Source organism: Gambusia affinis, linkage group LG09, assembly GCF_019740435.1.
Source record: "Gambusia affinis linkage group LG09, SWU_Gaff_1.0, whole genome shotgun sequence".
NCBI lineage: Eukaryota > Metazoa > Chordata > Actinopteri > Cyprinodontiformes > Poeciliidae > Gambusia > Gambusia affinis.
In genome coordinates this window covers 18,818,287-18,890,109 of record NC_057876.1, presented here as the reverse complement: position 1 = coordinate 18,890,109, position 71,823 = coordinate 18,818,287, and the positions used below count along the sequence as shown (strand labels likewise).

At 37.1% G+C, this 71,823-nt stretch overlaps 4 protein-coding genes across 6 annotated transcripts; 1 reads left to right on the top strand and 3 right to left on the bottom strand.

Annotated features, from left to right (window-relative positions):
* Positions 1–42,490: 42,490 nt before the first annotated feature.
* Positions 42,491–48,476, bottom strand: b4galt7 (xylosylprotein beta 1,4-galactosyltransferase, polypeptide 7 (galactosyltransferase I)). Of its 2 annotated transcripts, XM_044127767.1 has the most exons (7): positions 47,975–48,468; positions 46,481–46,516; positions 44,776–45,117; positions 44,259–44,484; positions 43,776–43,859; positions 43,581–43,685; positions 42,491–43,262 (listed from the first exon to the last, which is right to left on the bottom strand). In XM_044127767.1, exons 1-7 carry the CDS (start codon positions 48,025–48,027, stop codon positions 43,107–43,109), a joined length of 1,002 nt encoding a protein of 333 aa, XP_043983702.1. In that variant the 5' UTR covers positions 48,028–48,468; the 3' UTR covers positions 42,491–43,106. The 2 variants fall into 2 exon arrangements, with proteins under 2 accessions (XP_043983702.1, XP_043983703.1); XM_044127768.1 differs by lacking the exon at positions 46,481–46,516 and having other exon boundaries at positions 47,975–48,476.
* Positions 48,477–49,157: 681 nt separating this feature from the next.
* On the bottom strand, positions 49,158–53,268 carry LOC122837414 (transmembrane emp24 domain-containing protein 9-like). Its single transcript, XM_044127769.1, has 5 exons — positions 53,055–53,268; positions 51,889–51,989; positions 51,661–51,786; positions 51,255–51,401; positions 49,158–50,728 (listed from the first exon to the last, which is right to left on the bottom strand). Exons 1-5 carry the CDS (start codon positions 53,206–53,208, stop codon positions 50,579–50,581), a joined length of 678 nt encoding a protein of 225 aa, XP_043983704.1. The 5' UTR covers positions 53,209–53,268; the 3' UTR covers positions 49,158–50,578.
* Positions 53,269–54,069: 801 nt separating this feature from the next.
* Positions 54,070–57,571, top strand: tmem216 (transmembrane protein 216). Of its 2 annotated transcripts, none has more exons than XM_044126851.1 (7): positions 54,070–54,175; positions 54,606–54,619; positions 54,697–54,790; positions 55,450–55,542; positions 56,918–57,119; positions 57,226–57,264; positions 57,365–57,571. In XM_044126851.1, exons 1-6 carry the CDS (start codon positions 54,070–54,072, stop codon positions 57,239–57,241), a joined length of 525 nt encoding a protein of 174 aa, XP_043982786.1. In that variant the 3' UTR covers positions 57,242–57,264; positions 57,365–57,571. The 2 variants fall into 2 exon arrangements, with proteins under 2 accessions (XP_043982786.1, XP_043982785.1); XM_044126850.1 differs by having other exon boundaries at positions 57,198–57,264.
* LOC122836878 (transmembrane emp24 domain-containing protein 9-like) lies at positions 56,653–60,362 on the bottom strand. Its single transcript, XM_044126849.1, has 6 exons — positions 60,178–60,362; positions 58,620–58,720; positions 58,408–58,527; positions 57,585–57,731; positions 57,356–57,495; positions 56,653–57,247 (listed from the first exon to the last, which is right to left on the bottom strand). The coding sequence occupies exons 1-5, from the start codon at positions 60,323–60,325 to the stop codon at positions 57,376–57,378; spliced, it is 636 nt and encodes a 211-aa protein (XP_043982784.1). The 5' UTR covers positions 60,326–60,362; the 3' UTR covers positions 56,653–57,247; positions 57,356–57,375.
* Positions 60,363–71,823: the final 11,461 nt, after the last annotated feature.

The following is a 71,823-nucleotide window of genomic DNA, read 5'->3' as shown; positions in this document are numbered from 1 at the left end:
CTGGATATTTCTCTATACTTGATAAAAAGACAAACTGATCACAAAAACTGTTTAGAACATGAAAGTAACATTGAAAAAGATGCAAGAATTTCTAGTTGGTATTGGTTGTCTTTGCCATTTGACAACAACCTCCAGTATTCTTCAAATGTCTGGACTAGGAATAAGATTTTGAGGCTGTATCTTTTTCTCCCAAAGAAAACCTCTTGGGAGAATCTGCTAAATACAAAATCCTATCTTTGGCCACAGTTTCAAAACCTAATTTGAAACTGATGGTGATATGGGATGTTGTGACTGTGGCAAGATCATGTGGCAGGGCTTACCTTTTTCAGCTGGAACTGAAGTTTTGGCAAAGTTGGAACAGTTTCAAATACACCTTAGGATAGACCCAAAATCTTTACATTAAAGACAAAAGTCATGTAATTAAAGCTTTGTTCCAAATGGGTCTTCTCAAGCATACAGTCAAAGTGGTTCCAGGGGGGCTCAAGATAACAAAGTCAATGTTATCTTTGTGGGCAGACCTGATTTAGTTACACCTGTTCTGTTTGAATAAATGGACCAGAACTCAGGCAAAGTATTGTGAAAAGCTTGTGGAAGAAAAGCAAAAATATTTGACTCAAGTCATATATTTCAAAGGAAATGTTAGCAAATTCTGATGAGATGTATGTAAACGTCTTATTTTGAAGAGATTAGTAAACAAAGCTGACACATTTTATTTTCATTAGTGTGGCATTTGGCAAATAGAAATATTATTTTTGTAATTCTAGCTGATCTAGTACAAGAGAAGCTTAAAAAAAGAAGTTAGAAAAAATATGTGTATGCATCTCTCTATTAGGTGTATGTACATTTCTATATTGAACACTTTATACTATATATATATACACACATTTAATAGACATCAAATGTTCATCTCTTGCCTTTTCAAATCTTGCAGTTTCCTAATTTTCGTTATCTAAGGTACATGTAAAATAGTCTTATTGTCAAATTGCAGCAGCATCTAAATAAAAAAAGACCATTTTTTAAATTTCTGAAATGGTGCAAAAGTAGAAACTGGAAGTGCAGTTTTTTAAGAAGATATGAAATTTCCATGCTGTCATGACTACTCAAAGCTTTTGCTTCAAAAATAAATGTAACAGGAACACTCCTTCCACCATCCTCCCTCCCCCGAACACTCCGGTAGCTGAAGTGTTTCTGCGCTTGGCTGCTGAAGGCCTGGAGCTGCAGATGGCCGGCTCAAGCCCAGTCCGAAATTTGCTTCTCGAGACGGATGGCTGGAGCAGCTCCCATTTGCCAACGGCCGGCTGCAAACACAATGACGAACGTCCAGTCACGAAAGCACAGAGCGCGCGGGCCTCGAGTTGACATTTTAACCCCCCACCTGCTGCAGACGCATGAGATGCTCTGATAGAGTCTTTTATTCATCTGCCACTGAGTAGCTCTGAAAATAGAAGCAGGGAAGCTCAGAAATAACTGTTGGTCAGGGTATTTTAAGCAGATTAAAGAAGTTACTCGATATACTGCGATCATTTCTGATTTTATGCCATAAACATCCATCAAGAAAACGAAGTTCATCTTTATTCTTCAACAGTTTGTTTCAAACTTTCCCTGGACCATGTTGTTAATAAATAAATGTTAAAAAATAGAGTTTTTTTTAATCATTATTCCTTGTAATAATATGAGCTGTATGAGTAGGTGTTCTTTTTATTTTCCAGTTATTTTCCAGATCTTGGATGAGCATGCTGTAATTGTTCCTCAGCATCCCCTCCACTCATGGTGGGTGTCTGAGGGCTCACCCGAACAGACGACGGTGGTAAGAGCCCAGCTCTCTCCCAGATGATGTGCTCGAACGTGGGCAGTGGTCGGCACCCATGGACCATGGAGGCGGTGGGAGTTTGGCCCAGTGAAGGCTGACGTTACAGTGTGGGCGTCGGTCTGGATCAAGGCCTCCATTCAGATGTTTGACTGAGAAGGTGGATGTTGGGGAGCTGAGGTCAGCGTTGTTGGTTGTATTTTGGGCTGAAGCCTCTGTGTGGGTGTCTGGGAAGAATGATGATTCTTTAAATTGGTTAAAACAATGACAGCACTAAGAGATTAATAAACCAATCATCAATAAGGTCTTTTTTTTAAGATAAAACCTTGTCTGTGCCCAGTATGAGCAGATTGGACTGCACAGAAAATGTATTTCTTGTTAGCAGATTTGTTTGAATATCTTTGCAGAAGACAACAGTTTCAAATACTAAAAATGTTAGCAACATTTTTGATATCAACACTCTTTAAAATATTCTTTGCGACTCAAATAAAAATATAGGAAACATTGAGCCCAGTAAAAACTACGTGAAGATGCTACATCTAAAAAATACAAATAAAAAATAAAATAGAAACAATGCTAAATAAAAACACTGATCAACGACTGATATCAGTGTAAGAATGATAAAACTAGCTTCAACCACAAATAAACAAGGTGCAGTTATTTCTTGAGCTAAATGTCAATTTGCTAGATGCGCTGATTGTCTTTATTATTGATTGAGAAACATTTTTATCTAAGCCAGGGGTGGGCAATCCTGGTCCTCGAGGGCCAGTGTTCTGCAGACTCTTAGATGTCTCCCTGATCCATCACACCTGAATCCAACAGCTGAATCATCTCAACAAGTGCAGTCAGGTTCTCCAGAGTCCTGCTAATGACCTTATTATTTGACTCAGGTGTGTTGAAGTAGAGATACATCTAAAAGTTGCAGGAGACCGGCCCTCAAGGCCTGGAGTTGCCCACCCCTGATCTAAGCAATCTGACCTTTTTCCAAGGAATGCAAACCAAATTAAGACGAATATGACAAGAAACAAACAGACTGAGCATTGGACCCGTCTATCACTAAGCTAGAACTTGATTCTGACGATCATAAACCCTGGAGGCAAAGGGTGAATTAAATGGTGATGAAGGTAATTATCATCAGAAATCTTATAATCCTTCTCTCCATTTTATTTTAACATTTCAACAATTTTTGCTTGTATTTGCAACTTATAAATGCCATATTTTACACCATACTGACTTACATACTGGTCCAGGAGTAACACAAATGAGAAACTAATTAAATCCATTCTTTCCTGTGGAAGTGACTAGAATAATGATAAATACTTAATACCTGAGTTTCTTATTTTTATTTAATAGGGAGCAAACTACATGGACCATAAGTTTGATTGGTTTTATAGCAATGTCTGACTAGTGTGATTTTATGTGTTACAGAGTTTCATTTAATATGGACTGGTGTCCATAGACAAGACATCTAGAATGATATTTGTCCGACAGATGAATCGACAGTACAGATGATTGGCCTTTATGCACAGCTCAAAAGCCAACACAGCATGTCAACACAAATACTTCACACCAGCTGTTGAGCATGGTGGTTGAGGACTGATGATTGTGGCTTCTAATGCAGCTACAGGAATTTGGAAACTTGCCGTCTTTGGGTAATTAAATGGAGCTGTCCAGGCACCTGAAGTCAGTCCACCGTGGTTGAATTCAAATTCTTCACTTAGTTAAATACATGGAGGATTTTGTATCCTTAATGTTGCATATTTCAATTCGCTCCCAGATATATAATTTGATCATGCTGTGATGGGTTCATGAGTAAATTTGTCAAGGGCAACTTCTAGAAACAACGTGTTTAAAAAGCATGGAAGAAAATGTACAGTTAATGACAGGTTCTGTTATAAATAAAGTATATTTATCAGTTTCCACAGATTGAAGTCAGAACAAGGAAACAATAGTTCTTAGGGGTGTGGTTAGATTCACAAGGCGTACTTTGCTCATTAACATGGGCTTATATTTAAAATAGAAAAAAATCTTCTGCTGTCTGAGAAAAGGGTGCTGTAAACAACATTTGGTTTTTGGCAGGTGTTAATTTTCACCCATGAGAGCTAACCTGGAAAAATGACACATATGATATACAAAAAAGAAAAGAAAAAAAACAACAATTACATGGTTCTTTACTCGACAAAATGGTTTTTGGACCCTTAAGTATTGCTTCACAGTGTGTTTAGAGTGACTGAAAAGCATCCAAGATCCCAGGTACAATGTTAGCGCTCAGAGATCAGGATATTCAAGTATAACATTCATCTCTCTTGGAGAAGAACTCATGCTTGACTCTTTTGTTTTGGTGCTTGGACTTGGGCTTCTTAAACACTTTGTAAAGCCAAACGAGAGGAGCGAGAGAGCTTGACACAGAGAAGAAGAAGTAATGGGAGGGGGAGAGAGAAAGCAAAATGAGCGTTTAGCCGCTGGTGTGAATTGCCTTTCACACCAGACAGATTTCCTGATCCCATAATGGCTTGAGCTCGTGTTTCCTGGTGCAAATTCTCGGTGGCGCTTGTGTCGGCTGCACATGCTCCGGCGGCCTAATGAGGCAGCATTAGCCAGGGGAGACGTGGTAATTAGAGCCAACGTCAGCGCCGAGGACAGATGGCACGCTAAGACAAGCCTCTCGACTTCTCCTCAGCTGAGTGTGTGTGCGCGCTTGTGTCTGTCCTGACAGATGAGAGGGGAGGCGAAATGTGTCAAAGATGGAGAAAAGGAGGATGAAGGAGACTTTAGAATGTGTCAAAAACAGGAACTGAAACTGCACCGCTGACATAAAGAGATAAATAATGAATGAGATAAAAAAGGAAGAACTGTTTACAAAATGACGGACGGATGGACAGACAGACAGACAGATAGATAGATAGATAGGTAACTGGTCTATCTATCAACTGACCTCACACCCATATCAGTTTCACATGTGAAACTCCTGGAGTTTGCAGATGACCCCACAGTCTTTAATTTGATCCAGGACAATGATGAGACAGGACAGGATCAGCTGATCCAATGAGTCACTTCAATTGAATTCAGTTGAATTCAAGACTGACTGACAGACTGACAGACAGAGACAGACTGACTGAAGGACTGACCACGTGGAAGAAGGCCCATCAGAGACTGCATTTCCTGCGGCAACTCAAGAAATGTCTTCCAGCAATTCAAGTCATCCTCTGCACTGCTAACGTCCAGTGGAAAGCAATACTGTGTGGTTTGGCTCTTCAGCAAACAGGACAAGAGGATAACAGAGGCTGACCTTTCTTTCATCTAACACTTGTGCAATTTTAGGGTGATGAAACAAGCATCTAAAATCTCTACAGACTCCACACGTCCTAACAACAAAGTGTGATCCTTTTACCTTCAAGTTGGCACTGCAAAAATTAACTGCTACATAACCAATCTCTTCCACCAACGTGACTTCCTGATGAACACAATGATAATCTTTTAGCTGGAGAAGTCAGCAACCCTGCTGTGAAACAAAATAAGCATATTTATGTAGTCATAACCCAGCTTTCTTTCACATTTTCTTTGTACAAAAAATGTCTGTACATATACATGTAAATATTGTTAATGTATCCATTATTTCATCTTCAGTTTATGTAAATATACTTTATGTCTGCATGTTATGAGTACTTGAAAACCAAAGTCAAATTTCATGTTTGTACACAAAGTCTTGGCCAATAATCCAGTGATAGATTTAGGATTATGGCTAAACAGTTGAATTACAAGTGAGACAGACTGCAATGTGAGGAAAGGAATGTGGGAGCGTTGGAGGAAGACGAAGGGTGAGAGTGGAGGAAGAGTGCTAAATATAGACCAAGAGGTGAGGAAGAAGAGAGAACATTTAAGAACGGGAGAACTCAGAGAATGACTGACGATGAGAAGAAACACAGGAGGAAATAAGACTAAAACGGAAACAGAAAAGAGTAGCGGAAATAAAAAAAACTGAATGACTGGAGCGAGACAGGCAATAAAAAAGGCACAAAACAGTTTGGAGAAAAGCATAATAATCCTGCTTTATGGTCAATATTCAATTAAATGAGGCGATATGGAAATTTAAAAGAGTGATCAAGTTAGAATAATTGAGATACAAAGTTAATTTAAACTTTTAAATGTTTTGATTTACCAGATTTTGCTTTTTCTTACACATACATATTTTAGATAATCAAATTTTAACATCAGATGAAGATGGCAAATAGATTCAAAAATCATTTTCAAATGATGAAGCTGCAGTATGTAACTTTTACAAATAATGTGTTTCTTTCACATATTCTTAAAAACTGTCACCATGTAGTGAGAGTATGTTATGAGACAAATAACTTGTGGAAAGATTGATCTCCTTCACCTCTTTTCTTATTACCATCTGAAGAAATACACCACTCCTGATCATAAACAACCAATCAGAGCCAGTTGGAAGGTCTTAACGGTGTCACTCAACATCATGTGCTCACTGCTAAATGTGCTAATGGTGGAGTAGCAACTTATCATTATAGAAAAACTATTTATTTACTGTCATCAGTGGCCATGCTAACTAGTCTTGCATTCACAAGAAGATCTGATGGCGGGGGAAAGCTATGGAGATATCAGAGAGCAAGAGGGAATGGAGAGAAGGGGAATGAGCAGCGCCACAAGAGATTGTGATTGAGAAGCACTAAGACCCGCCTCCTTGTTCTGATTGGTTGTTGGTAGGTAGCACCCGAAGCACTGAGAGAAGCCAAAGGAGCTAATTTTTTTCACACATTAATCTGTCTCATAACTTACTGTCACGACAATGTGACAGTTTCAAGAAATATGTAAAAAAAAAAAGCATATATATATTTTAATAAATTACATACTGGAGCTTTAAGGCAAAACAGATATCCATGTGTATGAATAATGTTTGCCTTGATCATCCATCCATTTTCTATTCACCCTTTGTCCCTAATGGGGTCGGGAGGGTTGCTGGTTCCTATCCCCAGCTAACGTTCCGGGCGAGAGGCGGGGTTCACCCTGGACAGGTCGCCAGTCTGTCGCAGGGCAACACAGAAAACAGACAGGACAAACAACCATTCACACACACACTCACACCTAGGGAGAATTTAGAAAGACCATTTAACCTGACAGTCATGTTTTTGGACTGTGGGAGGAAGCCGGAGAACCCAGAGAGAACCCACGCATGCACAGGGAGAACATGCAAACTCCATGCAGAAAGACCCCAGACCGGGAATCAAACCCAGGACCTTCTTGCTGCAAGGCAACAGTTCTACCAACTGCACCACTGTGCAGCCCTGCCTTGATCATATCTATTGGAAAATGCTGATAAACATAAATGATGCCCAGTTTCTACAGTCAATTTGAGTTGTTACCGCTGTTGAATCTGAGGTGTGATGTCCCTCTGAGACTCTTCTCCTGGTCCTATTTGTTGAGATGCCTGATTTTTATAGATGAGTTAAGCATTTTTACTGTGCATACTGTATCTTGTAGTAGACATACAATAAATACAAACGGTACATTTCAAACCAGGTCCTGCTGTTCATTAACGCTTCTCAACAAACTGCTGTTTCTTAATGGGGCTTTGAAACAGTTGCAGTGAAAAACCACATTGTGGGACTCAAATGCAGGCTATAAGGACTTGATCTGCCATGAATAAATAGCTAAAATGTACTTTATTACTAAGGTGCAATAAAGCAGGAAGTAAAGTAAGTATTTTAAAGTGACTGGATGAATTACAGTCAGAAACTTTTTCTGCTATAATCAGTAAGAACTTGAATTATATATATCGATTTGGAGTTTTCTAATAATTTATTTCTAATGGGATTAGGGCTTCTAGCACCATTTGCATCACAACATTTTACTTTATTCATCTGTTTGTTTCACACAGGTGAAAATCAAACTAATAATTCAATTAATATTCAAAGTAGATTCTTACAACCTGTCTGTGTCAGTAGCTGCTTTCAGGTGAGTAAACAGGAATACCTCGTGCACAGAGAACAGCTGAACTTGGTCCGCTGCTCTTTCCCCTACCAGTTCTCCGTCTTGACGTCTCCTGTTGATGTTTCTTCATGCAGGTTAATTCCATGTAATCAGGTGCTGCATAGGCTCATTATCTCGCCTGCTCAGGTGTTGTTGACATGCATGTATAATTAGGTGGTAGCTACCTTGTTAGCGGTAGTGATGATAAGGCCGTGTTACAGCTCTACCTGTCCTCCTGCCCTCTTTGACACCATGGTTTTGACTGCCCTAATTATCTTTGTCACTATCTTCCAATGTGTTTCATGAGCGTCTTGTTGATGGTAATTTATTGTTCATGTAATCAAATATTACCATGTGCTCTGCTTTTGCCCAGTGGCACATTTAGTGTTAATTAGGCTGCAGTAGAACAGCGTGGATGGAGAGAAGAGAGAAAAATGTGGAAAGTTGTTGACAGACAATCAACTTCTCACTTTCAGAGCAGATAGAGCTTTGTAAATAGTAGGATGAGAAACGCTGGTGGCAAATGGGTGCAGATCAGCAGCCAAGCAAAGCCTGTTTGGTGTCATTAGCAAGTTTTTTGTGTGAGAGTGGAAAGAGGGATATTAATATGATTTGTCATCTCAACTTCTGAACATATGAATCAGTGTTTACCAATGAATTTGCAGCCCTGCCTGCAGGGACCAGCTCAACTGAAGAATGTCTCAGAAACTTTACATTTTGAAATCTAATTTACTTGAAGTGTCAAAAATAATTGATATGACAACATGGAATGCTTTAAAAGTCTGGCAATGGCAATAGTCATGCTGAAAAGAAAGTAAGCAATCCTTCAGTTCTTCAGAGTTTCGTGTCAGGACATAATAGAAATGACCTGGGATGTATTTACCATAGAAGAAAGACATCAGCAATGACCTCGGAGATTTCACTGCTAAAGTCCATCAATCTGGGAAGGTTTATGGAACTGTATTCAAACAATTTGAACTACACCTTCAAGGAATTGCAAGAAAAAGGATGAAGCTTGCAAGTGTTAAAAATACTAATATCATCACTGAAGTAAGGGGATGGTATCGTTATGTTGTGTAGGTTGCTTCGTTCAAGGAGGAAGTGGTGCACTCTGCAAAATAGCATTGTGAGAAAGAGCTCTATGAGAAAAAATTGAACAAACATTCTAAGATATATGCTGGAAAGATAAAGCTTAGCAGCAAATTGGCCTTTCAAATTGAGTGACTTATCATACCAACAAATTACATACAAGAATAGTTTAGTCTTATGTAATGTCAGATAACTGGTCTTTTTATACATTGTGTAACATCGGTTTTTTTCTCACCCTTTTAAAGTTTTACTGTGGTTAATTGTTTTGTTTACCTGTGAAAATGAGTTTCACCAAGAGCTGATCCCAGTGGAAATTGTACCACTATCCCTGTTAGTGTTAATACCTTGCTTTGCTCTCTAGAGAAGGGACATTTCCATCTTAGCTGCTGACTGCAGGAGTGTGATGGTACACATCAGCAGCTATACACACACACACACACAGTTAAAATATACATCCTGAAAGTTGCACACAGTACCCCCGTCACACACACCAACACCTTGAGTGTGCATCCTCCATCCTCACACTACCTGAAGCACATTGAAAATAATCCGCCAATTATTTATGCAGTAAAACACAGAAACACTAACAATTACAATTTAGATAAACACTGACTGTTTTTATGCATTACATATCACCATTAATTTTAATCTTCAGTCTACATATATTGACATTTAAGCTCTGGAGAGGCTTATTTAAAGACACCTACATCTAAAGATAGTGACAATGCTAGGGATTTGATTCCCTACTATAACATTGTTATATACATTGCTTCTCCAGAAAAACTGCCGATTTTGGCACTTTTATGAATTACATTTTAAGTTGACCAGTGCCCTAATGTCTATCTTGAATGTGATGCCTCTTTTCCACCACGAAGCTGAAGTTGGTCTCTGATTCCAGCTTCTGATTTGAGAAATGGCTAAAGGTTGATTCCACCTAATGTTTCACTACCTTCACAACATCTAGATTCTTCAAACCTGGACTGGATTATTCTGCTCTCATAGCAGAATATTTAGAACCATGTTTGTGATTTGTGAAACTTTTATCTGAACCTTCAGGAGATCAATCTTTTTTACCACTTTTTTGCATCTGGATCATGCTAGAATGGCTCCAGCTCCATAACTACAACACCTAGACACTTCAAACCTGGATTGGGTTAGTTTCAACTAATAGCAGAATATTTAGAACCATGTTTGTGATTTGTGAAACTTCAGCACCTTTAAATTTGTATATCACAAAGGGCTATGTATATTAAAAAATAAAAATATTAAACAGTAGTATATTGAAAGAGTTAATCAATACCAATTGTAAAAAAAATATATATATATATATTTCATTTTAGTTGCTAATTTAATACCACTTTATTAATCCCCATGGGGAATTAAATGTTGGTGTAACTCATTAATTCTTCAAAGAGTTATTGTAGATGGTGATTCCTGTTGGAAGGAAAGATCTTCTGCAGCGGCCTGTTAAGTGAAGTTTCACAAATCAGAAAAAAGTTTCACAAATCACAAACATGATTCTAAATATTCTGCTACTATTTGAGAATAATTTAGTCTAAGTTTGAAGAGTCCAGGTGTTGTAGATTTGGAATTAGCGCAATTCTAGTGTGACCAAGACAAAATTGCCATATTTGATCCTCTGGTCACTGGAGCAGAGGTGGACATTCCTGGTCCTCAAGGGCTGATGTCCTGCATCTCTTAGATGTCTCCCTGATCAAACACACCTGAATCCAACAGCTGAATCACCTCCTAAGTGCAGTCAGGCTCTCCAGAGTCCTGCTAATGACCTCATTATTTGAATCAGGTGTGTTGAAGTAGAGAAACATCTAAACGTTGCAGGAGACCGGCCCTCGAGGCCTGGAGTTGCCCACCCTTGCACTAGAGGATCAAACATTTCATTAGCAATAGTTTTTGATGCACTTTAAACAAGGATTTTAGTTTTACTTCTTGAAGTTAGAGAAACTTTCCATCCATCCAACTACACAGTTTAGATCACAGGTGTCAAAGTTCAGTCCTCAGTCCTGCAGTTTTTAGATGTGCCACAGGTATAAAACTTTGGAATTAAGTGGCTTAATTACTTCCTCCTTGTGTAGATCAGTTCTCCAGAGCCTTGCTAAAGACCTCATTATTCTATTCAGGTGTGGTGCAGAAAAGGCACTTCTAAAAGTTGCTGGACACCAGCCCTTGAGGACTGGAGTTTGACACCCCTTGTTTAGATGCTTAATTAACAAATTCAGTTTCAATACGTCACAAAGTTTAAAAAAGATGTGTAACTTTAACACAGTGACATGAGACATTGTTTAAGATGCTGAAAGAGGAGCTGAAAAGATTTAATGTAAAGCAGAAATAATAAGAGTCTCAAAATAATATGCCACAATGAAGACTTAAGGAAGATCTTTAATTTGAAGTAGCTGTAGAATGAATCGTCAGAAAGATATAAAGGAAACTATTGTAAAGCATATCCTGATACAGAGGCCCCAGTCAAACTAGATCTGATGGTCAGTGGTATCAAAGTTAACATGTTTCCACTGTACTTTGTAAAATTTTGCTATTTTTCTCAATACACACATATTTTTTTTAAAACTTATATGCACTGTAATTTTTCCTTGAATTGTGCTTGATATGCTTCATTAAAGTTAAATTAGAGGAATAATATTAATATTTTCCTCTACTGAACAACTAACAAACTGTAGACGGTGGACTTGGCAGAGATGACAAGGCTCTAAGAAGACCAAAAACGGGAAAATGTGGTACAAAATTCTTTCATATTTTAAGGAAGTCACTGCCCTTTGCTGAAAGCTGAAGATGATTGTGGATCAAGGCCAATACAAAGACGAACCGGAGTCCCCTGAGTATGATGGGCAGTAAAGTCTCAGTGAAGCCTGTTTCATGTTTAAGAAAACAAAACTTTAAATCTGGCTCGTGAAACTTTATATCTCGTAACCACACACAGAACGCAGCAGCCATCTGCAGATTCATATCCCTCAGAACAGAAATCCTGATCCAGTCCTCATTTCTTTGTATTTTTCTTCCTGTGATTGAGACTTTCTCTCAATCATGTCTTTTGTAGAATTTTGCTTGCATTTCATTCTATTTTCAGCCAATTTCTTGTACTTGATTATTCTCAAGGGAATATGTTTTTATTAATGTTTCTGCTGATTGAATAATTTCCATCTCTGTATGTTTGAACAATGGGACTGAAGGTAAACCTAGTGTTCATGGTAAGGGTGGAATTTAAGGACACATGCACATATTCACACACAAACATGGCAGCACAGAAAGCTCCGAGCAACAATCTGTGGTGACAACAACACGTTACTTTCATTATCATCTTCCTCCTCTCCCCTCTTCCTCTCCGCCTTACCCCACACCTTCCTCCCAGCAGCCCGCTGAACAGCTGAGGTGTCAAAGCTAAACAAGACGGGGAGGAGGGATGGTAGTCGGGGAGCAGGAGGGATTGTGGGTAACTAGTCAGGGTTTGGTTCCCCACAAGTATCATATAGACACAAATACAATCAAACCAATGTTTTTCATTGTTTGTTGTTTTTTTGTTTGTTTTCTTGTTTTATTATTTAGCTTACTGGGTTATATTTAAAATCAATACTCAAGTTTGACTTTACTTTCATTAGGATTTGGCTTTTTTCATTTGAAGCCAGAGAGTTTCAATCATCACAAGGTTTCAGATCCTGCCACTAATTTCAGTCTTGATGAAAGTAAAGCGAAGACTTTCAGAGCACAAATCACCTGTCAGACATAAATTCATATGCACCAATCAGCACATAACAAATTGTGGAGAAATATGCTTTGCATAAAACATTTTTTTCTCTTTCAACTCTTTAAAATTAGCCGTAGGTATTCAGTCTTCCTCTAATTGTACTGTGACAAATTTTACACTTAACATGCTAACTGGAGCATGTAGTGTGTTAAATCTTTCTTTACCCAATCTGTAACTTTACAAAATCATGAAAATTTAATGAATTTTCCAGAACATCCTCATCTACCAGGAAGAATGTTATCTGGCTATGAATAAGTTTTTGCTCTTTGGAATCGATGGACTTAAAAAGATTTGGAATTGACCTGATAACTCATCCCAGATTGATTTGCAGCTAGACTTGGTTCTCTATGGTCGTTACGGATTCCTTTCCCAACATACTTTGTCTTAACAAACAACTATATGTTCTAGATTGTAGAGCAGCAAACTGTCAAAACTGCTGTTTTTATGGAGGCACTCATTGGGATGATAATCAGCTAAAGTGTAAAATGGCTTTCCTGCACCTCCTTCATACTGTGGAAGCCAAAAAGATGTAAGTGGATTTTTCAAAAACACCTTTTCATTTATATTTAGTATTTGTTTATTTTCCATTTTTAATAACAGCATCAAATCTGTTGTCTACATTTGTACAACTGAGCTACAGACGACATTATCCTTAGCACTCCTCATACATAAAACACTACAAACTAAAAAAAAACAAACATAATTAGCAGAGAAGGTCTTGTGAGTAGGTATGAACAAAACCTCCTCAAACAAAGATTTGTTTTGTGCTAAGGGACATATAATGAAGGATCATTTGAGATGTTTTGACCTTGACAGAAACCTCTTCAGGTGTTACTCTTCTTCACTTCCTCTGACTGTGTTTGGAGTTTGAGGGGGACGACAGATCAACCCCTGAGGCTCTGCAGGTGTTCAAGATGAAAAAGGCAGGGGACGAAGGTTGAGAGGATGAGAAGAAGAAAGACAGGCAGGTAGAAAAGCAGAGTTATGGTTATTTATTTACTCAGTAGTAACACAAAAACTCAACTTGACAGTTGAAGCTGATGGTTTTTGCAGCACCTTCTGAACTTTGTGATGGTAAGATCGTCCTTTTTTTGACAAGAAGTACAATGGAAGGATTCAAAATGAGCCATTTAGCCTAAAAATACTTTAATACTGGTCCAGCACAGTATTGCAGTGGTGTAATACCATAATACCACATCATGGTGTGAGACTGTTTCAAAGTTTCACAGTGGTAGATAAAGAAGGATGGTATTACAACACAAACTGCCATAGCATGATGCAATTTGTACTCAGGTGATCACATATTCAAACATTTTTAGTATAATTATCACATTCAAAATAATCTCGTGTGCAGCAAGGTATATACATGATATGCAAACTGTGGGTTGTTTTATAATTTTGCACTGGAGTTGGGACCTTTGCATACTTTCTCAACCAACGACTATGGTCTTCTCTTTTTAGAAAGGTTCATCATCTAAATCCTAAAAAGGAGTTGGTGCATGTGAATGAAAATAAAGTCTCTTCAAGTCCACATCTTCCATACAGTTTTTTTTAAATGGATGGCATTGCTAAAAGAAACTTCTACATTTGAAATGAACAGCTAGAAGAAGCCAGAAACAAAAAAATATACAGATGACCTGTGACCTTCCAGTTTCAGGATGATGTGTCTCATCGTCATCATCTGCTGCTAATTACTGCAGCAACAGACGGTCGTCTCTCCCACACCTATCCGGCAACATGGCTCGCTGGCAGAAACGTGTGACGAGGCAGATAATTTTGGAAAGTCAGCTTGTGCAAAGACTTCACAGTTTGTCTCCTAATGTTCTAAATCTTTGGCTCTGACTTTAAACTGACAGTTTGTGTTAAGTCAAACAGTCGCTGATGAGCTGCGATGTGACAAACTGTGGAGCATTTATCAAGCAGGGAGATGATGGATGTTCTTTTATTGATTATAGTCTGATGATATAGCTTGGATTATAAGGTTGTGAGATGTGATAAAAGTTCATATTTTGGGATAAAATTAAATTCTGGCTTTCTCAAAGTATGTAATTAAAGAAATAGTTCTTCTAACTATTTTTATCCAAAGTCCTGGGTAAGGAAATTTCCTTAAATCCCATGTTAAATCACATATTTAATTATTTCTTGCGCGGCCCGGTACCAATTGGTCCATGGACCGGTAACGGTCCGCGGCCCGGTGGTTGGGGACCACTGCTTTAAAGGATCTGTTGTTGGAGAAAAGTCCTCCTAATACTGTGTAGTTCAAATGTGAAATAACTGTATTTGTAAAGCTCGAGCTCTTCCACAACTCTTACAAAGAATAGGAAAACTTCTGCAAACTGCAAATCTATCTTTTGATGTTTGTATACAAGCAATGCACAACTGAAGACTGATTTTTCTTTTATTTTTAACCATTCTTTTTCAAAAATAAACTTCAGCTCAAACTGGAAAAGAAGCATCTGTTCTCAAGTCTTGCAATGCATTTTCACTTAGATTTAGATTTGGACTTTGACTAGGCCATTTGAACATACTTATATGTCTTATAGGCATTGCAATAACTATGTGTGAAAGGGAAGCTCCCTGGTGATTGATAGGAAATCTAGTCTCCAATCGGAAAACGTTCTGCAAAATACTCAACTGTAATCGGTTTGGGGTTTTTTTCTCCTCCCACCTCTGCTGCCCTGTGATAACTAAACAAACACACAGATCAGTGCCTGCAGATAACCCTGCCTCAGAGTCCTGCTCTGAGTCAAACTTCCACTCCACCAAACACAGGATCATTGCAGAGAAAAGCATATGCACATGCATCTGTTGAGCGACTCGGGGAGAACTGCAAACGTCTCGAGTCACTGAGGACTGATTTTTAAACTGAGTGGCCATCTGTCCGTCTCATCTCTGAGGTTTTCTTGGCACTTGAGGGCACAGCCGGAGGAGTGCGGAAGGAGCAAAGGAGAGACAAAGGAGTCCCCAAAGACAGGAAAAGGACTCATCCAAGCAACCCCTCTGACACTAGCACAAACCCCTTAGAGAGCAGGATGAGAAATCTCAAAAATAAAGATGCAGTGAGGCATCTTAGAGGTTAATTGCTCAAATACAAGTTTGATTCCCATTGAAAAAATATTTTTAAACATTTAAAATAACTTTTGAAGATTTGTACATTAAGAATTCCTTCATAGGTTCCAAAACAATTTCAGACTTATTCAAACTAAAATGTCTTTATTTTTTAGTTAATTCGCACATTATTTGTTAGCAGACTGTTTTTAGCTTCTGCATTTCAGACACTTATTATCAAAGCACATTTTTTTTTATCAAAGCTCCATAAAATAGGAACATGTGTAAATGTTTGTTGTACTTGTTACTGTAATTAAGAAGCATATTTTTATGAAGCCAATTTAATCATTGTGTATAAAGACTTTAAACTAGTATGTTTAATTTATGTCCAGTCATAGCAATTGAATTCAGGTAAGTACAGTCTAGTGACCTCTAGGAACCAACAGTAAACCTCCAGTATGACAGCAAATCTCTGCACATCTCTTTTATAAGATAAAGTTTATTTTTTTAGAATTTTATATAAAAGATTAGGAATTGGAAATTCTATTTGAAGGCAGTCTGGACATTCTTGTAATAAAGGACAACAGTAGTTTGGCCTACAAGTAACAACCACATCGCTTAGTTTCTGATAACACTTTGTTCTTATGTGTATTCACATAAAAATACACGTAAGATGGATTCTTATGTGTATTCACATAAGAACAAAGTGGTCGTATATAATTTTACTGATTAAGGAATTACTGACTTTACTAGCAGTTTTCTGATCTACACATGCTTTTTCATTCCTATCCTCCCAGAAATGAGTGAAGCAAAGGGGTTGGGATTTTGTAAAATTTCATTTCTGATGAACATGTCCTCCCACTTCCGTTGGACTCTCTCAGGGTCTAATCCCTCCCTCCTGTCTGGAATAGGAGACATCATAATGAGGTAAAAAAAAAAAAAAATGGGGAGGAGCTGCGGAGGAGCAACAACTGTCGTCCAATGCCGAGCCAACGTGACATGAAATCATCATTGGAGCTTTAACTCTGCCGCCAACTCTCGCCGCAGATAACCTCCAGGAGAGTCCGCTCACCTCTGCACAGGAAGTGATCAGCACAAGCCTTTCCTGCTAATTGAGGAGAAAATAAAGGGTTGCTCGCCCCCGGCTGCGGCCCTACGAATAACAGAGGCATTTAGAGAATAAGAGGAGGACTGGGTCTGACAGCGGGAGCCCCATTGTGTCGGTACAACACGAAGGAGATCAGCAACTGGGTTGGGGGAAGGAGGAGGAGATTTCTCAAGTAATCCAAAAGGAACAAAGTGGGATTATCAGGTTCCCAGCGGCATGGGGCTATTCCTCCCATAACGTCATTAGACAGCATTAAAGCTCGCTGCTTTTCTGTTCCTTCCTATGAGTGAAAAGCTGAGCAGGCCTGCTGGAGATTAGTTGACTACAAGGTCTAATTGACAAACCAGGACTGTGGGTTGTCAATGAAGTGATGTTATCCCTGCCGGCACTTTGAGAGCTGAACAAGGGAGGCACAAAAAGGATTAGTAACGCTGATAGGTGCAGGGACAGAGAGGGGACTTTAACTTTCTCCTCAGGAGGTTCCTTTATTACAAATTAAGATGTTGAGGAATGCATGGCAGCACGAAACTCTGCAGGCAACCTCAACAAAATCCCATCTGTTAATCTGACTTCACTCTGTTTTGCTATATATATATTCAAGTGCCGATAACACAGCTCTAAATAAAAGTGATAAAGTCATCTTAATGCCACATTAACACTTTATGTACGCTGCGGCAGTGAAATGTGCGTAAAAAGTTAAACAATTGACTTTTAAGCACATTTCAAAACTATAAGGAAACTTTACTGATAAAACAAAAACAAATATAACAACAAAGAAAGAACTGTGGCTGTAGCCACTGTGGGTTGATGGATATTAAGCCACTGTCCATCAAGCCACTTGATAGATATTATCACAGAGATTACGTCTGGACAAACCCAGATGACTTAGGATACTATTTCAGAGTCAAATTGAGACTATTTTTCTGGCAGCTGAGGTTTGACAGGAACTTAGTCAACAACAGGGTGAGCATCTTGAACACAAAAATTAATCTGCAAAAATAAAAGAAAGAAATGTCAAGATGTTGCCAAAGTCCAAACCTCAACCTGATTAAAATGCAGTTTGACAGAGGACTATTCAGACAATAGTGTCTGCAAACTACAATGAACTGAACTAATGTTGGGAAAATAGTGGGCTAAGACTCCTCAACTTCAATGTGAGACACTGATAAAAGAAGACACAAAACATCAGCAGAAAGTTATTTCTGCCTTTTACAAGGTATTGGACATTTGGTTTGAGTAACTTTTGAATTGAGCAAATATATATTTTATCATTTCCTTGCAAAATAGTTGAAAGAGCTGAAAATAATCATTAAAAGTCCTGTTTAAGATGACACATCTGCACAAAGTAACATGATTTCGTGTGTTATATCTTAATATTAAGGGGCAGTTTAAAGTAGAACAAAAACTTTACCTACATTCCATTTGCATGTAACAATATTGTTTGTTCAAAGCAGAGCATTTTAAAATCTGAAATCAGCTTATTAGAAATTACCATAGATCATGCTGAGGTTAGAAGGTTGAGAGTCCACTGATTTGTTCCTGTGTCCACTACAAACTCTGCAGAGAAAGCAAACCTACCTAATGTCCCTCTCGAGCCTCCATAATCATAATCTGTAATTAAAGAATGATTAAGAGGCTGGAGCTTGATGAATGGGAGGCTAAATAGTCTAAATACCCCATGCTGCTCTGCTGTTGGACTCGGTGTGGAGGACTTAATTGATTCAGGCTAATCAACGGTCAGAATTAAAACTGTCACAGTTGTCTGGGAGAGCCGAGAGAGGGGGGATGAAAGTGAGAGGAAATGAGGGAGGAGGAGGAGAACAGAAGGTTGAAGTACGAGGAGGAGGAGGAGGTAAGATGTGTGTTATTGTGGAGGGATGAAGCAGCTCGGCAGAAGGCGCCTCAAATCATCCTGCATAAATTAAGGAAAGACACACACACTTCCCAAACACATTGGCGGATATTAAAGGAACAGTTTGTCGGACAATTAGGTGATATGAGGACTCATTAGTGCCGAACGTGACGGCCAACGACATGTCCGACTTTGGCTCTGATTTTGGACTCCCAACTCAAAATCTGAGCAGCTCTTAAAGGAACATAAAGGGTTTTTATTTTGGGCCTAAACTGTAGACACAAGTTCAGCTCAAGCATTTTACTATGAAAATGTCCAGTATAGATTTACTAGAAATGGAAAACATTGAGCCTCAAACAAAGCTTGGTAGAAAAAAAAAATGCTAATTTTAAAAGTTTAGACTGTTACGGCCCAGTTGTTATGGTAGAAAGTAGAGCTCTCTAAGATCAACTTTTCTTATAATCATAAAACATATGATACAGCTGCTGCCTTTATTCCAGTTCAGTGCATGTATGGACTTTTTCCTTACATAGATAGTAATAATGTTTCTTGGACAGTTTGACTCCCAATTTTGATGTCTTGCTGTGGACTAAAAAGCGATTTTGAATATGGTCATCTGAGATAACATTCAAAATATTTAAAAAAATATGTTTTTAGCATATTTGTTAAAATAAAATATTAACTTTTTTTTGGTAAGGAAGTCATTTAATGGGTGACAATTCATAAGACAGCTTAACTTTACACAAGAAGAAATTTATCCAAATTTAGACACTACAAAGAAATATGACATACATTGCAAATTGCAGTGCAATAAATGGTAAATAAGTCCTATAATAGTATTTTGACAATCACTGTGAAGTTGCAGTGAGCAACAATGGTCTCAACCATGATTTAATTAAATCATTAATTTCTGAATATAAAACAATGACAGTTTATGTATACCCCTTTTGAAACAGTGTGCACTAAAATGACTTAACCTACACAAAATAAAATATCTTACTAGATTTTTTCTGGTGGCAGTGATTCCAGGATGCTTAAATACTTGCTCACACGAAGCACCGCCCATTGACCCAAAGGTCCCCCTTGCCGACCTTCTGCCTCACAGAGTACTCATAAATGTTTAAAAAAGGTTTTTTACTTGAGACAAACTTATGAATTTGGATTTGTTCTACTTCCTCTGCTGCGGACCGTTTTTATCTCTGTGTGTATCACTTCTGACTCGCTTGCAGTTTTGTCACTCTGACAGAAGTGGAGGCGTCGACTTCGCTTCTTCTCTAGCAAGGCCCAAACATGTTGCTGTGACATATTTCACAGCGCTGTCGCACCAAGCACACACCAACAAGGCAGCCATTGTTCTCTACGCAGCTTTTTTTCTTCTACAACAGCCACAACGTAGTTAGGGACATCATGCAGAACGGCAGTTCTTTGCACGCCTCCGTTTTAACTTTACAGCATGGAACATGGCATATGCTTCATGTGTTTGAGAGTCTGAATTGTTTACCAAGGTCACAGACTTGAGCAATTGTCTTACATTTCACCATTTGGACAAGTTTACAAAAATGATCACTGCACACATTAAACCACAATACTGCAGAAGATTTTGACTTAAGTTTTTGGTTGTAGTGCAGAAAAGATTTGGTTTGTTGGCATTTCAGTGTCCACTCAAATCTCATATGATAGCAGAAGTCCAAATTTAAGTAAAATATCTCAAGACTCATTCAGGTACGAATTGAGCTTCTCATATTTCCCAATTACAATACAATTGCTTGTATTTGTGTTTAGTAAAGCAGCTGCTGCCGTTTGGTCCCTGCTGTCTTCTTTGTGGTTTAGTTAATGAAACAAGCCAAGCTGCAGGTACAGATGGTGGACCGGAGACAGTTGCCAACATGCTGAATGTGTTTGAGGTGTACTTTACAAGTACACCTCAAAGACATTCTGGCCACTTACTTGAGATTAAACCCAATGCTATTGATTTATCAACTTCATATGATAACATGATGGAACTCTACAACATGAAATTAAATGGATTTTATCTCCTTTTTTAACTGTTATGGGTGATAATGAATAATTAACTAAACGCCACACCAGGTTAACAACTAAAATCTAACCCTCCTAAGCAGACCTGAACAAGATTTACAACTACACAACAGGTTGACATGAACAAAAAAAATAAATAGATTCATTTGTGTTTTATTGCTGAAATACTGCATAAATTTCAAATAGGAATCAAAACATATGCCGCAGGTCATCTCTACAGCTTAATGTAGCTGTAGACTGCTCAGAATATCCATGCCAAAACCCAAAGCTCCTGTAATAAGGACTACTGTAGAAAGCAAGGGGGGGGGGGGGGGGGGAGAAATTCTTGTCTGGTGGATTGTGTTTGTTTCTACATCATATGGAGATTCAATCCTTGTGTCTTTCCACTTGAGAAATATCGGGCACCAGGATGCATTATGGGACTGTGATGTGATGGGAGGAGTGGGAGGCTTTGGAGAAAGCTAACCTGCATTTCACATTGTTACTGACAACTTCCTCATGTATGTGGTGTTTGTGTGTGTCTTTCAAGGACATAATGTTTATTAGCTACAGACCAGAAATGTTTTTAGAATTTAAGTTTTCATATCTTAATGACGTTAGGCTGTCAGAAAGTCAGCCTAACAGCCTAAAAGTCAGCCCACAGTTTACATGATTTTTTAATCCCTGCAATGTTGCTGCACAAGATTTATGCTACCATACAATTGACACCTTTTGCACAAATATACTTGGAAGAGTTTAACTTGGAAATTCATGTCCACACATGTAAGCTTTCTGTGCGTCACTCACTTCATTATGTCCCCAAAGGTGTGTATTAACTGTGTTTAGGGTCTGCAGGGAGCTAGTTAACCTGCAGCCTGAGGGTCATCATTAGTGAGACTAAACTCCCCATTTACTCCCAGAAAACAGAGTAAACAAAGAAACATAACTGTGACTGTTGTTACAATGAAAACTGATGGAAACATTCATATATTTCAGATATCTGCAAGTTGAGGAAAACTAAGTTTCTCAAAGTTAACACATTTGAACTTGAGATGGTAGCTGACTGAATTTGTACAAGTGAATATATAGTGAACGTTATTTACAAATGACAAATGAGATGAATTCCAGTGGGACTAATCTGTATCCCTGTGAGAATCGTTCACTTCGTTCTTGAAAATTTACAAAACTGCTGTAAATCTCTGGCTCAACGCCAACTACACAAATATTGAATATTTTTTTATTTAAACATGTTTACAGGCAGTATACTCTCCTGCTCTTTTTGTTGACAAAGCTGCTTCCACTAGGGCCACATATAAGGACTACATCTTTACAATTTGGTGTTGTGCAGATATAAAATATTAACATTTAAAGAAAGAATTTTGCTAGTTTTATTTTTGCTTTCTTGCTCTTATGGTGCTATTCTATGTGGTTCCAAATGTGCTAAAAATATGCCTATGAATTGTTCACTTTGTCTTCTTTTTAGATTGCAGAACCATGCTGTTGAAACTGCTGTCTTCTCATGTTGTCATGCTATGTCATAAACTACCATTTTAGCACAACTTTTGTTGTCGCTATTTTTGTTGTGTTGTGGTTTTTTGCATTTCATTGATCTGTCTGGACCACTGTAAATTGGAAATAAACATCTGACAGGGAGATAAAGATGACAACGTGCTGCTAAAGATATGCAAACTTTAATATTACATCTTCAACCAGTAATTAATCAGACAGGATCATGAGGGAAACTTGGAACAACAGTAAAATAAATGTAAATGCTGAACTCTGATTTCACCTTAGGTTGTTTAGGAGTTGAACAACAAAGTGTTTCAGTTTCAGTCTGTAGGAACATAACTTTCATGTGGTTCCTATTAAATAAAAGGTAAATCAAGGAGTGGTTAGACAGATAAGAACAGATAATTAGATAGATAAGCAAGGGTAAGAGTGAAATTAAGTAAATTAGAATTCATGATAATTGTTACTACAACGTGTTTCAATACTGCCTGACATTCTCATTAGAAATAAAATCAAGATAGAGCAACTCCTGTGAAAGAAAATACACTACATTCAATACAGTAAACTATATATGCTTATGCTTGTTTGGTTTTTATGTCCAAACAAATGTGTATTTATTCTTAAAATGCCTGAACATTAAAAGCAAAGTTGAACCAAGGAGTTCAACTTTGCTTTTCATCTCATTGGTTTCCAATCTCATCTAATAAGATGATCTGCAAAACCAAAATTGGTAAGAGTAAATGGTTTTTACACAAATAATGGAAATTGGAGCGATTCTGTAAACTTTCTGTCTTCCTGTTTTTGTTCAGTTGTGTATCATTGAGTCTAACAGTTGTTAGCTCCGGTCTGAGTTACAGCTGGTAGGTGTGTGTGTGTTAATTGTGACCCGTGAGCTTGGTGTGAAGGCTTGGTATAATTATCTGTGTAATTGTCGTGTATTTTGTAAAGTGCCAGATCATTTAATTCAGGATTAGACCTTCTCACCTCCAACGGCTGGGGGCGGTGCTCAGGATTCACACACACACACACACACCTTCTGCAGCATTTGTACGAAAAGTGAATGGGTTAAACCTTTCTGTTAACATCTTACACACACACATGCCTTCTCACTTCCTCTCCTGTTCTGTCGTCCTTTTTGTTCTCTTCCAGCTTAGAATGGTATCATATTGCCTGTCCATCTGGGATTAAACCTGTTTGAAGCTGTTGGATGCACACAACCAACATAACAAACAAATATACATGTCTGGAATTTCAGCTTTTCAAACTAAGTTATTTTAATCCATGTGACAAAGTGGTTCAGTTTGTGTTCACCACTTGTCCCTTACTCTTATTTCTGATTCACGTGCTTTCTACAGTTGGTTATAATGCTTAAATTTAAACATTACTTTGCAACATTGCTTTACTTACCATCCCGGGTTTGTCTGTGTTAGCATTATGTTGGACTTTCCATCTATCTATTTGTTTGGGTTAAACCTACTACTTCTGGACTAATGGTTGAATTTATTTTGTTTCAAAGTAAATTTATGGTATTTGCTTCCCTTTTTACTCATCATTGTGTGTCCCTTGTAGATCTGCAGCAGGGCAGAAGTATGGGAGGGGCCGGCCCAGTATTTCCTGCTTAAATGGCTGGACGATGTCATTGATTACCTTGCCGAGCTCTACTGCTTTGTTTGTAATTTTTTGAGTTATCTTGAATTACATAGTTTATTTTGCAGACCCTTTCATTATGCAGACAAGTTCGTAAAATCAGATTAATAATTTTATTCTTGTTTCTCTGTTTAGATTTTTATTTTTTATTTTTTTTACCTGTTCAATTGTGGCTTGGTCCACTCAAGTATAGGTGTATTGCCAATTGGCTTTAAAAACTGTGAGTTCTTGGAAGCTCAGGATGGTTATCAAAGTCAAAAGTAACAAATAAAAGTGATCAGAAGAATCTGGAACCGGAGACTGATGCTGTTTTTTTGTTCACCTTGCTGATTCTTGATCACAATACTTCACAATCCATGGTAAACTCTCTTAATTTAAATGAAGTCATATTATTGTGAATCTACAAACGAGTCCAGCTGAGAGCACCCAATCACCATTATCACTAGACAGGCTAACCTTGTGTTAGAAATGACTATCTTCTTAGAAAAGCATGCAGTTATCACCATTTTGGATCAAGATGGGTGTTGCTAAGAATACTGCAGCTAGAACAACAAATTTCAGGTTGAAACAAGAGTTTCCAATGTGAAAGATTGAAGGACAGCAAAGGCTTAAGGACACTGAAAAAAGTCCAACAACTCCCAGATTCTTATCTCAGTAATAAATGCTGAGCTACTACTACGTGTGGGGAATGTTAATACAAAGTTGTTTAACATTTGCAGATACAAGAGTGACAAGGAGAAGATTTTTTTTCTGCAGAATTTGTACCCAAGTTTTTGTCCTCTGGCAGCATATTCTTCCAGCAATCCACAAAAATTCCATGATGATCAGTATTCCCTGAATTTTCCAGTATGATGGCATACCATACTCTTTCACAAAGCAAAAATCATAACAAATTGAGTCCCTCAGGTTGAAAATTCACTTTTGAATCTGTGGTCTGTAAACTGCCTGGATTTTTACTCCACTGACAACCAGTGGTTGGATCTCAAAACAGTCGCCAACCAACATGTTCTAAACCCCTAACAATAATAAGTCAAGGAAAGATCCACAACATCCCTGATTTTGCCCAGATATTGATTTTCAGCCTGTCAGAAACCAGAAGCTATGAAGGAAAAGCAACATTGGCAAATAGTCATCTGGGATGGAAATTCGACAAATTTTCAAATAAAATCTTTTCAACCTTCTGAAATGTTTTAATTGGGGTTTTTTCAGTAAACCATAGAAACAGAAAAATAGACCAAACCCATTCAAGACAACATATGTGTCATTGCACAGCCTTTAGCCCAGACTTCATGCATGAAAATATAAAATAGTTTGCTGGTTTCCTGCCAGCAAAGTCACACAAACCCACAGATACAGTACCACAACATAACAACATGAATATTCAGGTAACCCCCTAATTAATCTTGGTTCTTGGTTCATGTGTAACAAAAACCCAAGGGATTATGAAATGTTGTGTGGGTGACACATTGGCTACATCATTTATTTATTAGTTAAAGATAAAGTTTCCACATGCGGAGCTGAAGAGGAGGAAAATTATGATGGTAACCTCTGGTTTTAAAATAATTATCTGGGTGCTGTACATCTGAACATATTAATAATGTTTTTTTTTTTTATGTTAGCATATTAGAACAGGAAATCTTTCTCCTGTGTAAGAAAGATTTGTAGAACTGCCTAAGATTTTACAACATACAGTGTATGTAAGAAAAACATCATTCATGAAACAACTGAAAGGGTTTTTTCTCCCTATAATCTGTCTGTCATTTTCCCTGACTCACTTTCAGTGAAAAGATCTAAGGCTAAAACGTAACTATGACCAAGTAGCATGAATTTGAACTTATTCCGTTATTTTCTGAAAAATAACATGGTGGATACGTCTTTGTAAAACAACAGTAATATGTTACACTTAGACCTAGACTTACTTTATGTTGCCTACAAGACCAGATTTTTTCATGGGCGTCAAAGCATTTTTAATCAAGGAGATGATAAAACAAATTTCTCACATATTCCAGAGGCCTGGTTGAAGTCACTGGATGGGTTGCTTTTACTTCTCTGCTTTTTGGGGTGGGTTGAGTTGACAAATGGGACAAATGAGAGAAGGGGAAAAAAATCCTTAAAAAAAATAATCTTTTTTTCAAAAAATTGTTTAATTGAAGCTTTTTAAATGTGACTGTCTTATTGTGCCATCTGCTGTTTATTAAAAAAAAAAAATCCAATAATAAAATCAATGAATAATGTTAGTGTGTATGAATTTTCCTCTTCTACTTATGCTTTTGGTTGAAGCTTGCACCACATCTGGAAAGAAACTAAACCTATTGTATACATGACACTAATTTGTAGTAAGTCGGTGAAAAGCAGTGACGAATGACCAAGTTTTTTTTTCCCCTTCTTTCCTCACTTTAGAGCTCTTAATCCTCTAAATGTTTCCTGAAACACTCAGGTGTGTGAAACTGCGAGTACAAGAGTGTGTGTGATGTAACATGCCCATCAAGCTGACAGCGCCGTAACATGATAGCCTGCTTGATTGGCCAGTTTTCAGTCACAACCATGTTGACTTAACCTAACCAAAGAGACTGTTCAGAGGAAATCATTCAGCTAAGTGTCCATCTAAGTGCCCAATTGTTTCAAAAACTGAAGAAAAAGAAAAAAAGGAGGAAAAAATGGAGGCAGTTTTTCTTCAGGTCCCGAATGTTTCATAACATTTGCTTTGTGCAAGAGGTTTGGGGAGAAAAAAAACTATATATTTTCTCATGATCATTACCCCCAGGCTAAATTTTATTACTATGTTTAACTTAACAGTAATGGTGTTTCTGTTTTTCTTTAAGTCAGTTTTCATAGTAATATATTCTCATCTAATTGGAAATGATCATGTGAGTATAGTATAGTCTTCCATTTAACTAGGAAGCGAATAGATGGTTATATTAATAAGAGCACCACACCAAATAAATGGAAGAATGAGAAAAATAATCACAAAGACACAAAGGCTTCAAAACATGCCTTTGTGTCTTTAACCTCAAAGGCATGTGGTTCAAACTCTAAAACCTTGAGAAGGTTTTAGGTTCCAGGTAACCTGTGGCAGCAAGTAAACTTTCCAACTACTGGTGGATATTTAACAGTTGAATGTTATGCTTGTGTCAAATCATGTGTTGCTATACTCCGTTAGCTTTGTCAATATCTACTTCACCCTGCCCTTCCAAAAAAAAAAAAAAAAAAAAAAAATCTTGCTGGATTTCTGCAAATAGAATGCATTTGTTTTGTGAAAGTAAGTAAAGATAAGGTTTTTAGTGATCCTACAAAGTGTCTTTCCACAATGGTAACACTACAGTTACCATGTCCCCTCTGTTTTATTTACATTTCCACAATATGAAGGCTTTTGCAAAAATTGACACCATCAGTTTGAATCTAAGCCCAAGAAGAAGGGGCTTATATTGTCAATATTTTTTTTCCTGCCTGATAGTCTGAGATGTGTGATAAGCAGGATATGTTGCACAAAAATATTAACCAGCAGTTGTGTAAGGGCAGTGGTCTTTGAAGGTTAGAAGAAATCACAAAATCAGTTTATTTATAGTTAGGAAATCAAACAGAGTCTTTATTTTGATACCGTGTTTTATCTGATTCACTGCTTCATAACTTTTTTCTCCTTTCAACACTAGTTGAACCTGACAGGTATTTTTTAGTAAATCCCCAAACTGAAAAACAAGTTTCTTCGATCTCCCAGCAACCAGCAAAGCTGAGGTCAATTTTCAAGACTGTGCTCTCCTCCTTGTCTTGCCCTACTCCAGCAGAGGGCTCAATTCTACCACCAAGGTTTTGAAATTATATTTCACAGTGAAGATTGTGGGTTGTCTTTATGGTTGCTATGTGACGCACTTTTTTTTGTTGAAGTCAAAGCAACAGTTTGTAGTGGTGATGCATTTTGCAACTCTAAAGTGTTGCATAGTTTACTTAAAATACTGCTAGGCTATTGTGGAAATATTGAGGTGAAATCCTCTGCATAGCTCCTCCTGAATGTCATTATTGTATGTCCAAACTGTCCAGTTCTATAAAACCAACGCCCAGTGGAAGTTTTTTCATGCTCAACAGAGTTGGGGAAATCCGAAATACTATTATAATTAGCAAAGGAGCCCCAACACCAAAGACACATGTCTTTCAACTTCTGAAAAACCCTAAAAGAATTATGGTCTTAACCCGAAATGAAGGAGATGTTCAACTACCTGGTCCTGTTGGTGCTGACATTGGTGCATGGCAGCCTCTGCTCTGTTAGTTTGCTCCAGGGCAGCTGTGCCTACTATCCACTTTAGAGTGATTTAAAGCTAGTTGACCACTGCAGATCAAATTTAGAGGTATATCATGCAAACATGCTACCCAAAACTGGGACAGAAATACAACTTAGCCTGCTATTAAAATTCCACAGGTATGTGATTGGCAGGTCTGTGAAGGAAAGTCACACCCTTCTTCACTGTGATCTGGTTTCACGTTTATCCTCCTGGGTCGAGTCCAGAACAAACAAGGTGTGTGCTGTCAGTGTTTACATACCACACTGGTCCATGATTGGCAGTTGGCAGGCAGTTTCCTCTGGGGAGATGATGACACATGCTGCAGCTGTAACATTACACACTGACTGCACACTTAAACATGTTTTATGCTCTTAATAAATTCACTTACTGTCCCACAATTCAACATCTACCATGTCTTTATAACCCTGCAGTGGGTATTCCTAGTAGCATGATGTAGTCAACTTAATTCTAATAAGCTGTTGCTTTAGTGACAAAGTCCATGCAAATAACTGATAAAACTAAGATGACTGTTGTTCTGTACACATCTTGCTGTCTCATATTTTAAAAAGCCACACTAATCTTCAATTTGCCAGAAGCATTTATAAAAATAAAGTCCTTCTTCATAAGAATAAAAAGTAAGTAAATCATCCATAAGTGTCAACATATAATAAAAATACTATCAATTTTTTCCTCTAGTTCCAAAGTTATTTAGATTAAGACTCAAGTGCACAAAAACACTGAATCCCCTTTTAATGTCATTTATCAACCTAAAAAGTTGACTTAAATGTGAAAAAATATCTCCACCATGCAATTCTACTGTTGTGGAATAACTTTTACCCACACTATTTCTAAGTAGTCATTCTATGTATGACTTTCTAATTGCCTTTCAGACACAGATCGAAGTCAGACTTACACCTACAAACCTGCCAAGCAAACCATGCAGGTTCAGTCTGTTGAGACTCAACTCTAGAGCTTTGTTTGCAGTTACCATGATCATTTCACTGTTTGACCTGAGGAGGGATTTCATTGAAATTCCTACTCAACTTGTTTGCCTCATTACAGCACCCTGAACAAGAAACTAGAAAATACAAAATGGACATACATATAATTTGGTTTTTGAGTCACATTTACAACTACTTTAAAAAAAAAAAAAGCAACAGAAAACATGCAGATGCAATTTATGTGTCTAACCCAGTGGTTCCCAAAGTGTGGGGCGCGGCCCCCCTAGGGGCATTAAGATGTATGCCTCACATTGAATTGACTGCACCTTTTTAATTCCTTTGTAAAAATGCATAATGGCTATAAAGATTTGGTTTGATCTGAATTTATCTCACTCTTAGGTGCTGGGAGTCTGACTTCCATTTCAAATAGTTTTATTTCTAACTTATTTTAAAAGACATTTGTGTGTACAGTCAGAGTTAGACACAGGAAATATTTTGAGAAATCTGGCTGAAAAGTCAAAAATTAAAGCCACTTGTACTAGATGCATTGCTCATGCATCTTCTCTTCTAAAAAAATATCTGGACTTTTTATAGCTTTCTCACTGTAAATTCACATAAACCAAAAGTTTTCACTTACAAGTTGTGTCACTATTGAGTGTCATCTGTATTCATGTCCATAAATAAATATGGTTTATATTTGTGAATCACTCAGAGAAAGATAAAGAGCTAACATTTCTTTTTAAGTCTTAGCTTATGGATCTAAATATCTTTACTTAATCAGTTCTAAATGATATGTTTGACACTGCAATGTACACTGGCAGCTTTACAGTACAGGTGTGTTCAAGTGGTTTTGTAATTTTTTCGTCATTTAGGCTTCCTGAATCAATGACTCAAATGTTTCCCCAGATGTGTTGTGGTCGAAGAGAGCCACTTTAATCACAGCAGTGACTCATACTATCACTGTCACTCAGGCATGTTGATAGGATAGGAGACGATTTGTGTCAGATGAGTTTTAATAGGTGTTTAAAAGAGTAATTCATGACTACTTGTCACAACCAGTTTATGAAAAATAGTCCTGAAGCTCCCCTACTGTTCCAATGAAGAACAAAATGCCTTCTGCCACAATCAGAGACTCATCTTGCAGCTAGAATACCTGTTATTATCCCTGACAGGTATGAAGACCTACTGCCTAGTTTTTCTCTGCTCCCACTTGTCAGATAATTTCCACATGTTCACCTTTTAAAAGAAGAAAGAAAAAAGAAAGAAACATGCCACCATGCTGTACTAACTTAAGGTGTGTCATCTGAGAATTTACAACGAAGCCTGTTTTGGTATATCATTATTTTTTCCATTTCTGTCTTGCATGGTTGTGCTTTATATTTTTAGTGACTTCAATATAAATAGTAAATTCTAGCATTCACAAGTTCAAATGGGATTTGGAAACAGTATTTTCACATAGCTAAAAAAAAAAAAAAAAGAAGAATTGTGTTTGTGGAGTTGAAAAATACATAAGTCACAACCACATTTTTAGGAAATGACACTATTTTCCCTTGGCAGTCAAGTGACAGTCCTCATTTTCAAGTGAATGGGACAAAATTAACTTAATTGAGAGGTACGGTCCTTTGAAAAAAATAAATCCATTCATCCTACCGTTCAGTGTCATGCCTTTACTGCTGCTGTATCGTTGTCTACAGCTAAATCACTGTCTGAAAGAAATTCCAGCAAACATGTAATTTCCTTAAGTTGCTTCTCAGAGCTGACTATAAATCTTTGTCTGGGAGCCCCTTGTCTTCTTGGAGTCTAAGTAAAGTGGGCTGGTTGACAGAAGGAAAACTGAAGTGTGGGAGGTGAGAAAGGGGAAGTAGGGGTCCATCCTTATCTGATCTAGACCACTTTGGAAAGACACCTGTGAATCCAGGTCAATATATTACCACCTAAGTAGCAGTAAATCCCCCTTCAGGTTTAGTGTTAGAGGTGGGCAGGACTTAGACAGCTGCAGGCAGGAAGTTAGGATGACAGGTAGGGACTTATTTTATTTAATGAGAAGGGAAATTTAACAAGGGTGGGAAGCAGATAACAAACTGGTTTAGGTTGAAAATTGAAAATGACCTGGATGTACCAAAAGTTTAATAAATCCAAATAGGAAATTACGTATTCACTGGATGTTGAAATTAGACATATTCATAAGATATTTTATCCTTCAAAAAAAAAAAAGTACATCATTTCACAAAAGATATTATTCTAATATCTTCCAAACAATACAAACAATTTTAACAAGCCTACATAAAGCTTTTATTAAAAAAAGGTTATTGTTTTGGTTAGTATCATAAGGTAGAATAGCTTTAGTGCTTTATGTTTTTATTTTCAATCAAAATGTGTTGTTTTATTTAGAAAAGAGAAATGAAAAACTAATGTCTGCCCAGTATATTGTTTTTGTTTCAATGTATAAATAAACTTCTTTTTATTTGCTGTCTCTCCAGACAGACCTGTAACTCGGCGTAACAGAAGTGAACACATCTGAGTACAAAGAACCAACATGGCAGCCCTGTGGGCAAGTAAACAAACAGCAGAGAGCAGGGAGGCGTTTAGCAGCTAATTGTCTTCACTAGGGAGCTGTGATGGTCCCAGTTAAAATCTCTATCGTACCCCCACACTTGGGGGTTGGAAGCATACACTTCAACAGGAAGAGCCCCAGGCCACAGACAAGGATTCACCTGGACGCACACATGAGACTGAACACGCACACACTGTCTGTGCTGCAAAAAATAAGAAGAAATGCTTGAAGACTCCTTAGCAACACACCTGGAGACACAGAGAGTATCTATCACCACACGCACCTGAGCAGCCCCCTCCTCATGAAACCTGTTAACACCTGAGAAGCAGAATAAACATCCTGTGAGCTTGTCCAGCAGGTAAGATCAGCATATCAAAGAGATTCACAGGACAGCTCAGTGAACAATTACCAAATTAATCCAACAGAATTATTAAGATAATGCTGATTACTCACCTCTGCTTCAATCTACACCTTACTCAATCTATTAAATAAAGGCATTTATGACACCAAACAAGGTGTTGCACATTATTTGCCACTTCTTGAAGAAGACTTTATCTTAGGATCACAACCCTACTGTGAAAAGAAACAGCAATAAAGCTCTAACTCAGTATATTAATTAGGGTCTTGTCACTCATTTTGCATCTTAAAATAATTTCAGATTAACAGAGATATGATGAGGGCTATGGAATCTAAAGGCTAATGAACATGACTTTACCTGTTGTTCATGCTTCTTAACCTTCTCTCGCAGGTTTATTGACACATGCCTTTAAAACTACAATAAAGCTCCACTGCACGCATGATGTTTTGTCAGTTTTCTCACAGAAGCATATTGCCATAACAAATCCTTGAAGTGTTCCAACATAAATAGCTGAGGTCAGTGTCTCCACACTGACTGCTGTTTGTCAGATGAGAAATAGCAGTCAGCATTCAAAATTGGAACTTTATCAATAATTGTGGCATACTGCTTGCCAAAGAAGAAACCAAAACAAATTCTATGAAATTCTAAATCACATGTAACTAACCACCATCTGATGAGAAGTCAAATGTCGTTATGTGTAAAACTGCTGAAAACTGACGTTGGCAAATACTACAAGAAGTATGTGTAAAACTGAAGCCAACTTATTTGGGCTGCAGGTTAATTTCCTCTGTTGCAAATTTTGACCAAAATGGTAACTTAATTGAAGACTGCTTAATTACAGAAATAGATTGTCAAAAAAAATTACAAATCTGACCAATAAATAAATGCAGTTGTGTAAAATTATATACAATTGTAGCCCAGTTCATATTTATAATAATTCTGGTTCAGATCACTATTTGTATCTGCTGATTTATGGGAGCATAAGAAATTATAATCACAGAGTAAAACAAAATCCTTATAACCTGTGGATAGATTATGTTTACTGAGTCATAAAACATAATTTCCTGATATTAGATAACACAACATTACATTAAACCATTGGTTGTAACAGGGGACATGAAAACTTCACATGCATCTATAAATCAATGCATGATCATTACAGAAAGTACCAAAGTGGAAAAGAGCTGGTAACCTGTCTAGGCTGTACCCCACCTCTTATCCATTGGCAGCTGGAGAGCAACACTTTTGCAACTGTGGGTTGTTTAAACCCATCAAATTGTAAGCCTAATTTATTATGAAGCCTAGGAGCAAATTCAAAATGGAAGACCTTCTAGCCCCACCTGCATCATCCAATCAGGGCTTCTTGCTCATCGCCGTCAACCAATCAACACTGGACCAAACCACGTCACAGCCATTCACTGACCAAGCCCCAGCTGATAAGGACCTCCATCCATGGTATCTTCTGCTTTCCAGCTGCGCTGAACCCTCCTCCAGCCCTTCTCCACCTCCACTCTTCTGGTTTTCCAGGCACACACCATCCACCGACCTCCACCACCAGTGTCAGGCCCCTGATGATGACATTTCTAACCTACATCGGGAATGCTCATCCGAGCTTATTGCAATTCACAGCTCAATGTCCTCAGCCGGGACCCAAGCGCCAAAGAACTTTAATTCATGTACGTCAATAAACCTTTTTAATCTGACATCTGAGTCTCTCCAGACTCAGATGTCTTTCTCCATCTGAGTCTCTCCAGATTGAATTGACATTTATTGTCAAGTATCCATTATTCATTGCTATGGGATATTTAACCAAATAATCTTGGGATGCCAGTATATTTGTGCTTGCAGGTATATGTTTGGTACATTGTAAATCAGAGAAAATCCATAATAATTTGAAAATTCATAATAAATTGAAACTTGTTGAACAAAAATAAGAAATACTTTTTCACTACACGATATAGTTTGGATATTATTCGTACTGAAAAACAGGGGGAAATAGTTCTCAGCTGTTCAGATTGCAAATTAAAGATTTAATAACTATTTCAGTTCCTGTTTGGTGTCTCAAATGTAACTGAAACTGAGCTTCTTACCTGTTTTCCTCCTGACTTTAAAAATGAAGTGATAAGAGTTAAACTACTTGAATAAAATCCAACAAAAGGTTAAACCTGAAACTGGCACAAAAATGAAGTTTTGACTGCACTGCATCACATTCAAACTTTAGAAAATCAGCAGGTAATTTGTAATATTTCACACTGAACCAAAGAGAGGTGCTACCTTCCAAAAACTAACAAAAAATAAAAACATCCTCTGAAATATCCTCTTACTGTGGAGTTTTGAGTTCACCAAACACGTATTTGTCTCTCAAATGTTTGTGTGGACATGTCCACCGTTCGACATATTGGATTATTCTTATTCGGCTTGAAGATGTGGAGGTCATTTACATGCAAGATCAGGTGGCAGTTGAGGTCATGCTGAGACACATTGTCCATCAGAGTCATCGTCAAAGTCTTGCTGGACCTCCTGCTGTCTGTTTCACAGTAATATATGAGGTGTTACTTTATAATCAAGACAGATATGAAGAAACGTGTTTGTCTGGACAAAACTTTTCTTTCTGGGCATGCAAAAAGACAAGCATTCCCTCAGTGCAAAGAGAAGTGAACAAAAGGAAAATAAATCCATGCTGGAATGAAGGGAGGATTGAGTTTCTTCTCAAGATGGGCATTGTTAGACAACGTTCCCTTTGAAGAGTTACTAATAAAGACATCAGGTATGGCCACTTTCCATCACTGTTAGTGTGTTTGATCTGAGGAGAGTGTCAGCATCCTTCCCCTCACTTATTTGATGAATGTCTTGAATGCTTCTTTCACTGACACTAATGAACACTTTGTGATTCTTGGCTGTAAAACATGAGGAGATAGCTGATGACAGCAAAGAAACTATTCAACACTGAAAATTGAGGCAAATTACATCTTTAACAACAACAACAAAAAAAACAGATTTATATCGGTTTGACTGAGTCCAGTGACTCCTTGGAAAACCTTTATTACTTTCTGTTTTAGATGTTAAAAATGTCCTTTAGTTGGACCTTATTACTTTACCATCTTAATGCTGCATGCTGAACAGAACCATCTGAACAATATTCCGACCAATGATGACCAATACTATTCCTTTCAGTGCTTGGAGTTTATCACATTTTTTTTGTCTGCTGTTTATCCATCTGCTTTTTGAGAAGTGATGCCAATTTTGAACAAGTTCTGCACTGATGGTAACATGATTCTTTTAGGGATCTCCCCAGGAGAAGATAAGCCTGGAAATTGTTGGAAACACGTAAACATGTAGAAGCTTTATTTGTAGCTCCTGAACCACAAAGAAGTTTTTGAGGATCCAGAAAAATGTTTTCTCTCAGCTACAGTTTCCTGCATGCAAGGTTGTGTTGATCTGAAAATATTGTGTCTGCAAATCAATTCAATTATTTTTTTTTATATATTTAGCCAATTAAGAACAATTCTCATCTCGGTGGATGAGCTTAAGTACGTACTCAACCATCCAAAGCAACTGGAAGTTCCCCAATATGTGCAGGTAGATTAATGTGAAAGCATTCACATTATGGGAAATGAAAGGTAGTATCCCAGAGCAGGTCAAAGTTCAAACTCACTAGCAAATTCTTTTTCCCTTTAGAGCCTCTATCAAACTGCAAGAGGCCCTGGAAAACCTGCTGTAAACCTAAAATCCCCCAGAGACAAAATCTGAATCCTAACTGACCTCCTGATGTTGTAATTAATGTCTACCAGAGGCTTGTTAGAACAGATTAATCTAAACTGGATAATGTAAGGATGTTCTGTCAACACCTTGCGTCTTCTATGGCTCCTGGGTGTTGTTGGTGAATTGTTGCCCAATAAGAAACCTCATGGTAACACACCAAGCTCTCAAAACAAACAGAATTTAGCCGTTTTCAGCAGTTCAGACAAGCAGCTGCAGATATTTTTGCCTGCCAGCAAAGTTCTATTTGGTTGGTATGACTTCATTAGGTTAGATTGGAAAGGGACACCATTTACAGTTTCAAACTGTTTATGTATGATATATGGAAACACAGAGTTCGGGAATTTTTTTATCATGGTGGTTGTTAAACTAACATTCCTCCCAAATCAACTTTGCTATCACTATTTTCAGCTGAATTGGAGGAGTTGGAAGCACCGTTGGCTTGCAGCAACAAGGCCCTGATTTGGAATCCTAGTTGGGGGTCTTTCTGAATCAAGCATGCATCATCTCACCAAGAGTCAGTGGTTTGTACTCCAGCTTCCTCCAACTGCCCAAGGACATGACTGTGTTGTTAAATGGTTTCTCTGAATTACCTTCAAGGTAGGGTTGAAAAAGCTTACAGGACTTAAAAGATCCGTAGCTACACTTATGGAGGTCTGGTGGAGTTTATATCTCGGTGGGTCTTGACTGTTTTTCCAATAAAATCAGGATCAGTTGATCACAAATAATGTTGCTCCTGGGTGTCTGGAAGTAGAACTAAGTTTGGCTCTAACATTGTCTTATAGAAGTTAAAAATATTGCATATTGGAACTTTAAGCTGAGCTTCATATGTTCACAACCAACTTAGATTCTGGTTTGAGTGATTTTTTGTAGAGATTTTCAAATCAATTTCTGTTTTGAACTTTTAGACATACCTCTTCTAACTGAATAATGTTGTAGAGTAAACTGCTCTCACCGCCATGTTTAATAGCTGAAATATTGTCCTGGTGGATAGTAGTAATAAACATAGCTGATTTTTCAACATGTACTGATCTGATAAACAACCTGAAATCTGAAGGACCTGATTCTGGATTGATACAAAGCTTTACAGTCTGTCGTAATGGGACATTCTGACACATTTATCTTGAGGTTTTTGGAGCATCTGTTTTCTTTCTGCTCTTCCAGAGTTTAGAATTTGACCCACTTCTTTACACATCAGATAGTTTAGTTATTAAGTTAATGCTAAACCTGTTGATGCAGGCACAGTTCAAAGAAATCCTTGAACGCCTAATTCCAACATAACTTTTATGTCCATGACAAGTGCATAAACTTCCGACCAGGACTGCTCATCGGCCGCTAACAGACGTGATCAGACAGACACCTGAAAGATTTCCGAGTGAAACATAGACTCATTGGCCTGTAATTGAGCAAATTCTTGTAAATCAAAGCTGAAAGGTTTGCAGGGGACTCCCACACACCCGTAAGGGACCCCTGGGGGGTCTTCAGCCTTCAGACTGGGAACCACAGCCACCCTCACCCAAGTTGCCAGTTAGTTTTTGAGGCAGTGCAAGCCAACAGTTATCTTCTAAATGGTAATTTATGTGCTGTTGTGGAGGACAAATTGCTGCAGGAGGTACACTATTAGCTAAGCTGCATTTCACAGCAACATGTTTTTACCTGCAGCACTGCTATGCAAAAAATGTCGTAACTCCGAGCCGGGCCGCCGGGGGCTTGGACTTTACAGGTAGTAGTGAGGGGGAAATACAAAATAGTGGATGTACTGTACACCCTGCCAACAGCAACTCATTAAAAAAAGCACATATAAATATTCACTGATCACTTATGTCATCACATAATGACCACAGCAACAAGTCCTGCAAGTATGGTGAAAACCATCAATATATATTGATTGATTGGATAGGACATATTAGCTATAGTTATGCGCAGCTGTAGGCACCATTGTGCTATGTATTGATTGCGACAACCATACTTTTCTGATGCATTATGCGCATGGCTCTGTTACAAAAATGGCTGTAGGTCCTTTATTTCTTAACCAATTTCTATAAAATATAGCTTGAAATAAAGCAAAGAAAATTGCAGATGTTTTAATTGTACTGCTGCTGATCATGTCCAAGCCATGTCCATGTCATGACAGAAGAGTACACCATGTCAGAAATCATCTGGAACAACCTCTGCAGTCATGGAATCTCAATTTAAAAGGAAACTTTTGGATGTGGTGAAATAGTAGATTGTCATTACAGGTTTGTAGCTAACAAACCTGCAGTGCTGGATTCTTACAAAAGACTAGCATTTCTGAGGAATGTTCCCAACAAATCTTTGAATCAATACCAGAAAGAATTAAGACAGTTCTGATGGCAAAGATGAGTCCAACATGTCACTAGCAAGGTGAGTTTGATAAGGTGGTTGTAAGAGTATATTAACTCATATCAGAAAAAAATGTTTAAAAAAACTAACAAACAAACAAAAACATTTATTGGATAAGTGAGTAAAGTAAAAACGGAAGTTGATTGGAATGAATTCTCAGGCAGACTTCCAGAAAAGATGGATTTTGGGTTCCTGTTTATTAGTTAGACCAGAACAGAGGGCTCACAATTTATTCGGTCTGCAGTGCTCTTTGTAGCATTTTGAGATAATTACAATAATCTTGTAATTTCTTTCTTCTCTAAGAAGTGTGAAGCCCTTTTTATTCTTATTCAGATTTGTCAAATTTACTCGTTTAATAAAGATAAAATGTTTGTAAAAAAAATTATTGGGATGTGTTTTAGTCACAAAAGCTATAATCACAATCAGAACTTTTGACATCAAAAGAACGGGGGAATCTGTAATGGTGATTAAAATCCTGATTAGTGCCTCTCAGTTCAAAAGTGCATGAATCAAGAGCAAGAACATGAAAACAACTCTCTGATTGGATTTACTCCTTGGTTTTCACCACTTCACAAATGATTTGTTACTGCAAATATTCCAAATGCATAAACTAACAAAACAAAGGATGTGGACGGAAAATCTCCTTTTCCTGTTGCTGAAATCCCATATTTCATGATTCAACTATAGAAATTGGAACAAATTGTGTCTGTTACTGCCTGCTGCTTACACAGAGCCTAAAGACCCAATTAAAAATGTTTTATTTGCCAAGTTGACTGTTAGGTCTGTATTCCTCACAACTCCATCTCATGAGCTACATGCTTGCATTACCTTTTGAATATAAAAAAAACTTCCGAATTAAAGTTTTAAAAAAAATCATCTTTGAGAATTCTTAAGTACTTGGCAATGTGTTTAGTGATCCTTCTTTGTAACCATAGTATTGGAATAAGTTAATTATGTGGTGGAGTTGTATCTTTTTCTCAACAGGATCAACTTTTAGACCTGTCTGCACTCTAAATATTATTTGTGTTTGCGAATCATTGTGACTGAAGCTGTTAACTCTACCAGCAGTGACACCACAGCTCATAAGAAACAGCATGGCGCCCTCCAGTGGTCACGCAAAGACCAACAATACCTTTCTCTGCCTACGCAAATATAATGTTGCTTGCAACAAAAAAACACAGTGTTGATACATTATTTAGAAAAACTCATGTAATAACCTGACCTGTATCTCCAACATGATGGAGGCCAGGAGGTCATATGGTTGTCAAGTACGAAGATTTGTTCTCACCTTTCCCTCGTCTGCTGGTTCATGAATAATAACATCTCTACAGTAAAACTTTGTAGTCTGACAAGATAATATTTCAAATTTTTGAACACAAGGACTAAAAGTATGTTTGGAGGTATGAAGGTGAACTTTTCAAATCACTGTACCAACTGTTAAACATAGTGGTGATGACAGCATGGTTATCAACACTAACATGGTGGTAGTGTACTGTACAGAATTTGGATATAGAACTACATACAGATTCAGTATTGCAGTACAATGACTCCAAGCACATATCCAAACCTGTTTTGAAATGAATAAAGGAGGCTAATAATAAGCTTCCCAAAGCATTGACCTCATAGAATTAACTATAAACTAGGTTTATATTTGAGCCTCTATGAATTTTAGAAAAAAATCCAGAACCCATTCAAACTTGTGCACCATATTATTATATATATTTGGTTTATTAATTGTTGCAGTTGCATAATGTATATTTCATTCACTTAGGTAAAGAAATGGTTCAACTAAATAATAGATTCTGCAAAGTCAAATTCAAGAATTTTTCAAGAGGATTTTTCAAAAGATTTTTCAGCAATTAAAATGGTGATTAAATATAAACAATTCAGTAGGTGATATGTACCTGAAAATCCTTACATTTCTATGGCAAAATGTTGTAAAATATAGCTTGAAGAAACAGTGAAATTCAAGCATTTTGAAGTATTCCAAGTTTTCTGATTTTGCTGTACACAGATTATGTGATGGTGTTCGCCGACCACGTGTGTTTGTGTTGTCACGTGAAATGTCTGTCAGATTTGGAGCTTGAGCTTCCAGCAGCAGCGTAGCAGCCAATCAGAGTGTGACAGACGAACGAGAGCCCGGCCATCTGTAGGTGGACTGATGCCCACACAAAACACACGCATACACCAGAGATGACTCACAGACTGGAGGAAATGAAAGAACCAAAATGTCTAAAAATATAAAACGTCAGAGATTTCTATGTTTTCTTGCGTTTCATTTATTTTTTCCAGAATAAAACTAATCAAAACATAACGACAAAAGCAGGAAGTTCTGATTACTGTCAGGCGGTGTTCACTGCAGCCAGGTTGACACACAAAAATGGAACTTCACCTTTCTGTGATTACTCTGCCTCATTTGGCCTGAGGTATAAACAAACACTGCATCTGTTTAGGGGCCCCTGCTGTGCTGAGGGAACTGAATTTCAAATGAGTCACACCTATAAACCAGTTGCATAAATATTAAAGAGCATATTTTGAATGATATGCAGTATTTTATGCAATTTTTGCCTGAGCCAGAGTCACTAGCACATCATGTTTTTACAAAGAGAAAGAGGTCTGTTTTTTTTTTTTTGTTGATTTTTTTTATGACTAAAACAATAAGCTTTGATGGTGTTCAGAACATTATTTCTTAAAATTTCATTCTGCAGTTTTGCTGGGAAAGGTTGTTGGAATCCAGCTGAGCATCATGTTTCATCCAGATGTTGGAGAACTTCAGCATGTACAGAAAATATGAACTTTTGTCATTTTCTCAGACAAGCATGTTTGTCCAAAGAACACCTGAATGATGTGAGGAAAACAATTTCCTAACAGGAACAAACCTGCTGAGATTAGGAGAGTTCACAATGGAGAGAAACACTGTGTCCACTGGTTATTTTGTTTTGCTAAAACAAAAAAATAAAATGTTCCGTGATAATATGTTTCCTGGTGCTTTTACTCAGCATGGCCCCTGTGGGTTTTATTAGTCATGCAGCGAGCATGATTACAGGAACTCATCCCTCAAGTTTATCTTTGATTTTTTTGTTAATTGCTCCATAATCAAAGCAAAGTCCCCCACGTTCATTAACGGCGGCTGAAAATTAAGTGCTGCCATCACATCTGCTCGTTGTGTGCCCTCAGCATCTATAAATATGTGTGAACTCTCAGACTCGTCTCTGAACGCTTTCCATATGATATGAGTGTGGAGACGCAGCTTTATAATAACTGAGCGGGGAATTAAAAAAAATCAGCATGAAGCCACAGCACAGAGTGCTGCTGGGGTCTATTTGTAGAAGAGTGGGGGTGTTTCTCCTCCCTCACTTCCAACAAAAGGTGAAAATTGCACCCAGAGGGGAAAAGCTTCGCAGCAGGGGGAAGGTGTAGATCCACCCCGTCCAACTCTTTGTCTCTGTCTAAAGCTTTGGCTCGTTTCTCTGAAAACCACAGCTGCATCGTCTGAGCGGGTTTACGTCCTCAAGGACCCCGATAAGGAACTTCAGGGAGCAGCGAGCTGCTGATATCCAGCAGCTGAGCTAACCTGAGCTCATCAACACGTGTTAAAGCAAACTGTTACACCAGTTCCAGCATAAGCTTCTCAGCAGGACAACGACCCAGAGTAAACATCTGAGGTGGTGTGTGCCATAACATGGGACGGCCTCTGTGTAGCGGCAGCAGCAATTTCTCAAGCAACACATTCATAAAAACAGATCAGAAAGACACTAGTTTCACTAGAACCAATCAGCGTCAAGATTTATTACTAATTGAAATTTTTCCTCATGGAGAATACTCGAAGCACAACAAGCCTGATTTTAATGTTTCAAATGGAAACAAGTGGAAGCATTTGTGGATGTAGATCCTAAAAAAATCTAGAAATCATTAATAAATGAGCTGAGATATCAGGGACTGTGGAGCTCCATGAAACATTTAATCTTTAGGTATTTTGAGATGCCTGATGGTGCTACATTAAACTATCAACTATGTCCAAATACAAATACAATAAAATCAAAAGGGTGGCATTATTTCAGGAAAATATGCAATTGTAATTTTTTTATGAAAAGTGTAATGATAATGTTTTAAATTAAAAAAACATTAGGATTTTCTTCCTTCCTTAATTTTACATAATGGCCTTTAGTATTATGCATGTTAACTGAAATGTTGTATGAAGTCGCACAAGCTATTAGTCAACAACAGTTCTAGTAAAAATTGTAAATAAGGAAAACTAACATGCCTGCAGTTTTCTACATTTTTCTGTCTTGCAATTCATGTCTCCCCTCATGGAAGAAAACATGCAAAATAAAAAGTTTGTTTCCTAGTTGAAATGTTTAAGTTGAGATTCAGCTTCATTCACCTAAGAACACAAACTCAACAAACTCTTTAATTGTTTATTTCTTTTTTTTAAATAATTGAAAATCAAGTCATAAAAATGGGACACAAGAGTCAGATTTATAAAGACATTTTTAACTTACTCTGGCTTTTCATACAAAGAATAAAGTAAAAAACATGATCCTAGCTTTTCAATCAGAAAATAAGTCTCACTCCAGATTTCCAAACTTATTCTCTTCCTTGTAACAGCATCAGCAGGAAAAATTAAGCAATTCAGTGAAGAACTTGTTCTGATCCACCAGACATTTGATCATTATTTCAAATAAGGTAAAAGGCAAAAAAAAAAAACCCTCCTCATTTGGAACTACAGTACGATGCTCATGCATGCAGGGCCGTGGGTCCAAACTAAAAACTAAAACCAGACTTGGGAGCCTGAATGTACCGGAAAGAGAAAAAAAACCACCTGCCAGCAGCATGGGTTAGGATCTCCTGATCCTAATGCGTCTCTGCCCAAAGAGAGTCTCAAGGTAATACGATGTTGAAGAGCCATTTGCATCTGGCACTCGGATCATGTACCTGGACATGGTAACACTACTGGTTTGTTTGTTTCCACTTCAGTTTGTAGATATTCGCTACAGTGATGCTGAAGCCACCAAGTCCGCTAACTCAGGAGACACCACGGCGTCTGGCTCTGATCGCACTCCAGTTTGGTATTGATGATGGTGCAGGGAGCGCCGCTGATGGTCAACTCCTGCCGGGAATCCACCAGGTACTGGAGGTTCGTCAGCCCACCGTCGGGATCCACCTTAAACTGCTCCTAAAGACAAGAGGAGGAGGTGGAGTTATGATTCATTGCCAAGCTAGAAAGGTGACATCAAATTAGCAATGCCCCAATCAGATTTTTCAAGATCAATCATAATTGCTGGTTTCGGATGAAGTCTGTAAACAGAAAAAAAAGGGAAAACTGTGAAGGAGATCCATCAACAGTAAGGAATTACAAGATTATTTTCCTATATGTGTCCAAACATTTGTCCCCTATCTTTATCTGAGTTTTATAAAAGTATATTTCTGATTTCAAGATCCTTTATTAAACTTTTTGTTTTGTTGTCCCTTAATTTCAGTAATCCTCTGTTACCTGTTTCTGAGCAGCGACCCTTTTCTGGTCCCTCTTTCTCCAGGCCGGGTCGTGGATATGAAGAAAGGTTTTATATCCCGTTGTGATGCCACTTGGGCGGAACAGCTGCCCAAAAAATTTTAAATTAAACCAACCAGAAAAGATCTTCAGAGATTATTCTAATGAAACGTCTTGTTTCTCTGTCAGTGTTTGTACCTGTAACTCTGCTTTTCTGAGCCTTCTGTAGAACTCGTCATCCTCTCTGCCCCAACCCCAGAACCGGTTCGACATCCCATTACACTGCACACACAGAAGTTGATGAGCAGCTTGAAAATAGCAAGCTTTGTTGGGTTAGTTTATCACTATTCCATTTCTGCAGCACCGCAACAGTAATGAAAGTTAAAATGACATACTGTTATGCTTTTTTGATCTAAGCCAAACATGCAGCACAGTCTTTTCTTTGTTTTGGTTTGTTAATCAACCTTCTTCAATGTGAAACAGCACCATCTGGTGGACATATCATGTCCCACCAGATAAAAAAAAAAAACACAACATGATGAGGATTTAAATTTGTGAAGTTGAGGAGAACATTGTGGGGGAGACATTCTCACAGTAAAACAAATACTGCCAAACCTAATTTAGCTCATCTTGCCTCTCTGAACCTCAGCTCGCCTTTAACAATAAGCAGCAGCTCCGTACCATATAATAGTGCCTCTTTGTGAGCAGCAGGATTCCTCCCACGTAGGTTTTGTAATGGTAGAGCGGATGCAGCTCCGGCGAGGCGACATGGAAGGGTCCCTCTTTGGGGAAGCCATAGTCCAGGGCCTCGTTGAGGGGCAGCAGGTCCACGTCATGCATGGCCAGGTAGTCCGTGTCGTTCCCGCTCTCCATGTAGCCCACATTGATCAGAGACGCTCGGTTGAATCTGGAACAAGAGAAAAAAAAAAAGAGAAGCATTCAACATAGACAGGTGTAACTGAGACCAAATACAACATTATGACTCTAATATTTAAGATTCAGTTGTGATTCACCATCTTCTTCTCTCCTACTCCTCCTCACTTCGTTTTTATCCAACAACTCAATGAGAAACTTAAGTTTAGGCTGTTTGGACTTTAAAATAAGCAAATAAAAGTTGACTAAAAATAAAAACTAAAAGAAAAGCTCAGAGATTAAAGGTTGTTAACGTTTATCCTATGAATGGCAGCTGAGCTCTCACCTGTAGTGATCCACCTGGTTGATAATCAGGATCTTATGGCGGATCTTCTTCTTGTTGAGAAATTTGTGCATGAATGGAACGAACACCAGCAGTTCTTCGAAGCGTTCTCTGAAGGGGACCACGAGTGCCAGCTTGTGAGGACCCCAGCTGGGGTCGTCCGCTGCGGATGCCTGTCTCTCAGTGGGACAGGGTGGAGGCAGCAGCTGGGGGTCGCGCCGGTCTTGATGCGTTACTGAGGACATGTCACCCGAACAGCTGAGCTGCAGCCACAGCAGAGAGATGAGCACCAGCACCATGCAGAGGCCAAACAGCTTGTAGATGGTGCATTTCCCCAAAAGAAACCTGGAAAAAGCAGAACAAGAGGCCATTAAAGTTTCCTCACAGTTTGTTTGTTTAGCACATGAAGCAAAGTAATATTAAAAAAGGTCAAATTTACTCAAAATTCGAAGCCAAAATCAAATCTGCATTTGGTGTTCCTTGGTAAGCTGAACCTCAAGAGGACATTTTGATCTAACAAGATATTCAGTAGACAACAAATACTGCTTGGGTCTTCGTATAATGAGAGTAGGGAAGGAAATGTTCTGTTTTGTGGCTCGACACTTTGCTAGAATGAACATGTTGCTCAGATGTTTATTGAAAACGTAGATGTTTTCCCAGGGACCACCAAATGCAGCTGAAAACAAGGACCAAACAACTGGGTTAGAACAGCCAAGAACAAATCCTGAGCAAACCCAAACCAAAACACAGTTTGATTGATGCTTTAAGGGAATCTTATTAACCAACGCATGCAGTCTCAACGCAGATCTCCCAGCTATATTTCATATTACAAAACAAGACTTCTTGTGGGGTTTAAGTTATGAAATTATTCCAGGCAGAGGCGTGGGTAAAAGGACAAACATGTTACAGAACATCAACCAACGGCTCCCAAACTGGGTCTCATGGGTTTAAATAAATTTACAAGAGATGCAAATGTTTGTAGCTTCTAAAGAACATTTCATAGCTATGAACATCTGGTTTGGTTGTTTACAAGCAGAAGCTGCTATGAATCTTGTGAAGCAAGATCTAATTTGAATTTTCACAATGAAGTAATTTCTTCCTGTTGTCTACAGCGATCTAACCAGAGAAAGTGAGAGCAAAAGAGAACTGTATGACAGCAGATTATGATTATTTAGCAAATATTATTCCTGTCTGCATTTTCGTGATCTATTTTATTAATATCCATTGCATCTTGGAGCTTTGAGATGAACTACAGGATTTTTACTAAACATCATCTCCTTAAAATAGTACAAAAGTTTTACCATTTTATTCTGTTAAGCTACAAAAAGACTCATCAAACAATAACTTCAGCTGGATGATTCGGGTTCTGAAATTGGATACACATGAAGCGAGTTGATGTGAGCAGTTAATGTTCAAATTCACTTCTTTCAGAACCAAACAGACCAGAATATGTCGACTTGTTAAACCCAAAATGTATTCTGTCACTTTTTTTTGGATTCTACCTTTTTTTGGATTCTGTCTTCACTTTATTATTTAGCAGCTGATGCACCATTTTGGACTTTTAAAAGGAAGTTTCAACCAGACACCTAAAGTTTGGTTCATTATTCCAGATAGTAGATTTGCTTTAGCTGCTTTTTGTACTTCTGGGAGTCTGAGAACCACAGTTTGAAAACCATTGTTTAAAAACACACAGAAAATATTTACTCACCTCACATCCTGCTGGGGAACTTTAGAAAGGTCATTTCTTAAACACCAAAAGATAATGTGAATAAGTGAGGCTCTTCTATGTTAATGTTAACTTAAATAGAACACACCAGGGGAAAAACAAAGCCACTGATCAGTTAGGACTTCACTAAATCAGCATCTCCTTGCTCACCAAATACAAAAATTGACAGAAAACATTCCTGGATTCTTACATCAGGCTTGGATTGCTGCTGTAAGGAAGCTGAATGTCTGCAATCCTCCACGACAAAGTGAGTTCATCGGGTTTTGAAAAGACTCAGTCAGTTACGGCTTGGCTGCTTCCAGTTTTTAGATACCGTTTAGTTGAGCCGCAAAATATTGTGAAATCGTGCGACTGCAATGTTTAACCGTTGAATATTGCAATGACAATCAGCTGTGAGAAATGTGCATTTTCTTTCTTCTGATCCTCCATCACAATGTCTCTAAGTAACCTTTCAACCAATGCAAAGATGTAGGACCTAAAAAGACTTGGACAATGTGGGCCTGTTAAAATAAAACCTCAAACGTTTTGAGTAGCATTTACTCAAAATGGTACTCAAAATAAAGAAAGTTATAAATAGAGGCTTATTTATAAATCTGAACCTATTTCTGAAAATTAATTGATAGAAAAATAAGTTTAACTGTCCTGTTATGTTGCAGGTCAAATTGACCCATTTTAAACCATATTTCACCACACACATACATGCACACACAGACACACCTGAACTCACTTTCTCACTATTCTCTTTACGTCACTAGGAAACTGTGAGAAAGCAGTTGTTCATTCAACTTTTGACTGGAACATTTTCTGTTCCCCTGGGCAAACTCCACCCACACTGAATGAACACTCAGTGGAAGTGAAGGAAAACACAAATACTCTCTGCATGACTCATTCGACTTGATTTTAATCAGCGGGTCAATTTGACCCAGGACAGTATACATGTCTCAAGTTCAATTATAAAGATCACCCATTGAAAAAAAATAAAATAAAATGTAATATAAGACATTTTACCAAAGATCAATTTCAAGGAAATTATTGTATTTTTGTGTCTAGGATTTTTTTCAGTGGACATAAAAAATGTAAATTCCATTTTTTATGTCCAAATGAGTAAATAAGAAAGTTGTCATTATTGATCCTTCAATTGTGAGAAATAAAAAACAAAAAACAAAACATAATTTCACAAATATCGACTGAAATTGTTAGTGTAGGGATTAATAATCAGATACAAAATGTTTTGGAGGAATTCTTTGGTTTCTGACACTATTGCATATTTAAACACTGCCCGGGTCAAATTGACCCACGAACATTATTGCTGTACCAAATGAACGTAACAGGAAGGTTAAACGCTATCGAACTGCTTTCCATTCAGGTGTTCATACATAGAAGCATGCTGGCGTTTTAAATGCTAATAATACTGGACACAGTCTAAATTACTGCATCATAAAGATTCACCTTTGTTATTACTTTTCTCTTTCTCACCTTCTTTCCTCTTTAAAGTAGAGCACAGGCTTTCTTCTGGATGAATACATCATGTTTTAGCCTGTTTTCAGCCTTTGTTTACAGTCTGCTTCCCAGTTAAACTCCTTCCAGGAAAAGTCTTCATTCCTCCAGATGTATCACATCCATCCTCGATCTTTGTGAGGGACCTCTGCTCGGTGAGTTCATGCTGAGATCCACTTCGTGCTGGAGCCGTTAGCAATGGAGCTAACGGGCTGCCGCAGCCGCTGTACACGTAGCATAAAGCTGTTCACACGAACCAGAGCTCCGGTGGATCCTCGGTGAATGTTAATCTGCTAAAATATTCTTATAGAGAATATCACACAGTTTTATTGATCTAAAGAGTCACATTTTACTGAAAATTAGCTAAGAGGTGACTTGTTTATGCTAATTAAAATCTGCCTAAAATCACAGAACACCATTTGATATTCGGTCCATCCTGGATATAAATCCGAAAGCAACAACGGCAGTAAACGACAAAGGTTCCCAGGTTCCATGTTATGGAAGTCTATTTTTATCTTGTATAAACAAGAAAAATAACTCTAAAATTAAAAACCGCGGAAGTGGCATTGAAAGTACGATTTCATTTTTATGAATTAACAAAATAAACAACATTGACCCAGACTTAAGGTTGTTGGTCCCGTCAGGGACTAATCAAGTTAACTGTAGTTGGACACCTCTTTCTTTTTCAGCTTTCTGTGGTACACTTCCTGAAGAGTTTCGGAATCATTGACCAGTTAAAACCAATCTTGAACATTTGGGCAGATGACCTCAGATTTGACTCTGAAATATTTTGTCACAATAAAGGATTTATAGTCAACCCGATTATTGCAAAGTACCTAGGCATTGGCCTGTAAATCACGCAAAAATCATTAGCCCCCAACCACAATGCTTGATAGTTCCTACAGTCTTTTCACTAAACATGTTACTGCACAATCTGGCCAAATACATATATTTGAGTTTTATGTTTAAAGAAAATTGTTCCAATATTTTTGTTGCTCATTCAAATTCAGTTTTGCAAAAAAATGATTTGTGTTGGAATGTTCTGTTTAGAAAGAGTAGACCATCTATTTCCACCCTTTTCTGGGAAATCCCTCCTATGAAGATTGAGATGCTTTTACCATTTTCCACTTGCACATAATATTCCAGGAGTGATAAAACCAACTCTCTGTTGTATTGGTTTTATTCATTTTTGCAGTCACATTTTATCTGCTTCAAAAATGTTCTCCCTCAAAATGCATTATAGGTACAGAATATAAAAACTCTAAACAGTGACTCGAGCTGTTGATGTCAAATTTACAAGAAAAAATAGAAAGCATCAGTGAGCCAGAGCATCTTTCAAACCAAAGGAGACAAAAACCATTTATTCTTAGCGCAACCTCATATGCACTGATAAAAATAGCTCCACATCTAGCAAAAATAAAACCACCAACTGCTTGAATTTCTATCCCCAGAAAACTGAAACAAAATACAATCATTTTTAAGAAAGAAAAACTGTAAAAATTAAACAAAAGGACCAAAACCTTTGATGGTGTTTGAATCAACAAAGCTGAGTAATATGCAAGTTTTTGAGAAGAAAAAGGGAATTTTATGTGTTTTTTCCTTTTTCTGTAGCTAAACACCAAATAACTCAGATTTTGTCTGACACAAAATTTCGGCACGATAAAGAAGCATATTGGAGTAATTCTACTGAAAGCTCGGGCTCTGTAATTAACTGCAAAGTGATCTAAATTTATGAAAACAGTGCATTCACAAAAAAATTACATTTACCATCAAAAACATAAAAAAGGTTGCACAGTTGTTTGTAATATTACATGTACTATTCCGTAATAAAGAGGGATACAGACCACTGCAGTTATTAACTCAGCCTTCATAACATGGCAGTCGTCCTGTTGAAAATGGCAAACAAAAAAAGTGATGGCACGTTATGAAAAGGTGAAAACTAAAAAGGTCTTAATGAGTGCCAGAAATTTGCCAAAATTTGGTGTTTTGACAAAGAAAACATTTAAATAAAATCCATAAAGGCTTTCTAACAAGTGTGTGGCATTCATCAAGTTTTGAGGTGTAAAGTTGCTGCCAAATAATTGCACAGATATGTCTCCTAGACACACGCCAATGTTTTAATTGAGAAATCTCCAAAGCTGATGAGTAGCTATTTGATTTAATCTCAAATACTTCAATCAGGAGAAAATGGAACACAATGACTTTAGGAGGATTCAAATTGCAAAACAAAGAAAAATAACTTAACATGATGTGTAAGCCTGATTTTAGTTTATCAGCATCTTGAGTGGCCAGTAACACAAAGTGGAGAAAAAAAAAGTAGACACGATAAAATAAATTACTGCAAGGGTGCAAACACACGATTTGCACACGATTGAAAGATTTAACTTCCAGTAGTTTAGGGGAGATGTGTCCTGGATGTTTGTTGTAGATAGGAGCAACTCAGCAAACCCCCCCCCAAAAAAAAAAGTTTTCAAGTTTAACCTAGCTGCAGCTGGATTTTTTGCCCGACAGCAGCTGCTTTTTTTTTTTTTTACTGCATCCGTCAGCAGATACCAAAAACACACACACGCTCCTTTGAAAAAGTTACACCAGTTTTTTCGCCTCAAAGAAGCTCTTGAGGTGTCTCATCTGCCAGATACCGATGGCCACCAGGATGAGGGTCTGCACTATGGACCACCAGAGGACTCGCTGGTTGGTGCTCTCGCTGGTCTGACGGAAACGCTCCTCACGGTACTGATGACACACACAGACAGTAGGGGGTGATATATTAACATTTCAGACTGATTAATATAAATGACCTCTGCTTTCACTTGGTTACATCTGAATAGCTGAAATTCCATTTAAAAAGCCTCAGCTCCTCTGTTGTTTTGTTGAATCTGGCGTCTCATCTTCTTCCTATACGCCATAGATCCAATATGGAGGTTTGGGTGAGGAGAGTTCACTGGATGACCATGGCATAACATTCGTGCCTTAAAAATGATTTTTTTTACTTATAGTTTGCAACATTCCAGTATTCCAAGAACCAGATTTTTTGGTCTTCATAAGCTGGAAGCCACACCCATCAAAGTGAACAGCAAAACTGGTGAAATATAATGTTCATAAAACGAGAATATTACATGAGCCTTATGTTCAATAAAAAATCATTCTTGTTTGCTCTCAAGAAGTAAAAATATCACCTAATAAAACTTTCTTCTCTGACACAAGTTATAAAGGAACAACCGCTGCCCCTACGGCGCACAGATTGCAGGATTTGACTGACCCTCTGGTAGTTCTGCTCCTTCTGGATCTGGTCCACCTGCTCCACCAGCTGCCGCACTCTCAGCTGCAGCTCTGTCAGCTTGTCCTTGGCAGCGATCTCAGCGTAGTTGTTGGCGTGTTCTCCCACCTGGATGTCCAGATGAACACGCTGCAAAAAACCAAACAAACAAACAAAAAAAACAAAAAAAAAGTTGAGCAGTACATCTTTATCCAAACATCCCGACGTTTCCACTTACAGAATTCTTGCATGTTGAGTTTAAATGTCATTAATGTAATTTCCCTAAAATGTTTGCAGTAGAACAAGAGCAAGAATACATGAAAAGTATTCTGTCAGACAAGAAAAGCAGGTCAAAACACATTTCAAAATGTTTAACGTAATATTTGCTCAGAGTGGGCTGCCTCCTCACCAGCATGCCTCCGGCGAACAGTGAGAACTTGGAGGAGTTAGAGTGGAGGCAGATCTGATGCTCTCCGGGTGTGTGTGATGTAAAGGTGAAGCGTCCCTCTGAGCCATACTGCCGAGACAGAATCACCTGCAGGAAACAGAAGAGGAGGTCAAACCTGCTCAAGCTACAAACATGCTGTCAGAACTCAATGCAGTTGCATTTAAACTTGTTCCTATTTCTTGTGTTTACCTTATCATCAGGGTCTTTGACTTCCACAAACATACCCAGACCCTGAGTTGCCGGCAGATATTCTTCTTTCTGCTTATCATACAGCTGAGTACGGTAGTTACCTGAACAGAGACATAAACATTAAACCTTCATTATGAAGTTGAGCTGGAAACATTCAGATCCCACATCTAATGTGAAAGATATTGATGCTCATTTCCTTTAGAATAAGTTATAAGAAAATAAGGTTTTTGCTGACATAAAACCTGTTGAAGTCTCCAGGAAAATCACCTTGGATTTAAAATGTTTAAATTTGTTAATGCACAAAAAATATTGATTTAAACAGAAGTGAAGGTAGCATGTCAATGTTATATTTAATATTAGAATGTTTTACAACATCCTAAGGAATGTTAAATTTCCTATTATTTTGATGTGTGGAAAAGTGTGTTCTAGTTGTAGACAGTTTGTCTTGTAGATAACAATAAGCTGATTGATTAGTTACTAAATTACAACACATGTACAGCAGTGTCATATTCTCAGTTCTCTTCCATTGCACATAAATTCACTTTATGTGCAATAACTTTGGAAATTTAGCTCTAGTGGTATTCAAATATGGACAATTATTCCTTAAGCAGAGCTTGCAATTAGACAGTTTACAGAATTGACTTCCAACTAATACTGGAATGAGTTGATCCAAATTATTAGTTTGCCTATAACCACTACTTTAAATATCCATTTAAAAGATTCATATAAATGCAAAATCAGAAACGTGACATTTTAACAAGAAAAATTGTGGCAGAAATTATGTATTAAGAGGTTCTTAGGAACAAAAAAAAAACCCTGATAAATTCTTTTTGAATTTAGGAGCATTACTTTTCTGGAGTTTATGCTCTTTACTTAATCATATCAGCCTAAAAATAAAGAACTTAGACTGCCATCTGTTCCAATCTGACATGAAACTTCCTGAAAAACGAATCAGATGTTTTATAACTTCTAACTAATGATTGAGCAACTACCAATATAATATGACAATTAACGTTTATATAAAAACATAGAGCACATATAAAAGCATGCTGTGTACAAATATTTGCTGTCTGCTAACTTTTTTGACATGACAAACAGGTTTTAGCTCAATTAGCCGTGAAGCTAACTAGCGTTAAGCTAACTCGCTGTTAGCAACAACCGCTCACCGATAATCATGGTCTCGTCCGGGATTTCTTCTATAAAGCATTTCTTCTCAGTTTCTCCGATGTGAAAGTACAACGAAGACACCGAGTTGTAGAAAATATTAAGAAGGAAAGCTGAAAACACAATTGAAAACTGCATCCTGACCCGTTGTGACATCTGAGACCACAGATCGAACTGAGCCTGAGCAACGACAGTATTGTGCCACGTAAACTCTCGTAGATTTCTAGCCAATCAGGGCGCCGCAAGAGCATGCTAGATGTTGTAGTTTTTAAGCTTCATTTAGTAGTTCTTTACGCATCATGCATTTCAAGTTGCATTACTTTAGGATGAAGGACGTTTCTACAAGATTAACAGAGTGAACGAGTAAAGCTTATAATGTCTAGTGTGATTATAATTCACCACCCTACTGGAATGGCATAAAATGAGAAAATCGATCGTTTGATTGTTATTGTTATTGTTAAAGGTGCCAAAATTCACTGGATGAAATAAATCAATAGATAAATCAAAAAGTAATCAATCATTGAAACTATTTAATAAATAAGAAATGCAATAATTTTATTCGATTTCATTATATAGTTTTTTCCTTCTATCTTGCAGAGAGCAACAGGAAAATCAAAGCAACAAAAATAGACAGTCTACATCAATATCAGTCATCCTTTCACTCTTCTTTCTTTATTTTCTGTGTTTATTTATTTGTTTAGTTTTTGTCACAAAACAGCATGTCCACAGATTTAATAATATAGTTTAATAATATAGGATTTGTGCGAGAAACAAATAAGACATGTAGCTAAATGTGCAAAAGGTGATGAAACTGTAGAGCTTGTTCTCTTGCACTGTCAGCAGCATATTAAATAACATTTGAGAAGAGCTTAATTATAGTCTTTCGGGTTCTACATAATTCCGATTTATTTGCAAGAATATGAATAATTTAATTTAATCCAAAATTGTAGCATGTGGCCTCCCCACCGCGACTAAATGCGGATCAGAACTCTTTATGTAACTCTTTCACTCCAGAAGATGGCAGCAGTGCAACCTCCGGATGCAGTGCTCCAAGTTGAAGAAGAGATTGAACAGTTCCCAAGCCATTTCCATAGCAACCAGGCGGATTCAATCATGGCGCCCGGTGAGTTTCCAGCTTTGGTGTTTATTTCATGTCGTTATATGCGTTTTACATTAACCGAGTGTTTTTCAGCAACACCTTTGACATCTGGGATACATTTTTAAATAAACGGACGATGCTTGAAGTGAAAATAAAGGAAGATTGGCAGTTCCTTTATTTAGCGACAATAAATACAAGCAGATTTCTTATGAACTGCCATAATGCTATGTAACTTTTTCTTACAAGTTTATTAAAACCTTGGGCCATAGTTTGTAGTTTAGATTTTGATTAATTAGCTCAATATTTTTGATGCACACATTAGCCTATTTTTTTCAGCCAACACCGAAAAGAGGTTACTGTAGACATTTTTTTCTTTGTATTTATCAAAAACAAAATAATCGTCTTGAATGTGCATCTAACCGTCGCATTTTCCGACTTTCCTCTTTTTCTTCAGGGAGCCATGTAGTCGTATCCTTGACAATAAAACTAATTCGGTTCTACTGTTTTCAATTGTCTTTTTTGGTCCTTAACCGTCCTTTTCTCAGTTATCTTCAACACCTTTGCAGGTTCTTCTCTACCTGAACAGCTGGTACTTTTCTGCCTTCTACTTGGCAGAGATTCTCATGTTCATCTACAAAGGTGAGATAAATGTTTCACATTCAGGGCAGCAGGGATCTATACAAATCCATTGGAAGCTACTCCTGCAAAGAAAAAGAAGAGGAGAAAATAGAAAAGTGGAACTTCTCTTGATTTAAAAAGAAGGTTGTTTGCTTGTGCTAAGTTGAGTACACTTTACCCCCTTAATTCTTCATGTCTAAGATTCAAAAGGTGTTTGAAACCTTCCTCTGAGGTTTTGGTCCATACTGATGATTTGAGCTATGTGGCATTCTGTTGGAAAGCTATGATTATACTGCAGTACCAAATCCTGACTCTACCATCTTATTTTATAGTTGCAATCAAGACACAGCATAACTAAGCTAGTTTTCCCCAAAGTTCAATCTAAATTTGAGCTTGGATGAATTGGACCCTCTTTTCCTTTAGCCACTCTTACCTTATTGTCATCTTACACCAGTCAGTCCATTCTTCTCTGATATTGACATGGCATTTTTATGCTCTCACTTACGATAGGAAATAATTCACAGTGAATGAGTCTCAATGTTTACAAAACTGTAACTGGTGTCAGTCAAGTAAGATGAGAGCAAATCACTTATAAACCAAAAGGTTTGTCTTGTGGTTGTAAATACACACCAGTATTCAACATGACTGTGGCTACTATCTTATGACTTGTCTCTATTCAGGAATTTTACTGCCGTACCCAGCAGATAATCTGGTCTTGGATGTGGTGCTGCTGCTGCTCTTCCTTGCTCTGGAGACTCTGCGCATTTTCTATGGTGAGAGACAAATGCACGAAACATAAAGAGTTTGTAGATTTCTTAAAAGATAAAATGTATTTGGCCAGTAAATGGTGTTGTATCCCTGCATTGGGTGATTAAACCAGATAATATGTTTTATAAAAGAATTTAGATCACATGCCTGATAAATTGGATTGAAACTAGTTTTATTTTAGAAACTTGGATCATCCTAGATCTTTGGTAATGATAGAAATCACCTCAATGTATAGATATATTTTCAAAACAGAAATCTATGTTCAGTTTCCCTGCTTTTAATACAGTGCATTTTGGGAACTGAAGCATTACATTTGTTCAGATTCTGATGTAGACAGTGAAATCTACATCACAATGGTTAACCATCTTAAATATTGATTACACACAGAAATCAAACTACAACTCAACTGGAAAACGAATCAGTATTTTCATTTGATCCCTGCAACATCTGAACTTTAGAAATACTTTACATTTCATGCAATTTGTAACTGTTTTGTTTTTTGTTTCACTATGACATGTCAGACCGAATTTGATCAAATTTGTGCTCCTTTTCTGTTGTTTTTGCTGTTGCATCAGTTTTGGTTGCCATTGAAAATATATTTTATGTCCAATCACTGAATTTACACATTTGATTTCATTTTTGTTACTAAATATGTTACACCCAAATGCAACAATTTGCAGTCCAAAGAACAGAACTGACAAATTTTCATTTGACTTGGTTCTAATTTGTGATATTTCAGATACTGAGATATTGAAAACTTAAATCTTTTTTTATTGCTATTCATTAAATGTATTGAGACTAAAAATTTCCAGTCTTTATTCTAGGAATGCATTAGCCGACAGTATGTACTGATGCACTTGTTGAATTTTGTACTAAATCAGATAAAGGTTAGGGACATAAGCTGTGGTGGATAAATGGAGATAATCTTAAAAATCCTACATTTCAGTTGAATTTTAAACCATCACTTGCTTTTGTGCTTCAAATGAAAAAGAAGTTGGTTAAAGCAGGGCAGCTTTCACAGAAATCTAGAAATTGGTATCAATCAGGAAAAGCCTGAACAGTTCATCATTAAAGTGTGTTGGTAGAAAAGACAAAGTATTTTCACCCTTACAGACTTCTGGTTTTGTTTTTTGTTGCATTTAAATGTTCCAGATAAAACAAATGTTAATATCAGACAAAGTCAACTGATTAACTACAAAAATCTCTTTTCATTGAATTATTGTTATTTGCAGGTATTATAAAGTTGTATACACATTGGAACATCTTTATGTCTGTAATATCTAAACATGTTTAGTTAAACAAATGGCTTCTTCACAGCAGCAGCAGACAGGAACAAACATCAGTCTTTCCTTCTGACTGTCTGCAGTGTTTTTCCTCCAGGTTGGAAGGGGAACCTCTGCGAGCGCTCTCTGTCTTCCTGTGTGTCCCTCTTCATCCTGTTTCCCTGCACAGCGCTGGCCGTTTACTACCTGCTGCTGCAGACATTCGTGCTGCGGCTCGAGTTCATTCTCAGCGCTGTGCTGCTCTGCTTCTATGGCCTCGAGTTCCTGATCTGCATTATCTCCATCTCTGCTTTCTCCAGGTAAACAATGGTTTCTCCAACACGCCACTATAGGATGTCTCAGTTGGCTTGGGTGTAATTTTTTTTTTCCATTTTCAGTTTGGTCTATGTTGCGTTTCCTCTGCAGGTCCAGAGTTTACTGATGTCGCCTGGAACACAACAAGAGGTGTCAGCAGCTTTCTTCAGACAGAAAACACTGTAACTTCCTCCAGGAGGAAATCAAATGTAAATATGTTTGGGATATTTTTTCATTTTACTCTGAACAGTAGCTGTGATCTCAGCAGCTGCCTGTGATGTATATGATGAAAGTCACCACAAAGATGCAGCGGAGGATGGGCCACCAATAGATCCACATGTTGATGTTGTGGTTGATGGCGAGGAAGTCTTTATCTCTGCTCTGTGAATACCAACATAAGTGTTTTCTATTTTGATTTTTTTAAAAATACATGTATATAAAATAACTGTGCAACCAACGGCATCACTGACCCTTTTGTAGGTCATCTCCTTCTGGATGTGTTGAACCTGTGCAGACAGCTGTCTGACTCTCAGCTGCATCTGCGTCAGTAGTTCTCGTTCATGGATCTCTGTGTAGTTGTTGGTGTGTTCACCTGATCGGATGTCCATGTGAACCACCTACAATGTGACACCAATGTTTAATTAAACAGTTTGCCAATGAAACACACACATAGTGCAACAAAATGCAGCCGAACAAAGTGCAGCTAGGAGTACAGCCAATTATTTTCCTCCAGGATTGGTTCTCAGACTTTTTTTCATTTCACGTGGGAAAAAGCTTCATCTCCCTGCATCAAATGCCTGAATTGATTTCTATGCCGATGATATTATGTTGTACTTCAGCATCTTTACCTAAATAAAGTTATCTCTGAACAGCTAAAACTAGCACTGTCCAAATATGGCTAAATTTAAGCTCTTAAATCTTAGTCTTGCCATCAGTAACTATGATATAAACCCTAAAACTGGGTTATAACTACAAATACTAGTATGTCCTAATTTAGAAACATTTCCCTTTCTTCTGCTAACTTATATAAACACATTAAATGCTTCCTGAAACTGCATAGGCAAGGATTTGTGTTTCATAGAATCAGTGTTTTAATACATTGCTGAATCTTGAAGTAATTTCATATTTAATTAAGTAAAATTCCTCCGTTATCCCCTTAAATATAATCCCATCATATGGTTTCTATGTGTAAAAAATATGCAGCTGAAATGTTTATAAAATTGCACAAGCAAGTATTTTCTATTTCCTAGTTAATTAAAGGTTAATTCAAACTCAAGTGACTTTTCCTCTCACCACTATGAAGCCTGCAGTCAGCGGCTGTGATAAACTTGGCTGAAGGCAGATCTTGTGTTCTCCTGAGGTAAATGATGTGAAGTTAAACCTCCCCTTGGTTTCCTTGTGAGACAGAATCAACTGTGGGGAAAAAAGAGACGAGTTCTGTGAACTAAACATGAAATTAGAAACTAATAAAATAAACACCCTGCTTTAGAATATAAATCCCAAACCTTATCAGTTGGATTTCTGGCTGCGACAGACAGGGTGAGATTCTGAGTAACCGGTAGATACTCATGTTTCTGTTCATCATAAAGCTGCGTCCAATAATCACCTGAAGAGAAACAATAGATATTGTTTTACTGAACCTAATCATCTTTTCTAATAAATATAATAAACATTTTCTTTTGGTAAATGCTCAGCATCAGTCAGTTCCTGTTTCTGTCTGCACTTTGACTGGGCCATTCTTTACACGTGAACAGGCTTTGATCTGTTCGATCCCACTATAGTTTGGCTCTACATTTATGGTTGTTGTTGTGATGGAAGGTGAACCTCTGTCGCAGTATTAGGCATCTTCTAACATAATTAATTTCAGGATTGTCCTGGACTTAGCTCTGTACATCTTCTCATTATTCTAACCAGCTTCCCTGTTCTTGTCGATGAAAAGTCTCCTCTCCGTCCGCCATGTTTCACTCTAGGTGTACTGTGGGTAAGGTGTGTTTGTCACTATACATTTTATACTTAGACCACAAGTGCTCAATTTTAGTCCCATCTGACATGATCATAAGAAATTATGTTTGCTGTGTCCTCTTATTAGCTTATGATAAACTGCAGAGACTTTGTATGGCTACTTTTTAACCCTCTTACTTAAAGATAACATTTCTGTAATGCACAATAGGCAGCTAATTAACAGGCTCTTGCTGAATTGCAATCATCTGAATCAGACATCTTAAATCAAGAAAACATAAAACACATGATCTCTCTAAATTCTCCTTAGGTGTGAGTGTGTGCATGCATGATTGTTTGCCCCGTCTGTCTCTGTGTTGCCCTGGCTTACGTATCTTATCATGTAGGCTAAATAACTGTTCTGTTATTCAAAACAGTAAAATGTTTTTATTTATTTTATTTTTTTTAAGACTTTGATTCAGAGTCCAACCACCTAGTGTGGCTAGGCATTTATTTATACTGACGGTCACGATGGGGAGGCGGTACCCATCTTCTGCGATTATTGCGCAAGAGGTGGCCTACTAATACACAAGAAGAACGTGAAAACACCACAGAGTCAGAGGGAGAATCTTAGCTTTTTGGTGTTTTTGTCAGTGGTAGAGCAAATTTAAGTAATTGACTTTATATATATATATATACGTCAGTCATCATGACTCATTGAAATCTGTAATCTTACATTTCATAAAATAACTATTTCAATATTAAGATGAAGAACATTACTTTATGGCCTATTTATATAATCTATAATCAATTAAGCTTTTGAAACGTAACTCTTTTGCAAGTCAGCACAACTGTAGATGTTCGTCGAAAACATCTTTGTCACATGACTTTAGAACGCAGCAAACGCCTCAGTTCCGCTGAAACCAAAGATTTTGACGTTTCGATCATCATAAAAAGCCGTTTACAAACTTCACATTCATCAATGCTTTTTTTTTGTAGTTACCATTCCTACTCCGGTAACAAGATAGCTCTTGATATTTTGATGAATTGTGTAAGTTTTAGATTTTAGTGATTTTTTTAAGGTTTACTAATTGACGTTGCTGAACGTCTTTGTGATAAACTCACCGACAACAACCGTGTCTGCTGGGATTTCCTCAATAAAACACTTTTGCTCTCCTTCTGCTATATGAAAGTACAGAGAAGAAACCAAACCGAGACAAAAATTCACCAGAAAAACTTTCAGCAAAAACCGCTGAAAAGAGCCAGACTCCATGTTACTACAAAGGCAATATAATCTTCTACTTCTCCTCGACGTTTTTGGTGGTTGACATCAACGAAATTAATGCATTACCGCCCCCGACTGGTATGGAGTGAGAACCAGAATGTCACTCAAGGATTAAATTCTGTTATATTATAACTTTGATTTAACCCTCCTGTTATGTTCGTTTCTAAGGTACAGCAATAATGTTCATGGGTCAATTTGACCAGAGGAGTGTTTAATCATGCTATAGTGCCAGAAAACAAATAATTCATCCAAAACATTTTTGTATCTGATTATTAAGTCCAATACTAACCATTTCAATCAATATTTGTGCAATGATGATTTAAAAAAAAAAAAAAAATTCTTATAAATAAAGGAAGAATGACGACAACCTACTTATTTACTCATTTGGACATAAAAAAAATGGATTTATATTTTTCATGTCCACTAAAAAAAACCTAGACACAAAAAAACCCAATAATTTCCTTGAAAATGATCTTTTGACATTTTTTTATATTACATCTTTATTTTTCTTATTTTATTTTTTCAATGCATGATCTTTATAATTGAACTTGAGACATGTATACTGTCCTGGGTCAAATTGACCCGCTAATTAAAATCAACACAAATGAGTCATGCAGAGCGTATTTCTGTTTTCCACTTCTGCTGAGTGTCCACTCAGTGTAGGTAGAGTTTATCCACGGGGACAGAAAATGTTCCTGTCAAAAATTGTATGAACACCTGCTTTCTCGCAGTTTTCTAGTGAAGTAAAGAGAATAGTGAGAAAATGGACTTGTGTTGTTTACAGTCCAACCAAAATTTCTAATATCTTCCATTTTTTTCCCCATCAAAGTTTTACTGTTTCTTGGGTTGGATGAGCTAAGGTGATTACCAGATACAAGATCAGTGGTACTGGCTTGTTATTGTTGATGTCCTTCATGTGTGCTCGTTGGTGCTGTTACAATGTAGGAGGTCTTTCAAAGGTATGACATGGTATGGTATGGTATGGTACCTTTTTATAGATAAAGGCTCATGTTGCCTACATACTGTGGTCTACAGCTGATCTGCATAGCTCAGCTGTGGTCTGCAGCTGATACCTTTGGACCTGCAGGTTTTTGTTCCTTGAACAGATTAATTTTGTTTTTCACTTGTACTGCTGAGAGGGAGACTGAAATGGTGGTGGTGAAGAGTGGCTCTGTGAATGAGGTTGTGAATGATAAGGAATCATCTGAAGGACAGCAAGGAAGAACCACACAGCCGGAGAGGAGTTAAGTTACCCAGGGGCAGCAGACAGGGGTTAATGATGGAGGGGTTTGCTGCAAGGAGGATTTGGATGGGGAAGGGGTAGTTGTCTATTCAAACCATTTTTCATCTCACCTTGGTCTGGGAGTTTGATTTACCTTATTTTAACCTCCATGTTAGACACATTTTGTGTGTACATGCAAATATGCCTGGTATTTTCCATTCCCAGTCTCTAATTTCTGTATCTAAACTTTGCCAACAGAGCTGATTTTTAACTTAAGTGATGTTGCTAGGTTGCACCTGATGTTGCCATCGTCTTAGTCTACCCTTTTTAACTATTTGTGTGAGAAAAAAAATCACAAAACTGCCTACTATCAGTAAGCATTTTGTTGGGTTTATCCCTTGTTCATTTGTACTTTTATGTTTCTGTTCTGTAACATAACATTTCTGTTGATGAAATGATATGTTAATTGAAAGTTTGCTATATTGTTAAACAACAGCAGGTTTTCACCCTTTTTTGCACAACTTTTGCATGGATTTAAATACATTCTCTTTTAGAAAGAAACTTTGTCAGAGCTGGAAAGTTTGCAGGGTTTTAACAAACTTCCTTAACATGTATCTTTGCATATGTTCAGTTGACATAAGATTGCAAAGCTTTATCAACTTTTGAGGGAAAACTTTTCTTCCTTAAGCCGTCTCTAATCTCAGATGAGTAATTTAACAGTAAGCGAACATGCAGAATGTGTCTGTTGCAAAGAGGATAAAGAAAGCTGAATTCTTCTTCCTCCTGACCTGCACATGTTTATGCTCGCAGGGCATTTGTTCTGCTTGTCAAAGTCTCCGTCCGTCTGATTGGGTGCAGCTCGTATTAGACAGATCAGTGTATTTGCATGTCGCCACGATGGCTGCCTCGCTCGTTTCTCTTTGTGAATATAAAGTAGACAGAACTTAAAGCTGAGAGCTTTCATTAGCGGGCACATCGCAGCCTTGCACTTCAAATTAAATTGTGCCACTTTGTTGAACACCAACCTTTTATTCAGAAATGCAGCATTGTCTCTGTAACCGTCAGGAAACTTCCAGGCAAAACTCAGAACAGTTGCACATTTTTACATAATTTCGTTATACTCAAAAGGATGAACAGCCTTTCTTTACGGTTCCAGGTTTAAAAAAAGCTGTTACTTTAAATATTAAAATATACCAGAAAAAAAAAGTTGGTTTAATGCATTACTTAAAATATGGACACTTAATGAAAACAAAAAGTCACTGAAATAACCTCCTTATTCTATACTTTTAGATATTTTCATCTAAAAGTATATTTTTATTATTGGATTTACATTATTATTTTTAAAGAGTTGAACTTGTTGTTTTAATCAGAAAACAGAATAATATATAAATGATAAGCTGATAAAATAAAATATCTTATCCTAAAGAATTAAAAGAAGAAATTGTATTATATATTGAAGGCTTAATTTTTCCAGGATCATGATGGTTATGAAAATAAACAAATAAGACAATCTAAAAATAAAGAGGAAAGAAATGTAAGTGTACCAATATACATAAATAAAAAAATATAAGATATAATAGAAATTTAAACATAAATATGATTTTTATTGACTTTTATACATTTGGACATGTACTTTCCAAAAGTTATTTTTTTGAAACATGTATATTTGTTACATGTTTCTTAAAATTAATAAGTTAAATCCCACAAATATTATATCATTTTTATCCCAACACCCTTGTACTGTTTTGTTGCTCTTTACTGTTCTTAAAGAAACTCTGTGACATCTGTCTGGAAATTCACATTCAGTGTATATTTTACATTTCATAATAAACCCATCATTCACCAGCTACTGTAAATTGTATTTTTCTTGTGGTCGTGTTTCATCCTGTGGCTGTATGATCATCCTAACATTTTATCTATGAAGCACAATTTTTAGATTCAGTCTACAGATTCAACAGATCAGTAATATTTTAATTTCATTTACAAATTGCTGACTAAAGATCTTATTTCACCCAAACTTAATCTGCTTTTTGCTAACAATAAAACCAGGCGTGCCTTGAAATTGAGACCTCTTATGTCAACAAAATAAATAAAGGTTATGGATAAATGAATCAACTGATACAGGATGAATGTATGAACTTAAGAATAACTCATTTACTGATTTTTTGTAATTAGTTCAACAATGTAAATTTAACTAATTTAATTGCATCAAAAGTAGTCTTTTAATCAAAGCAGGAGGAAGCTATACATTTATGAGTAAACTATAAAAACATGTAACACTTTGATTAAAATATAAATAAACATTTTTTTATTGAGCTTTTAGAAGGCTAATAAATTTTAGTTTAACTGAAATGTTGCTTACTATTTTAAATTTAGGAATATAAAATCGGACAGTATATAGAAGATATCGAAAAATTATAATATTGTCTCATAACAGAAGACAATAAAAAAAGAGTCAACAATAATTTCAAGCTCCTCATAATCATTTTTCCTGAATGTAAAATATACATTCCATTGGAATCTAATGTGCTTCTTGAGCCTTCAGTTTGTTCTCTATGTTCAAAATTTTATGAAATAAATTGTAAACTTATGATTCTCGGATCTTGTGGTATTGTGATGATACATCAGGGAATATTTGTTGACATTTGCTGTGGTGAAACAGATTTATGTCTGCATGAATTCCAAATTGAGCAACAACAGAAACACTTTCTTATCTGCTCCAAGACATGGACACAGTCACTCATTGTTATGAGCAGACAGTATGACAGAGCTCATATAGATAAAGAGTGAAGTGGAATAAATAGCTCCCCAACAAATCTTCAAAACAGAAGAATATTCGTTTCTTTGCAAATACATTTTGTTTTCTGTAAAAAACAAGCAAACAAAAAACATTTGAATATTTAATTAAAGACCAATAAAATGACTCACAAAAAATTATCAATACACCTTTTCTTTGAACTTTTAAAGTCTTAAGGTCTATCTACTCTAAAAGTATATATATATAAGATTTGTGGAGTACTTAGTCCTGCCGCTCCGCTTTCCATTCAATTTGTAGTTTCTCCAGTTAGCCAGAAGGTGTCAGTAAAGGTCCATAAATCACAGATCAGGACTCAGGAACGCGAATATATAGCCACATAGACAGAGAAAGGAAATTATATATGCGATTATTTTGTATTTTTATGAGATATTTGCAGCTCATCCGTAGAGATGGTTAGATCACACAACCAGAAATCATGTCATGCAATTATAAGATGCTTCTGATCAGATAACGCTTGGATGTTTTCACTTTCATGGATGCAATCAGAGGAGTCACACCAGGGATTCCGAGGAACGGAGGAGAGGAAGATGAACGGCGGCATATCCGTTCTGAAATATTCTAAGAGTCAAAATCTGATTGATCTTTGCAATAACACCACTGCGATCTGGTGCCATCAATCAAAATCTAATGAATTTCAAAATGAATTGATAACTACTTTAATAATTCTAAAAGGAAAATAATTTGTCGCAATCCATTATTTACCAAAGGAGAAGAAAACGATGAAATGCCAGGAAGTAATAAAGCAGGGGTACCGTTTCATTCTGAAGAAACAGAATGATTAATCGATACCATTTTCTTCAGCTTAGTTTACCTCTGATTTCAATTTCTCTAAGATATAGTTTACTTTTTCCTAACTAAAGTTAGGAAAAAAATAACTTCTTAATGAGGTGAGCAGCCTCATTATAAGGCTCATCACCTTTTGATGAGCCTCAGCATCATCGTAAGGTGATGCTGAGGCTCATGCTTGATTTCAATTTAACAGACAAATAATTAGCTCCTATTCTCGAATAAATAATCACAATACAAGTAGGGAAACAACATAATTAAAATGTCTCTTAAATGTTGGTAAAATATTAGGTTATGATTCCCTCATACTCAACTAGTTGATTCCAGAGTTTGGGAAAGCATAATATTTAATTTTGTGTTCATACCACTGGGCATAAAACACATCCAGTTAGTTGTTTTCATCTTTCTTGCTGCCAAAAAGTGTAATTACATATCCATAATGTTTTATATTGAAATTTCAATGTGTTTTATGGACTTTTTGTTAAACACAAGACTTCTACTTAATTGTGAAGTAAAAGGAGATGATGAATGATTATGATTTTTGTTTTCTCACAAGCTAGAATAAATGTGGAGTTGAATACATTTGTGTGCTAGTACTCCGCATGTCAACATTTTGTCAAACAATCTTTTACTGTAATTGCGGCTGCAAGTTTTCTAGGGTATAGCTTTACATATTTAAAAACTGACATTTATGCAATTTTTTTTGCAAGACAGTTCAGTCCGATTGCATGGAAAGTGTAAATGGGATTAATAATTGTCCCAATAAATAATATAATATATATATAATATACAATAAATAATACTTATGATAAATTTTGAAGAGGTGGTTATGTTCAGGATAATTGCAGTGGTATCTTTCTTCTGTTAAAATCTTTTGCACATAAGTCAAAAGTTTTGAAAATGGTCTCATTTTACCAGAACACTCTTTCAAATGTGTGCTGTTTTTATGTCTTTATTTCTCTTGTCAGTCTATGAAGACCAAAAATACGAAGCATACAGTAGTTACCTCAAAAGTATCTTCAAAACTTTGCTGCATCTCCTCCAGAGGCAACAATGAGTTGCAGTTGTGTCCCATTATATTTTAATTTTCCAGTAATGGCTTCAGTTTGTGCTTGCAAAGTGACAAAAAAAAAGCACGATCAAACTTGAATAATTACGCAACAGGTTTGTGGAAAGCCATCTACTAAGTGACAAATTTATGCTCCTCTTGGAGAGTCTCAAGATGTTTCAGTCTCCCCATTAAGTTCTGGATCTGTCTTCATGTCTCTTCAGTCTGATGTGCTCTTAGAACTTCCAAAGAAATGCCGCCAGAAGGCATCCAAATTGATTAAACCATCTCTAGTGACAATGCAGACGAGCAGTCACTCTACTCAGAGCTTCTCAACTCTTTCAAACTTTAGCTACTCACCCTGTCTCCAAGGCAAAATCAGGTTCTGTAGTGGAACAGCAACTCAACAACTTTTATTCAGGATCACAAATCCATCCTGCCATGATTCACAAATGCGAGGTATTTGAGGTACTCTGTCAGAGGTGCTACTGAAATACAGCATGCTGGGGCCACCGTACCTATTTCACCAAAGTAGAAGCTCCACTGGAAACCAAGTTGTGCTTGTTCCCAGTAAATTTTAACTCCTTCAGGCCTTATTTAAGTCTTTGATTCTATTTGTGGCACTCCTGGAAAGGATCTCAATCATGAAGAGTATGATCTGTAGATTGAAAACCTCAGGAGTTCATCGATACTTTTTTGCAGATGATGCAGTTCTCCTGAGTCCTGGCAACTTCAAGCAATGCCAGCTGACATTGATAGAGGTGGACTACTTTCATTTCTAAATCTAGAATGCTCAACTTGAAAAAATGTGGATGGAAATGAAAGAACTACAGGAAAATATTTCAGAATAAGTTAACAAACCAGAACGTTTTAATTTCCAAGAGACAAAGAAAGTTTTTGATTAATAGTTTTGGCTTTGGTTTGAAAGATGTGTTTATCAGGCAACATAGGCAGAGTAAGTAGGAGCACTTCATGATGTTATTATTCAAGTAAGACTGGTGTATTAAAACGTTTTGTAAAAGTTTTTTTTTTTTTTTTTTTTTTTTCCCCAAAAAAAGGCTAGTAAATGTAATTGAGTAAATGTAATTAGTTGCCACCCACCCCTGAACATTAGGGAATTATTTGTTCAGTAAAAATGGATGTCAGTGGCAATGTAGGACATTAGAACAGTGAATGACTGAACAGTATTAATATTTATTGAATATCCCCTCATAGGATATCAAGAAAAACTGTCCAATCTACTAACTTATTTATGTTTTCATCAGTGAATTCAACAACCTTTTGTCATTCTCCAGCTGTCTATGCCCCATTGTTTTGACCTGAACAAGCTGCTTCTGTAACAGTTTGGGAAGAAATGAGCATTGCAGTGATAATTTAGTAGCTTTTTTTTTTTTTTTTTATCCGTTTAAAGAAAAGTTTTATAGATCGAATCGTAAATGATTTTTTAAACGCACCAAGAGAGTCATCAATTATGATTATCCACCAAGAGCGTCTGTAATGTTTGAGTTTTTACACTAAACGAGGTTGGGAGGTGAAGCAGCCAATCAGGAGTGGCGCAGCCCTAACGAGATGCAGTGTTGACAGAAAGCAGAAAATTATGATTTACTAGGTGAGCTTTTATTCACGCCTTGTCCCAGATGAATAAAGATCAAATTAGAGGTTTATGAGCTTCGCTGTCTGTTCTGACGTTTATATGAGTTCTGGGCTTTGCTCGATGTGATTTATGTTTACAGCTGCGCAGGAGGAGAAAAATAAATATAAAAACAAATGAAGTAGCCTGAAATCATATTCTAATGTCCTGTCAGCAGCCGCAGAGGCGCAGAGACAGATGACGAAGAGAAAAATGGAAGCCAAGGAGAAGACTTTGAAACAGGAACTGCAAAAATTCATAAAAAAAACCTTAGAAAACACCAGCGGGGTTTCGGGGCCTTTTGTTTTTGAGGAGCACGTTTTTCATGGAAGGTTGGACTACACTGCCCTCTTCAGGTCTTAAATTCATAGTACAAAAAGTAGATTTTTAAATGCTTCCTAAATTTGCAATAAGCACATAGTTATTTCAAGACATCCAAAGAAAATATAAAGATAAGTTCTCAACTTCCCTCTGAGAATATTGAGAATCATAAAACATCCACAGAGTCAAATTTAAATCTTAAAACTTATAAAGGTTACATAATAACGAAAGTATGTTATGCTATAATTAGTACCCACTATTTGCTATTTTCTGTTTTAATATCTTTAGCCTATTTATGGATGAATTGATTGAAATGAAACATAAAGAATATTCCACAATAAGTAAAATAAATCTGTATTTTCATAGAAAGGTAAGCAATCTGAAAGCTCAGTTTATTATTCTGCCCCATAGTGGATTGTTGGACTGTTCTCCTTTATGTCATCTAGGTCTGTTCAGTTCAGCAGATGGAACCCTCATCCATCCTAGCATCACTCACATTGCTCCGGTCAGGGGTAACATGAGAGGAAGCTTAGCCGTAAGAAGGAGCTTTTCATTTTTTGTTTAGTAACCCTCACATACTGTGATCAGACATAGATCATGAGTCAAAAAGCAAGAAGCTAAAAAGAGCCTTGCTGTAAGGTTGCAAAGCTCTGCCTTAAACCTAAAGTGAAGAGCTCTGATTTTCAGGGGGAGTTCAAATTAGAGCTGCTGCTCCACCAGCACGATCCCTACTTTTCAAGACTTTCCACATCACATAATAAATATTACACTGGTAGGTCCAGTTGCAGAACCAAAGATCATTGAAGGGAATATCTATTTCTTGGAAGTGTTTTGGGATCCTATAGGAATGTGGTCTGCAACCATCGCAGTCCAAGTCAAGCTAATATTGTGCTTCATAACCCAGTAATGTAGAGAGATACAAAAAAGATGTACAATACAATGTAGAAATTTGAACTATTTCAGTTACTGGAAGAGGATGTTTTCCCATTTTTCTGTCATTTTTTGTCATAGAAATAAAATAATGAGCTGCTTGCAATTTAGGAGGAAACTGGACTACCTGGAAAAAAACAGTCAAGGCTGGTCTTCAAACTTATGGTCTTCTTGCTGAGAGGAAACAGTGCTGGACATTATGCTGCCCTTATGAACTAAAGTTTTGCCATATCGAATAGAAACAGGCCTCTTTCATAGAGATCCTGCACTCACAAGTGCTGGTGAAAATTCCAGTTGATAGTCACTGTAGACAACTATGTCTTCAGATTTAGTAGATAAATTACAAAGCAGGCATTTATATTTGTTGATAGGAAAACAAAGGTATTCATAAATACATAAACTGTTACTTTGTCCTTGACATCTGCTGCTTAAATAAAGCAATTCCCAAAAATGTTTTAATGCGTTATACATCAAACAGGTATAGATTATATGCTTGAAATGTTCTCATACTAACAATTAAAGTTGTTAAATTAAGAAAAACTATACAGCATCCCCAAGTAATCAGTGGCAGAATTTGCATATTGTTTTTAACAAACAGCAAAAGTGGCAAAGCTGGTAGCACATACATATGTAAGTTCCAAGATTTAATTTATCTGCTTTACTTTTAAAGACACTACCCAGTGATCTAGCATGTCTTTTTTGCAGTAATAACAACACACTTACAGTAGAATCTGCATGCTTGCATCATATCGTCTTAATCCACACGGCATTAATGTGAAACAAAGCACCATAAAGTAGATGTTAGTTGCTGGAAGGCTGGGCATCTGGTCTGCTGACATTATATTGTTTAAAGTTAGATTGCAACAAAGAAAGTGGCTGAATGTGCAGGGGTGTTTTGATTCAATGTTGTCAGAATTCCATTAAATACAAATACTTTCAAAAGTACACTGAAGCAAAACAAATTCTAGTTCAACTTCATATCTATGACATTGCAAGAGACACAAAACTGAATCACATAAGCGCATTGAATAAACAGAATACATGTGAACAAACCTTGAGAGAGAATTTTTTAATCTAAAATATGAACATTTGATTAAATCTGTATAAAGAAGAAAACCAATCACAAACTGATTAACTCAAAAGAACGATAATCAGATATACTTTTTTCTGACATCATCAGAGCATGAGGGAATGGGATATTGTTTTGAGGTGGGTGGATTATATCTTGATTAAAACACTTTTCACAACAGAATAGAAACAAAATAATACACCACAACATTTTGTTCTAAAGGTGATGATCTATAAATATAGTTGGTTTTACAGAAAAGCCTATTGTATGGCTTTAGGTTACAAGAAAAACATACCGGTTGATCTTATTTCACTGGTGAGAAAATGTGACAAGACATGATGCATTTAGACTGTACCCATAACCTGTATTAAAGCTAAGCTACTGCACCACTATGCCATATAAAAACATATGTCTATGAATCAGTGTGAATCTGTTAATCTCCACTGCTGCTGCAGAATTGCCAGTGTGGATGACAACAAAACGAGAGATTGCAGAAAATGCTTTTGAAAATCGTAAGTGTCATTGTTTAAGATATAACATTGAAACCAACTTTCTTCTTTTCACTATGTATATAAGTGTCACCCACTGAATAATATTATGTAAATCTGACCTGAAGTTCTGATATGAAGATTAGTTACCTGCCTATAGGTGTAGAAACAAACAATCTGCAGCCACTTGATGGCAGCGAAGCACTGTGATTCATCTGTATGAGGAAAGGCAGCTGTATTCTTCAAAAAAGGTAGCGTAAAAGAGGAGGAGGATGACAAAGAGGCTGGGACAGCATCCATAATTCATCTGGGCAGTCTTAGTGAGACATTGGTGGAAGATGCATATTTACAGGGGTTATGATCGTAATGATGGCACAGTTACTGAAACTCACATGTAAGAGAAGCTTCTTGTCCATCATTTAAACCCACAGATATAAAAAACACCTGAACCTGAAGATCTTGCATCAGGTGAAGAGGAATGTCCTCCTCCACAGGAATACTTTTTTTTTTTTTTGCTGCTTCTGTTGGACAAAATAAAGTATGTGTCAGTTTAATTGCTGTTACGCACATCCATGCATGGCGGGATTACACAAGTCATAGAAACCTTCGGAGGATATTTAGATGAACCTCACGTGTGATCACTTATATCTGACATTTAAAGTACAAGTCGACAGTATTACTCACTTTAAAACCACAAACCGCAATTAAATTTTTTATTACTTTATCAGACAGACCAAGATAAAGTGGCAGATAGCTTTTATTACATTTCTATTCCAGTGTCTTCAACAGATTAATTGCATGATTTTTGAGGTGAATATAAAAGGTAATTAAAAGTGTTCAGGGTCACAGGCAGTCGTCAACAAAACAGAAGGTAAATATAGTTTTTTGCTTTGCTCAAAAAGTTACAAGCAAACAAGGTGCAGATTAGAAATCCTTTAAATGTAAAACTTTGAAGCGACAAAGCAGGAAACAGGTTTTTACATGAGGGGAAACAAGCTGTTCAAATAATATATATCTCTCAAGAAACAAAGGAAACCTGGCTGAAAAAATTTACATTTGGCTGGAAGTGGTATTTAGCAAATAAAGAATTGGTGTAATTTGAGATCAGGAAGTAAAACAAATGAACACATACCAGCTAAATTCTGGGTAAAACAGCTTGTAAAAGAAAATTCTA

What these genes read in the sequence shown, in the direction of transcription:
- LOC122837414 (XM_044127769.1), bottom strand. Translation starts at nt 53,208, where the DNA reads ATGTCACAACGGGTCAGGATGCAGTTTTCAATTGTGTTTTCAGCTTTC. An exon ending in TCAAAGACCCTGATGATAAG is followed by an intron (nt 51,787 to 51,888) that starts GTAAACACAAGA and finishes TGTTTCCTGCAG; the next exon opens with GTGATTCTGTCTCGGCAGTA. An exon ending in AGGAGCAGAACTACCAGAGG is followed by an intron (nt 50,729 to 51,254) that starts GTCAGTCAAATC and finishes GTGTGTCATCAG; the next exon opens with TACCGTGAGGAGCGTTTCCG.
- LOC122836878 (XM_044126849.1), bottom strand. Translation starts at nt 60,325, where the DNA reads ATGGAGTCTGGCTCTTTTCAGCGGTTTTTGCTGAAAGTTTTTCTGGTG. An exon ending in AGCAGACACGGTTGTTGTCG is followed by an intron (nt 58,721 to 60,177) that starts GTGAGTTTATCA and finishes GTTTCTCTTCAG; the next exon opens with GTGATTATTGGACGCAGCTT. An exon ending in CCAGAAATCCAACTGATAAG is followed by an intron (nt 58,528 to 58,619) that starts GTTTGGGATTTA and finishes TTTTCCCCACAG; the next exon opens with TTGATTCTGTCTCACAAGGA.
- tmem216 (XM_044126850.1), top strand. Translation starts at nt 54,070, where the DNA reads ATGGCAGCAGTGCAACCTCCGGATGCAGTGCTCCAAGTTGAAGAAGAG. An exon ending in TCTCATGTTCATCTACAAAG is followed by an intron (nt 54,791 to 55,449) that starts GTGAGATAAATG and finishes GTCTCTATTCAG; the next exon opens with GAATTTTACTGCCGTACCCA. An exon ending in GACTCTGCGCATTTTCTATG is followed by an intron (nt 55,543 to 56,917) that starts GTGAGAGACAAA and finishes TTTTTCCTCCAG; the next exon opens with GTTGGAAGGGGAACCTCTGC.
- b4galt7 (XM_044127767.1), bottom strand. Translation starts at nt 48,027, where the DNA reads ATGATGTATTCATCCAGAAGAAAGCCTGTGCTCTACTTTAAAGAGGAA. An exon ending in GTTCCCCAGCAGGATGTGAG is followed by an intron (nt 45,118 to 46,480) that starts GTGAGTAAATAT and finishes TGCTTTTTCCAG; the next exon opens with GTTTCTTTTGGGGAAATGCA. An exon ending in TCAGAAAAGCAGAGTTACAG is followed by an intron (nt 43,686 to 43,775) that starts GTACAAACACTG and finishes TTTTTTGGGCAG; the next exon opens with CTGTTCCGCCCAAGTGGCAT.